Here is a 72089-nt window from a genome sequence, read left to right as displayed (position 1 = left end):
TATCAATCCATGAAAAGACATGGAGGAAACTTAAATACATGTTACTAAGTGAAAGAAGTCAATCTGAAAAGGTTACATACTGTGTGATTCCAACTATATGACATTCTGAAAAAAGCAAAACTCTGGGGACGGTAAAAAGATCAGTGGTTTCCAGGGATTTCTGGGGAGGAAGGAGGGGGGATGAATAAGATGGAGCACAGAAGATTTGGGGGGCAATGAAGCTATTCTGTATGATACTATAATGGTGAATACATGTCATTATACATTTGTTAAAACTCATAGTAGGGTTTACCCCAAGTAAACCCTCATGTAAACTATGGCCTTTGGATGATAACAATGTGTTAGTATTGTAGGTTCATCATTTTCTGGTGGGTGATGTTGATAATGGGGAAGGCTGTGCATATGTGGACACAGAGGGTGTATAGGGAATCGCTGTGCTCTCCTCTCAATGTTGCTGTGAACCTAAAACTGTTCTAAAAAGTAACACCTATTAAATACGGTTTATTAAGACAAAACAAGACAAAAAAAATCAAATAGCCAGATATTTGAGTACATTGTATAAAATAGTTGAATGGTTAGCCAGAATTTTATTCTGAGCGTTTTGGTGTGGTGCCCCAGAGTCCTGTCCCAATAGCTTCACAGCTTGACTTGTTTCCGTGTGTAGTTGAACCCGTGCGCTGCTGCTTGGACTCCTGCTGGCAGTATTCAATGCATCGTTTCGTAGTTTTGATCCTTTATTCACACATTATTATTTCCTATCTCTTGGAAGAAAGAGACTATAAACATGTTTAGGACTATACCTAGTGGAGTTGGTATCTAACACTACCTTGTTCACTTCCAATTATAAATTATTTATGAAGCAAACCATTTTGGTATTTGAGAAACTATTTTACTTATTGATCACGGAAAGATTCAGGAGGACTAACGAACACTGATGAATTTTGTTTCTTTTAGCACTTCAAGTTTGCATTTCACTGAAAAATATTTCAATAATACATACAAAAAGTGTGTGATATAATGTAGAGAATCAGAGCTAAAGAATACACATGCTGATGTTCAGTCCTGGTTGCTCACTTTGGTACTGAGTGGTTTTGGTCAAATCACTGTAACATTTAAAGTTACCAGTATTATGATTTATGAGTGAAATGTTACGTGCTATGTATTTCGCTCTCTTTCTATGACCCGATATTTGTGTACAAAAAGTGAAGAATATTATATTTTTTACCAGGTGGTATAAGAGTTTCTCACAGTGAGAAAATCACCCTTGTTAGGAAGATGGCTTGATCAGTTCACTTGAAATAGCGTGGCTGTATGCTGGGGTCAAAGCTTTTGAGAAGGGCTTGAAAGAGTTGAGTTGCTAGGAGGTCGTGTGGTATTTGATGGGCTCCTACCCATAGTAATGTGTGTGAATAAATGGTAAAATTACTAAACCTTTAAAATATTTTATCCAAGTTTGTTTGGTAGAGAACAGTGAAGATTTGGTTCCCTGTGCAAGTTGATATGGGCAAAATTGAGACAGCACACATATGTGGAAGTTGGAGAGAGATGAGGAGAAAGCAAGTTCTGGGGACTTTGCAGAGAGTGTGTACAAGATGCAGCATATCCGTGGTATTGAAATTCCTTGGGGAGAGTTATGATTAGAGGAGTTATAATTAGGGGAGAATAATTCACAAGCTGTGTAATTGGGGGCTCAATGCAAGCAGGGGTTTGCTAATAATTGGGTTACATAAAAGGATACATATATACAAAAGTGATCATTTAAACATTTGGTATATGTACATTTGTGTTTGTGTGTATATGTGTGGGGTTTTTTTGTTTTTGTTTTTTTGTGGTACGCGGGCCTCTCACTGTTGTGGCCTCTCCCGCTGCAGAGCACAGGCTCCGGACGCGCAGGCTCAGTGGCCACGGCTTATGGGCCTAGCCACTCTGCGGCATGTGGGATCTTCCCGGACCGGGGCATGAACCCGTGTCCCCTGCATTGGCAGGCGGACTCTCAACCACTATGCCACCAGGGAAGCCCTATATGTGTGTATTTTAACATAAACTCTGTAATTCCTAGGATTCTTGAAAAACCAAGTATAATATAGGCATAGCCTAAAATATTAGACCCTCTTTAAGAGAAAAAATTGACACCTTACTGGTTAACCTTGACAGGAAGGGTTGACATATCCTCTAGTTCTTGGATTACTTAATATAAAGTGGAGACATAGAGGACAGTTATTTCAAATAAGAAAAAATTCTACTTTAGTCAAGCATGCCCAATAATTAGTTTTCTGAGACTTCTTAGTATTTCACATTAGTACTTTTGGGAGCTGGTGGTAGCTTTACAATTGGTTCTGGAAGCATGAATTTTGCCTTTTGTGATCTGGAAAAAATTTAGTTTTTCCAACACCCAAGAGAATAGGAAAGATTAACCAGATTGAATTCATGGTTCTGGTTTGATCCAGTTAGGCAGGCAAATGAAGCCACAAAACTACAAAAATATTTTTAGAATCTAGGAGAGGATTTGTGCTCTTTATTTTTCTTATTCAAAATATTTGTGACTACTCTTGGCCCTCAGTCTACTGTATGTATTTCAGCATCAGTTTTCATGTTCCACAAGCAACCTTTCTGACATTTTGATTAGAATTACATTAATGTGGAGAGTTGATAAATGATGTCTATAATTTCAAAGTAGTGAAGGTGGAAATGATTTTTTGATATGTAGCAACAGGTATTTGACATTAACATAGCTAACTTTCTGTTGTTGAAAAAACTCACAGGCATTGCTAACTGTACTCTGGTTATAAATGATGGAAAGGTTGTTAAGTTTTATTAGCAGTAAATTTTTCCCCTGTTCATGGACAACCCTGAATTCAAACCATAGACAACCTTAGGGTTAAGAGCCCCTGTTTGAACAGCCTGTCTGTCTCTGATTCCCTTCTTTTGCCCTGCATTTCCCCTCTTGGGTTGAAGAAGAGACAACACAGAAACTAAATCAGTGGTCTTTGACTTCAGAAATCCACATTAGTAATTTTCAAGTTGGGATTAATAACTTCTTCAAGAATTCAGAAGAAAATGATAAAGACATGAAATCATGAATAAAAGGATAAAAGACTTGGAGAATAGAAAACTAAAATGCATATACAAATTTTTATATACATATAAAAAGAACAGGAGATCTAAAATACATGATATAAAGAGAAGATGATGAAATAATAAATGATGTGATGCAAAGAAGCAATGGTCAAATAAGTTATGCAAGAAAATTCTCAACAACTTAAACTTTCACATTGAAGAGAATCCCCAAATATAAAGCTAAAATCATTAAAATATACTCACTGATTGACAATTTTACCATCCATCCATCCCTTAGGATTAAAAAAACCCCAAGAATATAGACAGAAATAAATAGCTTACTTACCATGGAAATATAAAAATCGAAGCATCATATTTCTCTGTTAAAATATATTTATATACATAATCAGATGAAGATGATACAATGTCTATACAATTTTTTAGGGCAAAAAGGATTGTGAAAATAATTTCTGCATATAGTAAAGCTATAAATTAGTGTGTAAAAATAGATAAATACATTCTTTTTTTCCAGAACTTCTAGCAGGTAAAATCTTCAAGATTAATTAGCAGATCCAGATTTTAAAATTGAGACCTCTTGTTGTATACTGGACCTCTATCTTTATTCTTACAGTGTGTCTTCTTAGGTCTCCAGTTACATTGTTTTCCCCGAATTTATCAACCAATTCAAGTGATTGATTGTCTGATTTTTCCCACTACACTAAATCAATACAGAGTCTAGACATTGTGAATTTCAGCTTAAGTTCTCTGTGGAAAACTTATGGTAGTTTGAATTGGCTCCACAGATAGAATCTTTTGAAATTATGTTTTTAATGAAAGATTTATGGCGATGTATATCCCCTCATCCTTCCCACAAATGTTAACAACAGTTGCCACCTATATAGACTCTAGGCCATTTGTGTCAGTTTGGGTTCCCCAGAATCAACCCTTGAGACAAAAATTTAGATTAAAGCATTTATCTGGCAGATAATCCCAAGACAGCTGTAGGGGACTGGGAAGTGAGCCAAGGAAGCTAGGGCAGCCAAAAAAGGTGCACTGACAAGTGAGGTTTTTTTTAGACAAAGACTCAAACAGGTATTTTATTTTATTTTATGTGGTCATGCCATGTGGCATGCAGGATCTTAGTTCCCCAACCAGGGATGGAACCCATACCCTTTGCACTGGAAGCACAGAACCCTAAATGGACAGCCAGGGAAGGCCCAGTACAACTGTTTTTTAATTGGAGCTTAATCGTATGGCAGAACTCTGGGAGTCTGTGTGTAACGTGCCTCAGTTTTTTCTCCATCCATGAGGTAGGGAGTTGGGATTTTTATACACCCATCTCCATCAAGTATTGTTAAGGGTTGTTCCTGAGTGGTGGAGGAAGCTTAAATTTTCTGGTACTTCTGACTTACTCTGGAAAAGGGAAGAGAGCCCTCCTCTTCAAGGGAAAGCACTTAGGCAGTTAAAAGACCTTTATGTAAGGCTCAAGGGGATGTAGGTAAGGCATCAACAATATTTACTACAATGTATTTTGGATGATTGGTGTGTGAACATATTAATTAAGTATATTAGGTGCATCTAGCAAAATATGAATGTGAGTGTAAATTTAATCTATTAGCAGAGTACAATATTCAGGATACTGAAGATGGTGAGGGGAATAAAAACAATGGTATAACTACAGCCATGGTTTACAATGCCAAGGCCAGATAACATTTTGTTATAGTGGTAGATAAGGCTATTCAAAAATATCATATTAATTAATAATCAGATTATAATAATACTATAATAATTAGTTGTCAAAAAGCCACCTCAGCTGAAACTGTCTATATAATAATAATAAAACTTTATTTTGGAGGCTTAGAAAAGGGGAAAGCAATATTTTAAAATGAGTCATTTAAATTAATTTTCAGGTATACAGAGGAAGAACAGAAGTGTGAGCAAAATTCTGCCTTCGAAGTTTATCATATTCACAGAGATGCAAATGTGCGTACAGTAGTGAGGACTGGTTGAAAATTTATAATATCAAGGTAGGACTGTCGGAAATGTCAGGTGACTTTTTATCTTTCTAACTTACTTTATTTTTATTAAATTTATAGTCTTAATCATTGCAGACTGTAAGAATATATGAGTTTTCATGGATCACTGACAGTGAAGGAAAAGGCTAGAAAATTCCTACAATACATCAAAACTTGTGTATGGCAATTTAATTTAAGCAACTATTACTGTCAGTGGCTTTTTAGGGCCACATCTCTTAAGATATAGGGGTCCTGATTAGTAGTACTCACTTTATTATTGGCTGAAGAAAGAAGTACCTTTCTACAACTCCTCGGTGTTTGGGTCATAGATGGTTAGAGCCAAGAACATCATTCTTGGACCCTCTGAGTGGAGATAAACTTGGATTCACTTCACTTTAGATAATTTTATTCTGAAATTAAACATTCTTTTCTGGCAATAAGTTAAAAAGTTAATTGAAACTGGGGAGGCTGTAGCGTTGGAAATTTAACAAACAACCCCAAAGGAGAAATTGTATACAAATTAGTAACCTGTTGAAATACAACTTGTGAATGGTATTCTCTGAGCTGTTAGGGTGACTGTACCATGGCTGAAAACTGGGATCTTTGTCATTTTCAAGCTGAATGTCATTATTTTACTAGGACTGTGATTTTTGTCAGATCCGATAGACAGTTGACTTGGTCAAATGCAGGAATTTAATGTAACCTGAAGACTGCCGCAGCCATTGAGAGGAAAGACTGAGGTCAGAGGTGTGCCAGGTCTTTGGCTTTAGTTCAATTAATTTAACTAAAGCAAAGAATTAAAAGAATGAAATAGTCATCATTCTTTATGTCTCCTACTGTATAGTGAGAATTTCTGTATACTTACTATTTCGTACTAATTTTGAACTAGAGAGCTGGTGTAGATAGTTTTTCAGCATCCTAAATAGGAAGGGAAATTTGTAAGTGGGTGTCTTTACCCTGAATGATTGAGGGTGTGGAAGAGGGAGAGAGGCCATTTTGTAAGGAAGAAACACAGTCCTGATTGTGACCTTGCGGCTGACGGCACGCACACCTCTTCTGTCCTCCCTCCCCGTGGAGACATGTGCACTGGAGTGTGGCGAGGGCCTCCAGTTTTGCCCAGATGTGCAGAATAATCAGGGAATGAAACCACAGAGGGCTGAGAAAACAGTGTGGCCAATACCTGATTATTAGTCAATATTATCTTCAATCAAAAAAAACTTTGTCAAAAACCCTGTGACTCATGCTTAACTCTTTGAGTTTTTTTCCATTCCCTGCTTTTCAAAATTAACTAATTAATCAATTTAGGGCCAGGAAGGAGAAGAACAACCCCTTTCCCTGATTTTTGGCCAAGAATTTCCCCTAAATGATGTGCAGTGATAAAATTGTAGTCGTATCTGTAACGTATGTTCGTGCTTTCATTTTCACTATCCTCCAATTTGCTGAGAACCTACTTAGAAAAACATCCTGCATGAATTATTTTATGCATGTTGTAAAAGCCATTTGAAATAACTTACATGAAATATGGGCAATATGCTTGAGAAAAATTGAATGATAAGGTTTCTAAAAATCCCACGTTGTTTTTGGGAAAAGCAATCAACTCTGCAGATACGTTGAAAACCATAGAAAAATATGAAACAAAGAGGAGTGCGTTTTCAGATAACAGCACATGCAAATGATATGACAAATTTTCTTGAACCCAGTTAAAGACAGAGCAAAACTATGAGACTAAATGGATTACAAATAAACCATGACAAAACAAAAGTACTCTAAAATAGTACTTTCTTCTTAAAAATGAAGATTTTTATGCTGTGTTAATCAGGGTTTTCTGGAGAAACAGAACCAACATATGTATATATGACTTATTATAGGAATAAATATGACTTATTATAGGAATTGGCTCACATGGTTATGGAGGCTGAGAAGTCTCATGATCTGTTGTCTGCAGGAAAGTCAGTAGTGAAATTCAGTCTGAGTTGTAGGGCGTGAGAATGGGGGATGTGGGGAGACAGTTGTATAAGTCCTGAGTTGAGTCTGAAAGCCCGAGAGCCAGGAGTTCCCACGTATGAGGGCAGGAGAAGGTTGATGTCCCAGTTCAAGCGAGAGAGCAAATTCATCCTTCCTCTGCCTGTTTGTTCTATTTGGACCCTCTGTGGACTGGATGATGCCCACCCACACTGGGGAGGGTGAGCTCCTTGACACAGTCTACTCAGTCAAATGCTAATCCCTCTGGAAACACCCACAGAGACCCACCCAGAAATAACGTTTTACCAGCAATCTGGGCATCCCCTCGCCCAGTCAGGTAGACACATAAAATTCACCATCACATCTGCAAAATCATTCTGAGATGAGAGTTGTAAAATACTGGATATAGAGAGACAATAAAAGCTACTTTGGGAATCTTATGTTCATTACCTGTACTGGGAGCAGAAATACCCAATTCAAAGGTGTAACTAAAACATACCTGTTGTTATGGTGTTATTGGACGGAAACGTAAGCAAGCAGGGTTACAATACAGTGGTACTTAGGAGGTGAAGGTGGGTGTTTTAAGAGGACAGTCTGACCAAAGGGACATTAGAGAATGAAGGGGGGCATAGCCTCACTCACACAGTTTTGTTTTACCTGGGGTGATGCCCAAATAAAGGTCTGATTGATAAGAATAGTTCAGAGGCTGCTCCATCACCTGGAGCAGAAGCTTGTACAGAATTCCAGACACTCTTCAGGACTTGGTTTCATTAGAAACTGCAGGGGGCTTATTTTTCCCTTGGACCTGGGGACACACCAATGACGTGGTGACTGGAGGGGGCCTTAGCCGTGCAGGCATTTGATTCTTCTCCCAGGGAGGGGAGACAATTATGCCCATAGACCCCTCACAAGCTGACATGTCTTACTTCTGCTTTTGGTCAAGCTGGATCTTGTCTGCTTATAATTGAGTTTAGATCTTCAAGTCTCTGACATCCTTCATCCTCCTTAGAAACTTGCACAGGAATCCTGAAGCAATAGGACAACTCAGAGGTTGTATGCCGATGAAGAGTAGCAGAATATGCCCCTCCCAAACAGGCATACCAGCGTGGTCAGAATGCATGTTGGTTGCAGGAAAGGAGAATTTTCTAAAACCTCCAGTGCTTTCAAGATTACTTAGAAGTATTTTTGGTTGCCAATGACAGAAATTCAACTCAACCTAGCTTAAAACACAAAGAGGAGTTTTTAGAGTGATAACAGGAGTATATTCTGTAATCCAGCTTCCAGGATGAGACCAAAAAAAGGAACTGAAGCAATGTGTGGGCCCAGGAATGGCTACTGCTGTCTATATCTTTTGCCTTAGTGCTTCATTGGTTATCAGTGTATCAACTTCATTCAATATGTATGATTTAGCTTATATTAACATTTTGTGATACTTGTCTAAATCCCTTCTGCATCTCTATGTTGAATAATAACTATTCTGAATTTTTTTTGAAAACTTGCAAAAGTCATTTATTCAGAGCTTGCTAGGGAGTCAGCTTCCATCACTTGTGTTTTGTCGGGGACTCAAATGCAGGCAGAGCAGTAGGCAAACTCTATAGTGGAACAAAAAAAAGAAAGCTTCAGCCATGCTCTGATTGAAGGCTGTTGGCTGGGGAAGCTACACATATGCAGACTAACAAGAAGTGAGTATTGTGTGTGATTAGTTACGGGTGCAGAGTTGGCTCACTCTAGATGGTTCTAAGTTGGAAGCGAAATTGAATCCTTTCGTATCATTTTTAATGTTCCTATCTGTATTTGGGGGAACTTAAATATTACATAAATTGTATCATAGGATGCACATATTTTCTATTTTATCCCCACTTGTAATTATTTTTGAGTCGTTTGTCGATGTGCACAGCTATAGTTGATTCATTTTAAGTAATCTGTAGTATCTGTTGCAAGAATAAGTTGTAGTCCATATTCAGCTGTGTACTTTCTTCTGTGATTACAAAGATTGAGGCAAACATCTTTGTGCACCTGAGCGAGCATGTTTTCTGGAAACATTCTAGAATTGGAACTGTAAACACATAGATTTTGTGCCTCTCATCTTTGGCTTTACTAGGTATTTCAAAATTGTTCTTGAAAATGGTTGCATAAATTTACCTTTTCACCAGCTGTGTATGAATTTCTTCAGCTCCACATGCCACCCAAACTATTTTTTACCCATTAGAAGGAAATTAGATGATATTTCGTTTTTATTTTCTCCTTGATTTTGAGAGAAGTGGAACATCTTCATATATTTATGAAATAATTCATGGGTCAAAATGTACCACATTGTAAATTGGAAAATGTTAGAACTGATCACCAATGAAAGCATTAAAATATGTTAGACTTGGTGAAAGTACCAAAGAAAGATACCTTTTTTGCTTTAGCTCTGGGTGAACAAAGAGATTCTCCCCTGCGAATTCTACTCGCAGTTCTGTGCCTCACATGAATTCAAGTTCACAAGGATATCCACGTGGTCCAGGAAGACTGTAGTGTGCTGAATGTGGGGCTGGGATGGGGTGGTCTCCAGGAGAGTTTGGGATATTGTTTTCCTCCTCCTTGTATATATTTTTGTTGTCAGTGGTAGTGGTTTCCAGCTTTATTGGGATATAATTGACATATAACATTGAATAAGTTTAAGGTGTATGATGTGTTGATTTGACACACTTGTACATTGCAAAATGAGTATGACCTTAGCATTAGCTAACACCTTTATCCCATCACCTAATTAGTATTTCTTTTTTGTGGCGAGAAATTATAAACAGCATATTATAAAACCCATTGCTCTCATCTTGGCCAAGAATCAAACATCAGATATCTAGACACCCCCAGAGATGAAGCTCGAGCTTTTCCCTCCAGCGGTCAGTCAGCTCTAACCACACGCCTGGAATGTCCCCTATTGGTGGAGTGGGTGGCCCATGTGGGGGAAACAGAAGAGGAGGAGCTTCTGTGCACACACACTAGGTGAACACTGACTTCCCAAATTAGGTTTATTCCTTGGTTTTCTACACCCAGTCTTGGGTTTTAAGAAGATGGAATCCAAAGGCCTGAAAAGAATTTTATATATGTAATGAGAAGACATTCCTGTCATTCTCTTTTTCTGTGCCAGAAAGACTAATAACTTCAAAAGGCAGCATCTTCCTCCCCCTGCATGCCTGTGTCCTATCTGTAATGGTTTATCAGAGTCTATACAGAGGCTTACAGAAAATGTAAAAGGAAGACGGCATTCCTGTGATGTCATGATCACCATCAGAAATGCCCTGGGCCTGGAGTCCCTGGGCCTGTTTCTCTAGCCCTTGTTTTGCTCTGTAGCTACTGGAAATAGCTTGTTTACCTTCTCCCTGTCCTCACAGACTATTTCTGTTGAGGTCTTTATTTCCCATCTCAGGCTTATTTTTAAATCAGAACAAAACTCTTAGAACACTGGTTATAGCCTGCTGTGTCCTTCAAGCTATTATATAACTACCTTGGCTTTTCAAAGCTTTTAAAGTTAGCTAAAAAGGCAAGAAAACAAGCTGGTGTGACACAAGAAGGAGGAGGTGTAGAATTTTGAATAGTTCACAAAAAAAGACAAAGAACAGAACTGATACAGGGCTTGAATTTTAGTACCAGAGTAGATCAATTGATAATGACACCTGTAGCAGTGGAAAGAGCACAATTATTGATTAGCAGAGTGTAATAATTAATTGTTGGTAATGACCAGGGCAACAACAATAGCTGCTATCTATTATTTATTTAGTCTGAGTCAGGCATGGTCCTGTTTTAGTACACCACTTCATTCGATCTTCACAACAATCTTATGGTGTAGCTACTATTACAAGATGCGAAAACAGAGGCTGACTAAAGTCACTTGCTCAACATCATAGAGAAATTTTGCCATAAATATGGCAGCAAGGGATAGTAGCACACGTCACGCATTTGGGTTGATCTTTGAGTTTTAAATTTATTGCAAAAAGAGCTATATCTATTGCAGGGGTTGGCAAACTACAGCCAGTGAGCAAAATGTGGCCTGTTGTCTGGTTTTGTAAATAAAACTTTATTGGTCCACAGCCACACCCATTCACTTATATATTACCTGGAGCTGCTCTCCCACCACAATGGTGGAAGTGAGTAGTTGCGACAGAGACATTGTGGCCTGAAAACACTAAAATATTTACTATTTAGCCCTTCTAGAAAGTTTGCCTAGCCCTGCCCTCCTGTCCTCTTCCTTTAGAGCCTTTTGGAGAAACTGTGCTTTTATTTCTTCCATTGCATTCTTTCATGTTGGATCCTAATATCCAGCCTATAGTTGGAGGTTGAATATTCTTCCTGGATGATTCTCCAGCTACTTCGAGAATCTCCATTCTGCCCAAGATAGTTCAAGTTTCACAGTTGCCCTCTTTCAGTCTGCTTGGTGAAGTCCCTGATACAGTCCTATAGTTTTTCCCTAAGGCTACAAACAGTATATTTTACTTTGCAGCCTCCCAACAGGGGATTCTTGTTGATTCCAGGGCCTCTGAAGGAGAAAATTTTTTAAAAACCTGAGTGTCCATGTTATTTTGCTTCTCACGCACATCATTTTATAGCCCTTCCTCATTTTGTTTTCATGGTGGGGATTTCAGGAATCAGTACTCAGATCATGAAATTCTGCTTTCATCACTGTATTTAATCTGCCTTTCTCATGTGCATGTTTGGTGTCTACAGGGCATCTCTCTTTTGCTGTTTTGGCATGTGTATACAATTCCAAGAAGAAAAGGGTGAGGATAACATCCCTCCCAGAGAAAGTTGTCACTCTAGCTCTATGGGACATGACTCACAGCTCCTGGAGGTCAGAAACCTTAGCCATCTTATTCTTAGCTTATTCAGGCCCAGCACTTAGCAGCCTGGCTCACTAAGTGTTTGTTCGATGAATGAAAAGAGGATGAGGAAAAGAATGAACGAGTGTAAAGGAACACTCCGAGTATTGAGATGACTAAGTTGGTTTTTGTCTATGGTTCCACTAATTCCCAAACCTTCTGTTCAGCATCCCACCAGGTTTGGGGACCAATTGAATCTCTAGGTAGAAAAAATATATGGAGAGTTGGTTCTAGAGTTTGGCAGCTTGACACCGTCTCAGTGTTGCTATGAAGATTTCTAGGCAACCTTGCAACCAACAACCCTTGAACCCTATTCTACCATATTTATAAGAACACAGATATACCCATTTATATTAGTTTCCCACTGTTGCTGTAGCAAATTACCACAAAGTTGATGGCTTAAAACAATACAACTTATTATCTTATAGTTCTGGAGGTCAGAAGTCCAAAACAGGTCTCAGTGGGCCAAAATCAAGATGTCAGATATCAGCAGGGTTGCGTTTCTTCTGAAGGCTCTAGGAGACAATCTGTTTCCTTGCCTTTTCCAGCTTCTAGAGGCCACTTGTATTCCTTGGCTTATAGCCTCCTTCTTCCATCTTCAAAGCCAGCAGAGTCTAGCATGTTCAAATCAATCTCTCTCTCTCTCTTTTCCTCCCTCTCCCTCCATCCTTCCCTCTCCCCAACCCTCAACCTCTGCTTCCAGCATCACATATCCTCTGCCTCAAACCCTCCTTCCTTCCTCTGATAGAAACCCTTGTGATTACATTGGGCCCACCAGGAAGATCCAGGCTAATCTTCTCATCTCCAGATCTTTAATTTAAGGATGTCTGCAAATTTCCTTTTGCCATGGAGGGTAGTATATTCATAGGTCCTGGGAATTTGGAGGTGGACCTCTTTGGGAGGAGCATTATTAAGCCTACCAACCATCTTCTCCTCCTTATCTGAATTGGTCCTTTGTTCCCTACCTGGTAACCTGATGCTCCCTAGAGAAAGGAGTATCTCCTAAGGAGGCTGGACTGAGCATCTTTCTTCAACTATAACACTCCCCAAGACCTTCATCCATGTTCTGGACCTGCCTTTTGTCTACTGGTGAATCTCCCTGATGCCTGCCTGCCTCTCTGCTTGGAGTTTTGCATGTTGTTGCTACTGAGATTACATCAAGTCTGCCGTGTACCATGCAAGGTATGCTCCTAACTTTCCCCATTCTTGACCCTAACATGAGGCCTGGCAGTGGAGATAGGGAGCAATGATCCTCAGACAGAGTTGCTATAAAAGTGCTTGAATCAGGCTTCCCTGGTGGCGCAGTGGTTGAGAATCTGCCTGCTAATGCAGGGGACACGGGTTCGAGCCCTTGTCTGGGAGGATCCCACATGCCACGGAGCAACTAGGCCTGTGAGCCACAACTACCGAGCCTGCGCGTCTGGAGCCTGTGCTCCGCAACAAGAGAGGCCGCGATAGTGAGAGGCCCGCGCACCGTGATGAAGAGTGGCCTCCTCTTGCCACAACTAGAGAAAGCCCTGACACAGAAACGAAGATCCAACACAGCAAAAATAAATAAATTAAAAAAATTAATAAACTCCTACCCCCAACATCTCCTAAAAAAAAAAAAAAACAGTGCTTGGAGCAATCAAACTCATTAGGAATGGAGATAACAGAAAACAGTAGAAATCCTATCTGATGCAGTCCGTGCTCCAATCTCCCTCGTTTTCTCTTTGGTAATATCTGGATAGTCTCATTGTTTCCAGCTTGGGTTAGCCTCTGGATGTTGGATTTCTGGCTTTCTCTCCATCCACAATGTAGTTTCCAAGATCCCAGATAAAGCACCGTTCCTGGATGTATGCAATCATTACCGACCTGGCTTGACCACAACTTCACTTACCTACTATCAACTGCTTCACTCCAATCAAGCATGGGTTCCAGAGGAGCTGGGAAAATTGATACATGAATTCTTGGGACCTCAAGTATTAGTTACAATTCTCTTGTCTGCAAGTATTAAAAAGGGAAAATGAAAATAAAACTGAAATTGTACTAAAATCTTTTCAATATTTCATTTTAAAGAAAATTATCAGAGAAATCTTTGACAGGTAGAGTAAGAAGTGAGATTGCTCCCTTTGATCACTAGATGACAAACAGAGCTTTCTACAGCTGGAAAACAAAGACCCAAAGACGGGAACTTCTCATGTGTTCTGCTGATTCCTTCACCAAGTGATTCAAAGTTTGACCCATCATTAATTATTTTGTTGCTATCCATTGTTATTTTGACTTTATGTCATAACCTAAAAATATTTCAAAATCCTTGGAACTAATTAAAACAGAGAGAGTTTTGTTGAAGAAACTGAAGCTAATGACCTGAAGGCATGCACCAGGCTTTCTGGAAGAGTGTTTATTAGGAGAAACGCATGGGGAAGAAGTGTCTGCTTTTCTGCTGCTCATTGTTTCCCAGACGGTGCACAGGGATCTAGCAGGGCCGGATGTCAGACCTTGGGAGAAGGATCCAACTAGGGGTGGATGATTGGAGAAGCAGCAGTTCCTCCCTGGTCTGACTGATCAGGGGCTGAGTCCAGGTCTTGTGGTCATAACCTCAGCAATCTGCCTTGACTGCTGGCCTGCACATGGCTGTTACAGATTTCTCTGGATCTCTGGCAGATGCTGACTCCCTCTCTGGGATGTCCATGTTCAGGATATCAGAGAATCAATTGGAACAAGTTGACCTTTACCTGTTAGTCCGCGCCCCTAAGCTCAAGGAGCACATGGTGCAGGCTGGAAGATGTCCATCTGGCTGTGGGGCTGGCCAGGCGGTAGCAACAGAGTTCTGTGGACAAGTTTGGCTCTGCAGCTGCAGCATGAGGTCAGGAAAATGCACAACAGGGCAGAAGAATTATATGAGACAGGGTGAAGGTAATATTTTAAGCTCTGGACTTTTGGGCAATCAATTGCTACCTAGAAAAGAAAAGCCTGAAGATTGGAGTCCATCTACAAGCTGACGGACGGTGTGTTAAGATTCCCCAACTGCTGAGAACATCATAGTAAGGAAATAAAGTGTGGAAGGGATATCTAGAATGAAGGACATTTCATTGGTTAATTGGCTGATGGATGGATATCCCAATAGTAAGTTTCATCATCCCTTTAACTCTTGAATTGTGCATTTTCAGTCAAAATGTCTTCCTTAACTGTCACCCCCTGGGAAGTAATCCTGTACTGCCTGACCACGTTGTGACCTTGGTATCATATGAAGAATATACAGTTTTGTAATCTGGGTCCTCCTCACCCTCATCTTCTGGATATTATTTATCTTACACACTATGAGGTTAGTCTGTTTCTATTTCCTCACTGGTCACGGAAAGCACCTCTCATCCTCTCCTTTTATTTTTTAATAAAACTGGGCTGAGGACATCATCAATCACGTTACATCTGACTTTTCATGTTAAGACCTGTGACCGCATAAGCCTACAAGAGGTGGTTCCTTGTGGAGGCTCACAGGATAGTTCTATCTGTTCTTTTTGTTCCCCTTGGCTATGATTTCCTTCCCAGGGAAGACGATTGTCAGACGGAAAACATGTCTTAGCCTCTCACACTCTTTGCTCTACGTAACTGGGCAGGTGGTGGTTCTGTGCCATCCTGAACTCACCATTCTGTCTCAGGAAGAGAGTCAGGGAAATGGCCTCACTTGGATAAAATCATCTAATATTTCTCCTGTAAGGTGGTTGTTCTGAGAGCTACTTTCTACTCTCCTGGGTGCTGGCTTATCTTCTCCCTTAGTGAAATCTGTCCCCTCCTGGGAAACTTCCTTCAAGCTTGTTAATAACCAGAGATATTTTCTCAGGTGACAATCTCTTGTCCCATCTCCTTCCTCCAAGCCTCTTGTTCATGGTGGATCCCTGAACAGCAGATCCTGAGGAATTTCATCAAGAATTCTCATTTTTTCCTTTCTGTCAGAGAAGTTTTTCCCATCCTGGGGGATTCTTTCTAAGGCCACTGGTAACGCCACAGAGTGTGAGTGATCATTAAGAGCAGGTGGAGAACTTTATTGTGGACTGGTGGCTGTGTGTGCCAGCCCAACCATGGATGTGATCTTCCATTTGGAAAATCTTGGAAGTGAGGTGGAAGGCATCCAGCTTCACTGTCCTTTCATTTCAAATCCACTGTCAGTGAAGAAGATATCAGAAGTGACTCTGGTTCTTTGGAGGAGGGTTCTAGGTAATTGGAGGGCAAGTTAATTTCCTTTTTCCATTTTTTGTTCTTAAATGAAGTAGCTTTTAGTTTAGTCTCTTTTTTTCTTCTTCTTTCTTCCTCCCTCCTTCCTTCTTTCTTCTTTCTTTCCTCCCTCTCTCTCTCTTTCTCTCTCTCTCTCTTTCTTTCTTTCCTTCTCTCTGTTTCTCTCTCTCTCTTTCTTTCCCTCCCTCCCTCCCTCCCTTCCTTCCTTCCTTCCTTCCTTCCTTTCTTTTCTTATTTCTTTAACTGAAACTGAAGTTGGTGTCTAGGAAGAAAAATGACTTTCCTAAGATTACATACCTCACTAGGAACATAACTGAAACTAGAATCCACATCTCTGACTTGTGACCTACTCTGCCTGGACAGTGACCAGTAAGGTGATTGCAGAATTCTACCCATGACTTTGTTATAGATTCAAGTGGAAATTCGACTGTCCCTTCTTCATGCTGGCTCTACAACTTAGGAGTCATGGAAACTTGGGCAAGCCACTTAGCCATTCTAGATTTCAACTTTTCACCAGTAAAATATATATAATAATACCTTCCTGAAAATATTTGTGAAATGTTCCACACTTTTTTTTTTTTTTTGGTGGTACGCGGGCCTCCGGCCTCACCCGTTGCAGAGCACAGGCTCCGGATGCACAGGCTCAGTGGCCATGGCTAACGGGCCCAGCCGCTCCGCGGCATGTGGGATCTTCCCGGACTGGGGCACGAACCCGTGTCCTCTGCATCGGCAGGCGGACTCTCAACCACTGCGCCACCAAGGAAGCCCGAAATGTTCCACATTTTTAAGTGCACTAAAACAATGTAAGTTGTTTGGTGGGAGTACCAGGACCCAAAAGATACTTCTGTTGTCGTAACTGGAGTTCCAGCCTAAATTTTATTTGAAAATACAAATTTAAGATCGTCTCAGAAATTTTATCCAAGGGCCTTATATCTCACCTTCATTGTTGTCTCTTCTGAGATTTATTTTTCTCTTTGTATAACTTTCCTAATAATGGCTCAAAAATGCAAATGATTTTCTAATGAATCTATATTCCCTTGTGTCTCAGGGAAGATGGTAGCTCATTACCAAGCTGGAGCTAATTTCCTCATGCTAATAAAGCCACATCACATGGGTTTACACATTTGTACTCATGAGAAGAGAACAGTTGACAGAACCTCAGTGCCCCGATGGTCTTCAATGGGCATTCCCCCAAGGACCAAAGAAACTCTATTGGTGAAGATTTAAAAACACAAGTGAGGGGGCTTCCCTGGTGGCGCAGTGGTTGAGAGTCTGCCTGCCGATGCAGGGGACACGGGTTCGTGCCCCAGTCTGGGAAGATCCCACATGCCGCGGAGCGGCTGGGCCCGTGAGCCATGGCTGCTGAGCCTGCGCATCCGGAGCCTGTGCTCTGCAACGGGAGAGGCCACAACAGTGAGAGGCCCCGTGTATCGCAAAAAAAAAAAAACCACAAGTGAGGCTGTCTAACCATAAGCCTTATTAAAAGGTGTGGATGAAATTCCTGAAAGGAATTCCATGCAACAGTCAAAGCTGACATAAAAAGAATAAGGTTCTACCTGGTCTGCTAAACCCAAGCCAATAGAGTCTTTCCCCAGTACCTGGAGACTTCACCCAAAACTGCAGCCAGAGGCTGAGAATCAGCTTTACTCGGCACCTTTAGGCCCTGCCTGCTCCTGAGCTACTGGTCACAGAAAGAGTGCCCCTACCTTTCTGGAGGGCAATTTGTTCACACTCTAATCTTATGTTTTCTTGAGTCAAATGCTTTTTTTTTTTTTTTTTTTTTTGATAAAAATAAAACCACAGCATGTGACTGTAAAAAGGAAAGCACAAAAGAAAACCAAGTGGCAGCAGTCATGCAGATCACAGTTCAGACACAAGAGGGTCAAATGGCGAATCCAGAAGAATCAATCACTAAACGGGAGCAAACGCAGTGCTGTTTCTGGGCTGTCAGGCATTGAGGGGAAAAACCAGTGTGCTTCTGGCTACATCCACTGAAATTCCTGCTACCTCACTTCACCTCATTTTATTCATCTCACATCACTTCTGTTTCCTGACAAGTTGTTCCTCATATTTACCATTCACCTCAAGCCAACAGTTCCATCCTGTCTCTTACTAATCTTAGCAGATGTAAAATCCACTTCCACTGAGAAGCAAAAGGCTACCTGAACTTCTTTTCTCTCAGCTTCAAAATTTTTGCTCCCACCTGCCTTCCCCACAAAGAACACTTTGGTCAGTATTCTTTCTTTTTAATCCCTTTTCCTTTTCAAGGTGAGTTCTGCTCTGTGTGCTAGATGATAATCCATGTTTTTTTTGACCTCATCTAAATATTGCTTCAGAAATTAATTTCCTCTCTTGTTTGCATATACGATAATTTCCTTTCAACTAAATTTTTTTCTCTTTTTAAAAGTAAAACCTTAATTAAAAAGATAGCTTTAAGAAAATTCTTGGCCATTGCAAATCATTCACTCTCTCCCTTCCTGCACTTGAAAACTTCACAAAACTGTAACCTATACATATTGCTTATGCTCCCTCATCCTCCACCTTAGATTCAGATCAAACTCATATTCCAGAATGAAAATGTTAAACCACATGCAAAAGGAGTAATGCAACTGAAATCTGCATTTTGCACAATTGATCTCTATCAACATCTCCTTTGGTCTCTGCTAGACATCCACCTCTAGTCCCTGTGGTCCATTTTCCACATTGCTGCCTATGCTTGGCTGCATTTTAGCCTCTGAAATCCCAACTCTCTTCAGCATATTTCCCTTTCCTCTCACAGGACCTTGTCAGGTTACCTGTGCTGTAATCACTGGGCCAGTCTCAGAACGCACACCTGGCTTGACCAGTGTTGCCTGGAGTTCTGGACTTTGCCCTCCCCCTCAAAGCACAGTTCATACAAAACTCTTTACTCAACAGTTAGCGATGATCTATTCATGAAATCTGATGGCTGTATTTTTCTCTATTCACCCTTCTTGTCTTCTCTGCCTTATTGGATGTTATTGACTACCTGCTTCTTGACTTTTGCCTTCTCTCCAACTCCATGACTATGATGCTTCTATTTTTCTGACTTCCCCGTCATTGACTTCATCTCTGCCTTCCCAACCTCCCCCCAAATTTCCCTCAACTTCCTTTCTCCAGTCTTACTACATGTTTTCTCTAGAAGTTGTCATTTATCTGATTAGCTCCAACTATTACTCCAAAGAATTCAGGCCTCCCTCTGATTTTTTTTTTCATATTCTCTCATTTTGGGCCTATGATCCTCCTCAATCAGTTTCTTATACCTCACTCCCCCATCCATTCTTGCTGCCCAAGTCTAGTTCCGACTTTCCTCACTCCTCTTTGTAGTCCTGTTCCTAGAGGGTCATGTGACTTCTAATTGCTCTCCTCTTCAATTCGTCATGAAATGCAAATTAACTTCCCCAGATCTTGATTCCAGAACCTTTTCCTAAAAACACAAAATAACTCAACTGTTTTATATCAAACTCCTTAAACTTCCATTTAAAATCCCTCACACTCTAATACTGCCTACTCTACTATTTATTATTTCATAAATCCTTTGGCCAGTGGCCTTGTTCATGCCTGTTTCTTCACAGAAGAAATTTCATACATGTTGCCTAAATTAAATAGCTTCCCCTCATTTCTTGCTGTTGAAGTCCTATCCATTGTTTAAGTTCTAGGCCCAGTGCCACCTCTTTCATGACACCGTTTTTAAGCACTTTGACTGAAATTGGTGGCTTTCCCCTTTGAACTCCTATAGTTCTTTGAATTATTAAATCGTCATTTATCATAACGAATCTTGACTTACAACTTTAATGTACATATGAACTCTCTTTTATTCTTCCAAATCCCCTGCAAAGTCTATCAAACTAACGTGGAAATTGTAGGGAAAGATAAATACTTCTTAGAGGAATAGTAACTCCTTATTTTGGAATGTTTGGGTCATGTCTTCTCCAGAGATCACATGCAGAAGGGAGAAAACGTAAAAACTTTGTCATTAATTTTTAAAAATCTCTATTTCTGTGAATCAGCATTAATTTATACTAGTTACTATACTTGCTTTGTATTTGGTTGCAATTCAAGATGGCAGTTAAGACTTGAAATGCCCACATGTCTCTGACACTGCTTACTTTCCTGGGGTAGTTCTATTTAATCACTGTTTCCACCTGAGTCCTTATTTAAGGCACATCCTTCCTTCCTTCCTTCCTTCCTTCCTTCTTTTTGTTTGGCAGACATGGAGCTGGTGAAGAGCTTTCCCCTTTGCAGTATGTTTAACTATGTCATTTACATTCTGAAAAGTAGCCTGGATGTTCTTTGGCCTGACTTTGGGTATGAACTCAGAACTTTGCTGTCTGCTCACACACTGTGTCTTTGGTTCTGGTAATGAATGGTATTGTGATGCCCTGAAAGAGCACCCAAAGCATTTTGTAATCATATCCGTGTTTGTTTGGCGAGTATTTATTATTCTCACATTCTTTCAATATAAGCTTAAGAAGCAGAATAAACCTAAGCAACCTTGTTCAAAAGTTCAAGTGTTACAAGTTAATAATTATAACTATATTGGGAATATGCGGAACTAAGAGTTTTTGTTTATTTCTTTTTTGAACTTTAGTTTATTAATTTTTGCTGTTCTACAATTTGCTGCTTTGTATAGAACTCAGAACCAGTCTTGAGGAATTAGCATTCATAGAAATAGAAATTATTTTGGGTTCATCACATCTATAATCCTCATACTGTCTCCCACATAGACAAGACTCCAGTGTGACTTAGTTACTTCTTGTCCCTTCCTGTTTTGTATTGCTGTAGTTACACTTCTATATGTATACAGCAGCAGTTGATTCATAGCATGTTGTCAGGAAGTTACTGCATGCTCATGACAGCAAGTAGGTATTTGAGAGGCAATAAGACAGTGCATTTGGACGTGGGCAAGGATAGCTTAGTGTCCTTATTAGCTGTTGCTTATTGTTGTTCTTCTTCTAAAATAAAACACCTTACTTCCAACTTCGTTTCAAAAGGTTGTTTCTTTTGCACTGAGCAGAATTTTCAAGACTAAACCATTCTGCCTATTGGATAGGCAGATTGATAATGAAGCATGTAAAATAATGGAGCATGTGGGAATCCTACCATATTTTTGTAAGTCATATGTTTCATTTTATGAGTATTTTTGTGATTAAAAAATCCTGCTGATTATAGGAAATTTTAAAAGGATATAGATAATAGATACATGAAATTTAAAAATTACTCATTATTCACAATCTCAGGGTCCATAAATAGCCTTAGTCATAGTCATTGTTGGCATTTTGGTTATACTAATCAAATATATATATATAGATATAGATATACATAGCTATATCTATCTATATATAGGTAGATAGATAGATATAGATAGATAGATAGATAATGTGTATTTCTCCAAACTTCCCCAAGTCCTCCCTGGCTAAGAGGTACAAGTAAGGTCATTTGATCAGTTACGCTCAGTTTTGTGGCATCTCTCCCACCTGTACATCTTTAGGGACCAAGCCCTCTGTCCAGCAAGTCTTCCCTTTCTAGTATGCTCTAAAGTTTCTAGAGCATATTTCGTGTGCTCTGAGTGATTCACTGCCCTCACTGCTCTGGATTATGAGTGGGAGTCTTTAGGTATACATCCCCATGTCATTATGCTCAACACCTCCGGCTGTTAAAGGTACCATCATTCTGGAGAGGTCTCACAGCAGAGCTCTTTGCATTGCAATATATTACACAGGTGAGTCAACCCTCTTTATCTGTGGGAGAAGGCAGATTTGATAAATGACCTTTTCTTCCCCATGGCAGTGAGGCCAGCAGGTTGTTCCACTGGGAACAGAATCAATTAACAGCCATCACTTGAAACTCAGAATTTCTTCAGCCCTCTTGTCTACATGTGATTTTTATTGATTTTATCTGAAATCTATTTGACATACTGTCTTAGTGGCCATAACCTTTATTTCCTGACATTTAGTTGCTTAGATGTGCCTCTCTTTCCACAGCCTAGATGCTAACTGCTTTGATTAACATTATGAATTCCTACATGAAGAAGCTCCTATTATGAAAGAAATATTAAGAAATTAGTGACAAACAAAGGCATAAGGCAATGCTGGTTGAATGATAAAATTAACAAAATTGTATGTTTTCAGCAACTGGATAGAACTTTCTGTGCTTATTTTAATTGCCACAATCCTATATAAACACGTATATACATATTGGCTAGTAATAGTACTTGAGTAGGATTCCAAATTGATTGGATGACTAGGATGCTGTTGATGAGACCACTGCCAGCTTAGAAGGAAATGTGTGCTGTGCTGAAGGACTTCATCACCTCCTGGTCCTGATTTTGTTCAAATTGAGAATAAAGATACCAGGGAACACTGGTCAAATTTGTATATGCCATGAAGCTTCGATGAGTGGTTGATCCATACTGAAAAGGATGTTGTCACTAATCAAATAAATAAGCATAAATAATTGTCAAAGTCTAAGAGGATAACACTGGATAGGAATAAATTTCCTAGGCTATGCTCCAAAGGGCAATTACACAGACACAGGTCAGAAGAAGTATAGGTTACCAGCAGAGCTTGTGGAGAAAGCCTAGGGTTTTAGTTGGCTCAAATATCTGCAGAAATAAAATGCTGCACTCACTGTCGTGACAGAATCTCATGTCATCAGTGAAAGTATTTTCACTTTCAATCTCAAAGGAGATAACAACCAAGTTCGTGATGGAATAGTTAGAATACTGTGTTCTGATCTGGGCACTACAATTCAAGTGGGATGATGAAGGCCGAAGAGACCAGAATGATGAACTAGCTTAAAACCAAGATATTAGAAAAACAACGGATGGCTCTGAGCTTGCAATAGTGAAAAAAAATTAGCGAAGACATTATAGCTGTCTTCAAACATCAGTCCATGCTGTGCTTATTCTGTATTGCTCCTGAGAGAACAGGGAGAGAGAATTAACATGTATTTAGTACCTACCATGTGCCCAATGTGAGTTAGTTTAACGTACATGTATACAATTTCATTAAAATTTCACAGTAACTTTATGAAGTAGTGTATGTTACAATTGAGAATCCTGAGATGCAGAGAACTTTAGAAATTCTTCAAGGTAATATGCATAGTTAGGGAATACTGAGTTAGAGTTGTAGAATTTGGGTTCTGTGTCAGACACGCATGATTCTCTGAGGAAACAACTTCCCACCCTCCTCAATCCATGGGGTTTGGAGGCCTCTGAATTTCCTTCCTACATCCAGGGGTGAGCATGTAGTCCTGTCCAGCTCAGTCAGAACATAGGGTCTCTGGTTCTCAATGACTCAATCCATGCACGTGGGATCAATTCTAGGGCCTTTGATGAAGACATTTGGGAAGAATCATTCTTATTTTTCAGTGGGATTCATAAAGACTAAGATGTAAAATGTAAGCTGCTAGCAGACATTTCGCCACCACTCGGCAAAGAATGGTGCCTGACAGCGATCACCAACACAAAAAAAGCACAACTCACAGTGTCCTGCTAAGCACCTGAAATATATTTTTAAATTTAACCTTTACCAGGTATGTGAGGATGATTCCATTATTATCTTAATTTTGCAAGAGAAAAAGAAAAATCGTTATTGACAATATTGAGTTCGTAATGCTATTCCTAGCAGGCTCAGGATTCTCACCCCACTTTGTCACATTTCTTAGAAATCATTGAGTACTGTTTCTTTTTTCACTTGAATTTTAAAAATCAAACTAAAACTAAGTACATGATGATTCTGCAGCTCTTTACCTATCAAATCTGATGTTAATTATGGAATTTCATGTTTGTGGGGGTAGATTACTAACAAATTTAGATGGGAATGCAAAGTTCAGTTACTCTTTAGAGGAGGTTTACGTAAGAGTTCAAAGAGGCCATTTAAATCAACATTTTACTTTTTAATTTTACAGTCCTGCCTTCTTGTCTCTGTCGCTGAGAAAGCCAAAGAAAATTTCTTATTATTTGCTTTCTCTGCCTCTTGCAATGGAATGCATAACAGTTGGCTTTTTGATCATGACCTACTAGCAATTTATGAACACCTAAAGACTAACAACAGGTGTTGAACTATTGCGATTTGCTTGGGAATGGGAAAGATTGCTAATTTTTCATAGATCAAAATGATTTCTGAAAGAAACTAACACAATATTGTAAAGTAACTCTACTCCAATAAAAATTGATTTGATAAAAAAGATTTCTGAGCTTCTTTGCTAAGTCATAGCTCTGTAGTTAAGAGATTCCACATAGACAAGAAGAATTGTGTAAAATCCCGGTGAACAGAGTTCAGGACTCTCTTCTCTTGTGCAAAACTATGTCTCTCTAGATCAAGCTGAAACCCCTGCTTAATCCTTTTGAACCTTCAACTACTAGCAAAGAAGTACCCGAGGTCATTGTATAGTAAATGCAAAATATTATTGACTCTTTTTTTTCCACATGACACTAAAATCTAACTATCACTACTTTAGTAGCTTATAATTTGTCACATTTTACCAAGTCTGGTGTCTTTCTCTTAAAAAAAAAATCAATGTATTTTAATATTATGTGGTACTGAGTTTCTGCATTGACAGTCCATTCATCTGCAAGACATTAACTTTCCCGGCTTTCTCAACAGAGCAGTTGAAGTTGAATTCATTAAAAAATACCAATAATGAGAGCATATGAACCTTAAAGATAGATGATATTTAAATATATGACTTTATTATTCATATAGCTCTAGAAAAGATAGAAATATATTATGCACAGATAATTGATTTAGAATGGAAATATGCTATGATAATCTAGTTCTCATAATCATTACATTTACATTTCCTTCCCTCCTGCTCCTGCCAGATCCAATGCATAGGGGAGTATTGTCAATTGTCCAATCATATTTGAAGTATGACTACTTTTCATAAATGCTTGTTGCCCTATTTCCAACACTCAACAGCTAGGCTACTATCATAGTCTTTGAACTAGTCTCCTGCCTTCTTCAATGGACCTCCTATATTTCATTCTTCATACAGTAGCCAGAGAGATGTTAAAAAAATAAATTGGGTTATATTAAAACCCTGTTTAAAATCCTTTTGGGATCCCTATGGCACTTGTGATAAAATTCGAAGTCTCCTTACCCTGTCTCCAAGGTCCTATGTGGTCTTGGCTCTTTCTGACTCTTCAGCTACATGATGTGTTTCTCTTCTCCTTGCTCAGCATGTTCCAGCCATAATAGCTTTCTTTCTTCTCCTCAAACAGACCAAGTTCATTAATGCCTCAGGGCACTTCCATCTGCTGCCTCCTCTTCCTGGGATTCTCTTTTATTAGATCTTTTCATGGTTGGCTCCTTATCATTCAGATCACAACTTCTGTAGCATCTCATAAATGACAGCTTTCCTGACTGTCCAGCCAAAGCAGCCAATTCTAGTCTCAGCACCCTGTTTAGTTTTACAGCAATCATCACTTCCTATATTTCCTCATTAATTTGTTTGTTGTTTGTCTTCCCTCACTAGAATATAAGTTTCCCAACAACCTAGAAGACTGTCTGAAATATGAGGCTCTCAACATATGTTTGCTAAGTGAAAGAGTTTAATTGTATTTCAGTTAGGAGAAAAATGCTTAGAAATACTACAAAAAGAAGCACAATATAAATATTGTATATTATTTCAATGAGGCATAATAGTATAAGTGTAGTAAAAAAAGGTTAGGAAGGAATATAATAAAATGTTATCCTTGATTATTTCTAAGGTAGGGTTTTTTCTTTTACATTTATCATCAAAATTTTAACATTTATCTCTATTATAATAAGAAAAAAAAGTTTAAAAAGAAACTAAAACACTGGCAGAAACTTTACAAACTAAGAGTGGCTTCCTCTGGATGGATTATGTTCAAATTTTTCTTCCTCTTCAATTTTTACTATGCTTTTCAAATCTCCAACAGAATGCATGGCTAAATTTTATAATCAGTAAACAATTAACCTTTATTAAAAAGTATTGGTGTCCAGATAGCTTATAAGGAAAAGCCATCTTAATTTAATGACTATGACAATGTTACATAATTACGGAGTTGTCTAGGAATACTAGTATCTATTGATATACATAGAGGTGCATTAAAAAGGGCTGCAAATTCTTTGACACTCCTTGAGTAATGGGGTCTGTTTCCCTTCTCCTTGAACCTGTGACTTTTTTGATGATGGAGTATGATAGAATTGATACTATGCCAATTTCAAGCTTGCCTTTAACAGGACTGCAATGTCTTCCTTGTTATCTTGAGCCGCTGAGGCCATCATGTGCTAGTTATCTGTAGAGAACACATGGAGGAAAAGGAAGACCCCCAGCTATCACCCAGCTATTGCAGCCCCCAGTCACTCAAGTCATCCCAGATGAAGCCCCAGAAATCATGGAACAGAGAGAAGCAGTGAATGAATTCCTGACTTACGAAATCAAGAGATAAAATAATAATAAATTGTTATTTAAAGAACTAAGCTTTGAGTGATGTGTTATGTAGCATTAGCTAAAGAGGTTAAGGTCCAGCCATGAATAACGATAGAGATATCATATAAACCCAAGCAATCTAACTTCAGTATATACTTATAAAACTGATACAACAGAAGTCCAAGAAGTCTAAGGAGAAAGAGAAAAAGGATAAAAGATGGGGAAGCATTGATAAAATTTATTCAAAATCATGAGAAAATCAACTTAAAGAAGTTTAAGGACCATCTAAGAAACAATATTAGGAAAGTGATCAAGAGGATTACCTTAAGTTTATTTATATCTTGATATATACAAAGGGGAAATTTTAAAGGTTTTTTTTTTTTTTTGAGAATTCTGGGTGATTGGATCATCTTTGTTACCTATTTATAGCATCCCCCTCATTAAGAAAACTCCTGGAAAATATTTGAAACTAGGAAAAAAAAGGTTTAAGTTATTTCTGGGTTAACCAGGAAGGGCAAATGTTGCATTCTTCTCTAAAGTCATTTTTGACGTTCAAGATATTTAATTAAATAGATGTATGCAAGTGAAACAGAGAGAGATGAGTACGTCAAACCTACAGAACTTCAGGGGAAAAAAGCCAAAAATATATATCAAGGACCTCAACTTCTATCTGAAAAAGGGAGGAAGATAAGAGTCAAGTCCAAGGCAAGCAAAAAGAAATAACAAAGATGAGAGAAGAAATCAATGAAATATAAAATAGGGGGGGAAGCCAAAAAAGAGAAAACCAATGAAACCCAAAACTGGTTCTTTGAGAAGTTCGAATTGATAAACCTCTGCAAAGACCCCAGGCATACGAGAGAGAGAGAGAGAGAGCGAGAGAGAGAGAGAGAGAGAGAGAGAAGAAGAAGGAAGAAGGAAGAAGGAAGAAGGAGAAGGAAGAAGGAAGAAGAAGAAGGAGGAGGAGGAGGAGAAGAAAAGAAGAGGAAGGAGATGGAGAAGAAGGAGATGGAGAAGAAGGAGAAGGAAGGGGAGGAGGAGGGGGAGGGGAAGAGGGAGAGAGGGAAGGAGGAGGGGAAGGGGAGAAGGAGGAGGAGAAGAAGAAGAGACAGAGGACAGAAGATGAGGGAGGGGGAGATGGAGAGAAAGGGATGAGACAAATTCCCAAAATCAGAAGTGAGAGAGGTGATATCGGTACAGATTCTACGGGTATTAAAAGGATAGTAAAGGAATATTATGAACAACTGTTTGTTGATAAATGCAATTAAACAACTTAGATGAACTACAGAAGTTTACCAACATTAATTCAAGAAAAAATGAATAATCTTAGCTGCCCTGTACCTATTAATAGAATTGTTTATAGTTAAAATCCTTCCCACAAAAACAAACAATCCTCTAGGCTCAGAAGACTTCGTTAGTAAATCAAACATTCAAGTGAAAATAATATTAATTCTGCCCTATGTCTTGCAGAAAATTAAGGAAGATGAAATACTTCTCAACTCATTCCATGAGGACAGAATTACCCTGATACCCAAACCATAAAGGGAGAGATTGGAAAAGAAAACTACAGAACAATTTTCTTCATGAATATAGATGAAAAATTTCCTAAAAAAAACTTAGCAAATCAAATCCAAAATTATACAAAGAATACATCATGACCAAATGGGTTTTATCCAGGATTGCAAGGTTAGTTTAACATTTGAAAATAAATCAGTGTAACTCAGCATAATGAGAAACTACAAAAGAAAATTAATATGATTATTTCATGTTGTTTTCTAAAATAATTTAACAAAATACAACATCTACTATGATCAAAAACTGTCAGGAAACTAGGAATAGAATGGAACTTTCTCAGCCTGATAAAGAACGTGTATGAAAATTCACAATTAACATTTTATTTAATGGGTAAAGTCCAAATGTTTTCTCTCTAAAATCAGAAGGTAAAGAAGTCCTCTCTCACCACTTTTATCCATCATTTTACTGGAGGTTCTAGCTAGTGCAAAAAATGAGGAAAAAAAATAAAAGAATTCATATTGTTACTGAGTCCAAGCTAGTACTGCTCCCTGCACCAGAGGCCAATAAATCAAAAGAAAAGTTGTTGGGAAAAGGAATAGTGACTTTATTTGGAAAGCCAGCAGACCAAGAAGATGGTGGACTAGTGTCTCAGAGAACATAATATTAATTAACTATAAATCAATTGTTCTACATAACTTCATTTTACAGTAAACACAACTATTCATATAATTCAGTGTTAAATACTTGTTTTGAATGTAATTTTATAGTTTTCTATTCTAAAACAATATATTTTTATAGAAACAGCTATACATTTGAGAGTACTAATATATCATGTACTAGTATACATGGGGCAGAAGGACCTTTCTTGCTTACTCTGTTCTCATTATGTGCCATGGTTAATGTTTTCTGATAAGACTATTGAGTATACAGTAAACAATGAGATTTTGATTAACTCATTCATTTTTAATCAGTTTCTTCTGCTTTTTGTTGAGTGCAGTATAGCCCTAGCAAAACAGACCACCTTTCTGTCTGTTTTTTCTCTTTTCTCCCCTTCCTTTTCTAGATAGAATGAGTGATGTAGAGACTTGTACAATTTTATGCCATATTTTATATTTTAAAAATAACTTTTATATGATGAAAAGGTTGATGGCTGAACTTTACCACCCAGTGTGTTGGCTTTGAGGCTCATTAAAATCTGGTGGTTTCTGAATTAACTTGTGAGTCCCTACAGTGATGGAAATTGCTTCTTTCCAGTATTATTGACTGACAGAGCAGGTGAGAACTTGTTTGCATCCTTTGAACAAGTTCATTAGTTTCCTATAATGGCTGTTACAGGTAAACACTCTACTGTTTAATTAGTAGACTCTCTTTGGTGAGCTTATAACAATTACAGGACCTTTTTTCTTCCGTTTGTGTTCAGGACACACATTTTTTTATGGCCAATCTGACTCATCTTCAGTCAATAATCGTATGCCTGACAGCTACCATTAATAACTATTAAAAAAATAAAGCAACTGCCTATTTTTTTTTCATGATCTAAAAATAATATTCCATCAATCTTCAAGGTTAACTGCCTGGGCTGCAAAAGTTTTAAGCTTCTTCAATCCAAGTCTTCAAGTTGATACCACTTTCTCTGAATCTTACATGCCATTGCCTAATAAATTGAAGCAACATGTGTTGAAAATCTCTACTGAACACATACATGTGTTCCACTGACAAAAACCTGGTACTAGTGGACATTCAATTTTAACATATGTTGAATACCTGCTATCAGCTTGTCCCAAGAGATACTAAAGAGATAGTCTCTGACTTAAAATAATTCCCAGTGTAGTGGAGGAAATAGATAGGCATTCAACCATAGTACATTTTTAAAATTTCAAAATTAGTGTGATGAGACTCAGAGGAGTGAGGCTCAGAGTGATATTGTACATTGGTTGGTGAGACTTTAAAGTAGTTCTTGTCTACTGCTTATAAAAGGAAGGATGTCAACGAAAGAGCCTCCCAGCATTGAAAAGGGAGACTGAAGAAAGAAGATGGCAGTATTTAAAAGCAGTGCTTTGTATGAACCTCTAGTAAGATGGAGAAATATCTAAAGAGGATTTTAAGATAGTTTTACTTCATGATGCTTCCTCCTAAAAAAATAAATATCTAAATTATATTTTAAGGCTTCTTGTGTTGGACTTGTATCTCTTTTGAATGTTTCCTATGCTCAGATTGGCCACTTTAGACTTAGCTCTAATTGGTGTTCATTTTAGGGAACACCATATTGGATTTTAGACATAAGGGAAAGACTCAGTGACATTTTAAGTAAAATCATTACCCTAGAAACTGAGCTCGAAGCACACCTTTGCAATGGCCACTCAAATGTTGGAATTACAGTGCAAGGGGTTGGGTATTAACAGGATAAGAGGTGTAGTTAGTATTTGAAATAAACCAAACCAATGGAAATGACATAGGATTCCCTGGGATTAGAATTATAATATTGGAAGAATTTTCTCTTCAAGACTTGGTTGTCCTAGAGGCAGAACTAAATTTATTCAGAATTGTATCAACTCACTAAATTAAGGGAGCCTAAGAAATTTATTTGTAAAGTTGTAAGTTGAAAAGTGTTTTTTATCCAATAATATTAGACACATTTCCTAGGAAATCAGGTCTTCCTGAACAAAGAGTAAAGGGCAGTGTTTCAGCTGAAGAGTTTTACTTGCTCAGCCATCAGTGCGTGAATCCTCAGGAAATGGCAACTCCTGGGAAATTCTAAGGCAAGCATGATTTGGAATTACTGGTATAGGCTGTTTGCTTGTGGAGAGAAACAAGACTGTGCTAAAGACCTCTAAAGCAGGGATCTCAAACTCAACACCAACATTGGCCAATGTCAGTTAACGTAGCAGGCAGGTGTTTCAAAAGACGGAACTGGAGAGCACAGGCCCTGTGCCTCCAAAGTGTTCAGCCACTATTTGGGTCTAGTGGATTTTACTGCCATACTGGAGCTGGGACCTAATTGTTGCCACATCCTCCAAATTTTAAAGAGCAGCTAAAATCCATCATTTTAAAAGTATTAAATCTTCTCCAATTTTAAAATATATAAAGAGATTTATATATAAATATTTAAATATAAAAGTATTTAAACAAGTGAAGAATGTGATCTGTTTTTAGCATATTATTGATTATCATTATTAGGACCAACAGAAGACATCTGAAGACCAAATCTTGCAGACCATTAGTATATGCAGTCTATCCTCACTGTTTGTGGAAATATTCCATAAATTTCATAGTTGATAATTCATTTACTGGCTAAAATTTATTTGTAACCTAAAATAAATACTGCAACACTTTCATGGTCATTTGTGAACATGCACAGAGTGGTGAAAAATTTGAGATGCCAGATGTATGCATCTGACAGGGCAATACTCTGCCTTCATGCACACCTCTTCCCTCTTTTGAGCTGAGTCCTCTTCAGAGCCCAGTTTTCCTGTTGTTTCAGTGTCCATAGTGGCTACCCTTTTTGGGAACATCTAAACAAGTGCTCCCACTGTTGACCTTGTTATACTTCACACAACACATGGGATTTTCCTGGGACTATGAACTGGGTCAGTTAACTCTGCAGTGCTTCTCATCTTGTCATGTTATGCTAGCAATAATTATTATTATTTAAGTTCTGCAATGAATTCAGTTATAGTTGTCTTTATTTTTTCTACAAATTAAAAAAAAAAACATTTTATTTTTGGTAGCACCGCACGGCATGTGGGATCTTAGTTCCCCAACCAGGGATCCAACTTATGCCCCCTGCAGTGGAAGCATGGAGTCTTAACAACTGGACTGCCAGGGAAGTCCCTATAGTTGTCTTTATACTATGTACTTACTCCACTGCTATCTTCTTCCCATTTATATTTCTATTTTACTATGGCCTCTGTGACGAGAAAACCATTATAAATAAATACACTTATTTTCTTAGTCCTCCTCTGTCCCTTTTACCCTTTGGCAGAAAGGAAATCCAATGCTCCCCCAAGGTACAATCTCCTAGGGAGCCAGCACTCCTGAGTTCTGGTTTATTATTTCTCCCCATACTCTATGTACCACCAAGAGGCAGCCATTCTCCTAGCACTCCATCGTTGCTCTTAGGTTCTATACGTTCTTCTGTGTGCAAAATCTTATCCTCTTATGAGGCCCATGCCATGCGCCATACTTCCATCTTCCACTGTTTTTGTCGTCTTCTGATTTAATGGCTACTTTCATAAATCATAGAGGCTTTTGGCCTTTGCTTCTTTGTCTTCCTTCTTCTAACCACTGTTCTCTTTTTCTCTACTCCATGTCCTCCATATATCCTGGGATATTTTAAAGTCCACGTGGAAGATCCTTCTAATGCTATAACTTCAACATTTTGTGACCTCCTCAATATATGCTATGGTGTCCTGTTTAAGAAATCCATTTCTTTCCCAAGGTCATAGCATTTTTTCTTCTATTATAATATTTTATAATTTTGCCTTTCATATTTAGATCTTCATTACACTAGAATTAAATTTTATCTATTTTGAGAGGTAGGAGTCTAATTTCATATTTCTCTATAGGTAGATTCCTAATTGCTGCTCCATTTATTGAAAAATAGATCTTTCCCCAAAGATCTGAAATTCCAGCTCTGTGATAAAGCACATTCCACTGACTATGGGTAAGTCTGTTTCTTGGATCTTTGTTTTATCCCATTGTTTATGCATATCTATGCTTGTATTAACACCACACTGTCTTAGTTATCATAGCGTATGGCACAGCATTATGTTGAGATCTGTTAAGACAATTCTCACTACCTTGTTATTTAACAAACTTTAAAAAAAAATTAGGCCCTTTGCTCTACCATATCAATTTAAAAATCAGCTTTCCAGACTTCATAAACAACCTGTTGAGATCTGTTGAGATTTTACTGGAATGGCATTGAAACTGTAGATCAATTTGGGGAGAGTTGACATCTTTATTATGCTGAGACTCTCAGTCTGTAAACATGGTATAGCTCTCCATTTAGGTTCTCTTAAATGCCTATCAATAAAGAGATTGGGATTGACATATATACACTAATATGTATAAATAGATAACTGATAAGAACCTGCTGTATAAAAAGCAAAGTAAATAAAATTCAAAAAAATTGTACTCTGATGTCTTTAATGTGATGTCTGAGTTATATTCCTCTTATATCTTAATAATTTTTTATTGTTCTGCCTTTTCTCTCTCTCTTTCTCCCTCTTTCAAGACTTGCCAGAGATTTGTCAATTTTTTTTCTTTTTCTTTTTTTTTTTTTTGGTCTTTTTATAGAATTGACATTTTGCTTTGGTAATTTTATTTATTCTATGTTTGTTTTCTGTTAATCTAATAAAGAGTGCAGAATACACAAGCATACACAGGACGTTCGTATCTTTACTTGCATTTTTATTTTTTTTATCGATGTACTTTCAAAGAGCAAATTTTTTAAAATTTAGATTCAGTTCATGTTCCCAATTATTTTGAAGGTTTTGCTTCTTGTTACCTAGCTAAGGAATCTTTGCTTGCTCCAAGACTGAAGTATTTTCTCCTAGGTATTCTAAAAGTTTTGGAGTTTTAGCTTGTATGTTTAATGTATGTATAATGCATTGTGATTTAATTTTCTTATACAGTGTAAGATAAGAGTCAAGTTTAATTATTTTTTTCTATATGGATCATGTGTTATTCAGGGACTGTGTGGTACAAGGACTATCATTTCCCAATGCACAATTTCTAGTTTCTTTAGAGTGTTCATTGATTTAGATACTTATCTTCATAGCAATACTGTACAGTATTGATTGCTATAATTTTAAATTAAATTTTGAAGTCAGGATCTAACTTTGTTCCTCTTTTTCAAAGTTTATTTACCTATTTTATGTTCTTTGCATTTCAATTTAAATTTTAGAATTAGCTTGTTAATCTCTATGAAAAGCTTCATGAAGTTTCGATTGGAATTGTGTGAAATCTATAGATCAATTTGGGGAAAATTGTATAAGAGTGGAATTATTCATGATGCTTTTCCTATTATGCCTATTCCTGTAAATCATTAAATGTATTTAATATTACTGTTTTAAATTCCTGGTATTTGTTCTGTGTGCACAGATAATACACAAATTCCTTATATTTGGGCCTTGTGCTGTGTTTGCTACAGGGCTTGGTGAAAGCTACCGTGTTCGCTACTGGGCGTTGTTAGAGAGTGAATGCTTAACTGTGGAACACCATGCAGTTGCCCATGCAGCGTAAGTTTTCTGTCATGAACTGGATGTTATCTTACTCAGTAAGCCATACAGGTGGGTATAAGCAGTAGCAATTTATCACCAACTGGAAAGGCTGTATGAAAGGCAATGAACTCAGAACTACATTATGCGATGGGTGCCTCAGACTCCTTCAGTACCATTCCTGTTACATTGCCTCCTCTCTCTCAGTCTGTCATAGGAAGTAGCTTATGACCAGGTAACAGAAGAAGAAAAAACTCGGTATAGTTTGAAAATAAGTAGGTCTGCAAGAAATGCTGGTACCAACTGAAAGTGGGTGACTACAGCATTATAGCTCAACTCAGACATGATGCTGAAGGATAGCAGTAAAGGAAACGTTTTCCCATTGGCCAAAATTTGGTTAGATTATCTGGAGTGAGTTTCCAGAATATATATCTACAATGTTTTGAGGGAAGTTGCTAAGACTTTGACTGATGTCAACCAAAGCAAAAAAAAAAAAAAAAAAAACAATACAGAAGGCTGCAAGTAAGAAAATAATTTATTTGGAGCCTTAAGAATTGCAATTTGGGAGACACAGATCCAGGTAAAACTGAAAACGTGTTCCAGGGAAGAGATAGAGTCAGGGCTTATAAATTGCAAAAACCATGAGGCTCTACTCTGACACAAGAAAGGAAATATTTGTCCTTAAGAGATGGCTGTCCCGTGTTGTTTTGGGGTAAGGGTCTGATAAGCAGATAAGCTACCTTGAGTTATCTTAGTATAAGGATCCGATGAGTGTCTTGAGTTTCTGGAACATTGTGCAGATGTTCTGGCTGCCTGCCATAAGAAGATAAGTGATCAGAAGGTCAGATTCCATCCTGCTGAGATGTGCATAAGTCCCACTTCCTCAGTGGTCTCCAGGCTCCATTTCAGAGCACTCTCTTAGCATTTTGATTTTCCTTTTGCACTGGATGGTCGGGGACTTGGAAGGAACAGGATTGTAAGATGGGTAAAAAGGAAGTCTGGGGGAGAAGCAGGTAGATAGATGGGTCACTTGGAGTTGGCACAGTGTGAAGATATTTGTGCCTCATGTGAATACCAAAAAAGGGTATCTTAAGGAGGCTGTTAATAATTAAAAGGACAAAATGAAGCACTCTGAGGATGTCAGTCAACCACTTTCATCAGCCCACCCAATGTTTGCATAATAGGCTCATGAATGATGTGTCATGGTGGCAGTGATGCATGAGATCTACAGCACAGTCTTCCTTTTCCTTTACCTGACCTGGCTACCACTACTGATGAGTGTCTAACTTGCTAACAGTAAATGCTATTGAGCCCCTAATATGGCACTGTTCCCAGGGGTACCAGCCAGCCACCTGGTGGGTGATTGATTACACTGATTCATCCTCACTGGGAGAGACAACGTATCCTGCAGGTGGATCTGTCTTCCCTGCCACAATGCTTCTGCTAGCACCACATCCATGTGCTCACTGAAGGCCCTGGCCACCATCCGAGTGTTCCATAGAGTATTGCTGCTGATCAAGGGGTTTATATCATAGCAGAGAAAGTGCCAAGGGAATGTGTTACTACCTCAAATTACCTGGGCAAACAAACATAGGGAAAGACATTAAATTTTATGTCTAGAAAGAACTTCTTTTTGTGACTCGCTTTGTCTCCTTAAGCAATTCACTGAACCACTCTGGGGTCAATGTCAATTTATTTATACTCAAAATTAGGTAAATAATGCCTACACTCATGATAAATGAAATGTGCCTAGCACATAGGTACACAGTAGTTGCTGGCTGAGTAGAGAATGTAAGCATTTAAACCTTCAGTTTATGATATTGACTATAACAGTGTATTTCCTGTGGGATCAATACGTTACTGATGTCAGATGCCATCCAGCTTGCTGTCCAAGCCTAGGAAATGCCTCCATCTGAATCATCACTGCTCTGTATTGTTTTCAGCATGTTGTTCAGGTCAGGTGACAGAGGAAACAACATTAGTTCCAAAATCTTAATCCTCTGATTGGCATATAATTTTTTATCCTGGAAAGAATTTTTCATATAATTGGTGCTAGACTGTACTTTGGGACTGGGATGTTGTGATTTATAACAAGAAAAATTTATACTTGGACTTTGACCCCATTCTATTTTAGAGCATAGAGCTCTAAAACCTTGTAATCTCCTTTATGGGAGCCATAAAGGTATCTTATGTTGTTAATGAGGTGACTTTTGGAAAGCCCTCAGGTAACGAATGCTGCCTTGTTGCCGGGGGAACCAACCCTGTAATCAGACAGCTGGAACTTTCAGAATCCCCCGCCCCGCCCCTGCACATAACCTCTGGGAGGGGGAGAGGGGCTGAGGTGCAGTCAGTCACCAATGGCCAATGATTTAGTTAGTCATGACTGTGTAATAAAGCCTCCATGAAAACCCAAAAGGATAGGGTTCAGAGATTCTGTGTTGGTGAACTCATGGAGATGCCAGGAGAGTGACGAGCCCTGGCAAGACAGGGAAGCTCCACACGCCTCCCCGCATACCTTGCCCTACACATGTCTTCCATCTGGATGTTCATCTGTGTCCTTTATCATATCCTTTTATTATAAACTAGTAAATGTAAGTAAATGTGTCCTTGAGTTTGAGTTGCTTTAGCTAATTAAATGAATCCAAAGGGGGAGGAGGTCATGGGAACCTCTGTTTTAGAGCCAGTTAGTCAGAAGTACAGTTTACAGCCTGGACTTGAAACTAGCATCTGAAATCCAAGGAGGGGGATCCTTGCAACCTTCAGTGTATAGCCGATTGGTCAGATGCACAGGTGTTAACTTAGGCTTGCGATTGGCCCCTGAGGTAGAGGGTGATCTTGTGAGACTGAGCCCGTAACCTGTGGAACAGATGCTATTTCCTGGTAGATAGTGTCAACACTGTGTTGAATTGTAGGAAACCCAGCTGGTGTCCTAAGCATTTCTTGGTGGTGTGGGGGGAAAGCCACCCCCCACGCACATTGGAATTGGTCTCTGATCCATTTTAGCAACCAAAAGAATAATTAAACCACTCCTTTGCAAGCTAAATTCAGATATTCTCTGCTAGAGTTCTCTTTGGACCTAGATGTAAATATTTCAAATAAATACTGAATACATATATGTGTGTATAGGTGTATATGTATTTATATATAATTAATACATATTTGATCAATTATGTATTGATATATATTTGATCAATTGATAATATAATTGATAATTATAATTAATAATGTTATGTATGTGCATATTTAAACATATTATATGTAATATATAGTTGATATAATTATATGAATATCAATATAAGTATATGAAATCTCAAAGTACACAGTCAAACGTACTACTATATGTGGACCTTTGGGGGCCTTAATGGCCTAGACTGGTAGCCGTTTTATACTGATCAAGTATATTTTGGCTTCTGACATTTCCCTTGGTAATGGGGAGACATTCTGTGCCTCTTACAGCTAGAGATGAAAGCAAAAATACAGAAACTCTCAATATACATGTTCTATTCATAAGGACCATAGAGACAAAAAAGCTATTATTTAGTAGTAGTGTTTGATACATAGAGCAGACCAGAAGGTGTATTTGACATGACATTGGCCCTTTTTTAAAGCACTGATGTCTTTTAGGCAGGTAACATACCCTTAACTTGTGTGCATTAGGCTAAATCTTTTAATAATTATTGATACAAATGTAAGCAAATTTGAGTTTCATGAATTTTTTCCCCTCATCTAAATGTCTGAAGTACTTTTCAAGTATGTATCCTTTAATAATTTTTCAGGGGAGTACAAAACAGGAATAAGTATAAATATGTATACTGATAAATAAGTATAATATATAAATATAAATAAGTATACAGTAAGTATAAATATGTATAATTAAGTTGAACTCTACAGAGCGTAAATTAATTAAAATTATTTTAAAGTAGTTTGGCAAACTGGTAACTATAACAAATGATAATTTAAAAATAAAATGTTATTAACAAACCATAATTTTTAATAATATCAAATTTGTTCATATTTATTTAAAATCATATTTTATATAAAAATGAGAAAATCATTCTTAGGAGGTGTCTTTGCTACTTACCACAAATATTTCAAGGTTTGGTGATCTACCATAAGTACTGTGCTTCAGATATTTTCACCAACAGAAAAAGCTTTAGACTTGAATTTGGAGATTTATTTCTAATTCCAGGGTTACAGGGACACTTGGACAAATAACAATCTTCCTGGACTTCTTCATTCTTATTTAAAAGCTGAAGGAGTTATATTAAACGAGTTTGAAAGACCCATTTAGCTCTAAAAATGAAAATTATCTGATAAAAAAGTATTTCGGAGTTATGTAGCTCAAGCTAGGAAAAATCGTTCTTAGGAAAATATTGTTTGCATATCTGAATCAACTACTTGCTTGTAAATTTCACTAGTGCAAGATTGTGACATATTTATCTAAGTATGCCAGTGATAAACACGATATTTTATATATATCTGGTGTTCAGTAACTGTGGAATAAATAATTAATGTCATTGCAGGAAAATTAAAACCAGAAAATAATGTTTTTGTTGTGCCTGTCTAAAAGCCTAATCTTTTTATTTAAAAAGGAAACCTAGGTGAAAACACACACACACACACACACACACACACACACACACACACACACACACATTTTGTTAAGACTTACAGGATAATGTGAAAAGTTTCAGATGGCAATTGTTAAGTGAAATCATAAAGGCTGTGACATTATAAGTGGTGCAAACATTCAATTAAAACTATAAAACCCAAAATTATAAGATCATGTGTAATATATTTAAAGTAGCAATGTCTTCTAGCTTAATGAAGATTCTTCTTATATTATTAATGAGCTAGACCTTTAGAACCACTTGGCAAGACAGTTTTATTGCTTGCTAATTAGGCTCCACATTTTAAAGACACACTTTCATATAAAATAGAAAAACTCAACTTTTCAGGTATTTGAAAAACAAAGCTAAGTATTTGCCCATTTAGTTATCTTTTTATCCTCCCCACTGCAAGCTAGTTTTCTTGCAATTTACAGATAATGCTGAAAATCAATTTTACCCAAATGTTTTCTTATAAAAAAGCTTTAATTTGGGCCTTTTTTTATGAATGTACATAGTCACTTTTCTTAATACTTCAGTGCTACTGAAATTATGTAATATACTTCCTGTTCTGTTGGAGAGTTGAAACACTAAACATTATATATTTTTGCAGGAAAATATGTCCCATGGTTTTAGGATCAATTTTGATTGGATACCTAATACCAGTTAGGATTTGGTATTGCTGTCTTTCAGGCCCCATTTCCCATTATCGTGATTTGAAAGGTCTCTTCTCTCAGAGAACAATGGCATCTATTACATGTGGGTCTTCCCTGCTAACTTTAACCAAGTTGACTTATCAGCAGGTATTTCTACATTTTCCTGTCTCACTGAAGTCACTGACTCTCTGATGGACTTGACAAGAGAACTTGGTATTATTTGGAAACAATCCCATTATGTATGCCAAGCAAACTACTCTTCTCTCAAACCTTCTAAATTTCAATGACTTAAAAAATAGCCTGAAACCTGGATGTGTTCAAAATTTTTATGCATTTATTTTGATGGTATTTTGTCAAAAATTAAAAAAGGTTTTGTAAAATAAAAGCCGCTAAGTATTTGTTGGAAGATAATTATCCACAGATCTCTCTTGTTTCTACCCGGTTTATGAGCAAGGCACTAACTGCCTTTAATTATGGATTATTTTTTCAAGGATGTTTAGCTAATAGCCCTAGAAATCAGAAGTAGTGTCTCTCCCTCTGGAGCAATGGGTAGGCATGCTTACTGTCTAATGCAATCGAGTTAATGACAATGTCTTCCTCTTACTACTATAAAAATTTGGTTTACCTAAGCTCCGGATTTCTTTCTTATAGCACAACCCACTGTGTGTGCAGATACCACCTAGTCTCCCTCGCGTACCCTGGGAGAAATTGGAACTTGCAAAATTGGTGGAAAAAATCATGTTACTCTTGCTACTGAATAATAAAAGTTACTTCATCTCTGACTCAGGAAACCCGTGTCTTCTCCTAGAATCCACAAAAGTGTGGCAGCATAACCCACAGTTCAGTTGCACTGCCAGATTGATATCAGGGGAATCAAGAGACAATCAGTCAATTTGATACCCAAAATTATCCATTTGGAGCTGGATCTGTGGTTGAAAGTTTTACTCTCTTTTAGATTGTATGCAACATATTTGTACGAAGTTTCTTCATTATTTCCAACTAAATGTGGAAAATGTCTACAATCAAAAATTTTTAAACCTTCTAAGGCAGAACTAGAATCGGTGATGAGCAGGTGAGGCCAGGAGGCACCACTAGATGAGAGAGACACAGAATTAGGAAGTAGAGACTAGTACAAAACAGACTTTGCCGGCATGACATTTTGCCTGTCTCCACAGAGAGCTTGGAGTCAAAGCCCGTAGGAAAATGAATTTTCAGAAATAGCTAATACCAACTTCAGAATTTCTTGACTTAACAAATTTTGGTTGTTTTTGTTTGTTTGTTTTTGCTTCTGTAGAATTCAAGTGACATGAAACTATCATTGATTGCAGGTAGATGTGGTCAGCAACTTGATTGGGATCAGCTCATGGATTGCTTTGTGGTTCAGAAGTTCTGGAAATGGATGCAGAGGAAATGTCAGACCACAGGTACAAATAAAAAATAAAAGCAACATCTATTAAGGACAAACAAATAAAATAAATTGAAAAATGTTACCACTGCAATTTGCAGCGCCTATAAAAGTAAACTGTTGAATCTGTCTCTAAGATGGAAGCTACCAAAGGCTGATCTTTTATAGGAATGAGCAGGAGACATTTTTTATGGATGTCATTGTGACTTATACTTGCATCCATTTTTACCTGAGAATAATGTTGAGAGAAAGAAATTATGTATGAGACTAGAAACATTTAAATTTCTGGTAGAGGTTTCTATAAAGCAGATTTCATAAAGTATAATGGAACAGGATTTGTTATAATATTCTGTAGTAAAAAATCAAATTTTGCTGCCTTTACCTTGGCTAAATACAGTTGGATTTTCGATCACAGAGAGACATTATAAAGTCTAATTTGCAAGAGGCTTGAGATAATGAATTGAGAAACGGAAAGAAAACTGTGGGGCTACTGACATTTTTTCTTAGCTCTACCACCTTACCTCCAATGTCTCTGCTTAATAAGAAGTGATTTTTAACAAATGCAATGCGGGACTTCCCTGGTGGTGCAATGGTTAAGAATCATCCTGCCAATGCAGGGACACGGTTCAAGCCCTGGTCCCAGTTCTTAAGAATTTAGCAATAAATTAAGTTCTTATTCTCTTAAGCTGAACAAGAAATCTAGCATTTTTTTTTCCTGCAGGTAGTGGAATGATGATTCATATATAGCAAGTCATCAGGCCAAAGCACATGTCCTCCTAAATGGAAATCAATTCTGATAACAAAGTCATGTCAGTTTATCCAGAAAGATCCCCTTAGAAGGTATCAATCACAACATCTCATCTTTATAGAAAACTTTAATATTTCTTTGAGTTTATATTCTTCATATATAACCTCTAGAGCCCATGAGCCACAACTACTGAAGCCTGCACACCTAGAGCCCGTGCTCCACAACAAGAGAAGCCACCACAATGAGAAGGCTGCGCACTGCAACAAAGAGTAGCCCCCGCTCACCGCAACTAGAGAAAGCCCCCTTGCAGCAATGAAGACCCAACACAGCCATAAATAAATAAGTAAGTAAATTTTTTAAAAAGAGCTTTGAAGTATGCAATGCAGGAGATTGGCTGTTTCACCTGATTCTTGGTGATAACCACCTTTTCCTTCCTTTTTTTTTTGATCAAGTGTAATTTTTTGTTATGCTTTTACCTCCGCATGCCAAATTTCTAATTTAGTAAATTAAATATGTTCTCATCCACAATTTCCTGATTCCAACCCTGTACAAAAAAAAAAAGGAAAAAAAAGTAAAAGAAGAAGAAAGAAAAAAGCAAAGAAAAATCTGCCAAGATAGAATTAAGAAGGAGAGATGTTGGTCAAATTATGGATTCTGCTATCTCTAATCTGCTAAGTCTCTCTAGTGAATATTTTATTTCAAACGTATTTTTCATTTTTAGACTTTCCATTTTGTCTTTTAAAAATGATTTTTATTTAACTAAAGATATTTTATATCTTTTGATTCATCACAAGCCTTTATATTTTTTACATCTTTGGGAATGGTTATAGTAGCTATTTTAAAATTCTGTTAATTCCAATATATGATTCACTCAGACCATTGATTTTTATTTTCTGTGTATCATTTTATTGATTTGTCAGCTGTCAACTAATCTTGAATTGCATGTTGGATATTATGATACTTAAGTTACGAGGGCACTGGATTCTGTTATTTTTCTGTGATGAATGCTATTTCATTTGACTTATCAGGCAATTATATTGATTAGACTTAAACTGTAAGCTCTGCTTTTCAGATAGCAGCTCTGATCTGAGTTTAGATCTGTTGTTAGCTGGTGGCTTTGAGTTCACTCTGGACGTTTATTATTCTGGGGTCACTCACAGATTTAGGTAGATCAAATTTGGTGACCACAGTCTGGCTCTTTCCCTTTGGGGGTTACTCTTTCTCGAATGCCCTTGTTTTCCTGGATTTATTCTTCTGGAACCCCAGTCAAGAATGACAGTATTTTTCCACCAATGCTCTCATTAGCCCACATGCCTGGAAAAAAAAGTTGTGAATGCACAACATGGAACTTCTCTCCTTTATTTATGTACTCCTTACCAGAATTGTCCGCGATACATTTAACTCTGCTGTGTGATGAGGAAGCTATCTTTTTATAATGACCAGGACTTAATAGCTGTTATTTGAAAGGTCTTTCCAGTAGGATCTTAACCATAATCAGAAGTGAAACTTCTAGATATTTTAATATAACCTGTTTTGTTACCAGTATGTTAAAATTATTCTGTACTTTCTATTTTGATTTTCTATTTTGCTCAAGATTTTTTAATAATTACATTTACCCTTTTAAGTAATTAAATTAGTCCTTCCTTTATCTTCCTACTTCCTTTTGATAACATCTAGTTTATTGTTCTGTTGTCAGAGAATACATTATGTACTATTCTACTTTTTGGAGCTTGTCCATGTGTTTGTGATATCAGATCAATTTCTTAAATTTTCACAATAATTGAAAAGAAGTTAATTTTTCTTATTAGTATACATAGGTTGATATATATCATTGGTATACCTAGGTTGATATATATTATTTATTATGTTTGTCTCAAAATCCTTATATTTTGGTTACTCAATCTCTTCTGACAGATGTAACTGAATATTTTCATTTTACATAATATTTCTGTAGATTTCTATTATATTTTCTCATTGTTTCTATTTAAATATTCTCATTGATACATCATCTGTCATGTACATTTATGACAGATATCAAATATATTATTATTTTTAATATAACATTTGGAAATTGCCTGAAGTCCACTTTGGGTGCCTGGAAACTGCTGGGTGGCAGTGCTGTTTAAGAAGGGCTACCTGAGCCTGGTCCAGAATCCATGGGAGCCTGTAGTTCTGGTTTCTCCCTTGTGGCTCTTTCTTTCTCTCTTACCTTCTATCCCAGGCATGGGGTCCACTAGATACCCTGAGCAGCTCTTAGCTCTGCATTTATGGCATTATTTTGGTCTTCCCATTTCCAGAAGGGCTCCCAGGCAAATGTGTCTCTCCCACTAGGCAGGACAATATTTATTTCCTGGGGCATATGAGACTGGGCCACCAGAATGGTTCTGGCTTCTAGATTTGGGGTGACTCAAATTATGCATGTAGACAAGGGTACCAAGAAAGATGTTTGCCAGGTGCCCCAGGCACCCTAGGGGGCATCCAGCTCTTAAGCCCCTTGATTAACTGTCAATTGTATTGTCTTGAACATGAAGAGCATAAAAAATAGAAGGGAAAGAGAAAGGCAGTCTTTGACAATAAAACTTGCAATACAAAACTACTTTTGTTCTTAAGAATTTAGCAATAAATTAAGTTCTTATTCTCTTAAGCTGAACAAGAAACTAGCATTTTTTTTTTCCTGCAGGTAATGGAATGATGATTCATATATAGCAAGTCATCAGGCCAAAGCGCATGTCCTCCTAAATGGAAATCAATTCTGATAACAAAGTCATGTCAGTTTATCCAGAAAGATCCCCATAGAAGGTATCAATCACAACATCTCATCTTTATAGAAAACTTTAATATTTCTTTGAGTTTATATTCTTCATATATAACCTTGTTTATGCGATTTTGCCCAATAGAGGTTTCCAAATGGATAAATTGTGAAGGATGAAACACATTATCAGAATGCACTGTACCTTTTCCCTGTGATAAATATATATATATATATATATATATATATATATATATATATATATATATATATCCCTTAAGAGGTGATACACTCAAATCTTGGGGAATCAAAAGGAACTTCTGGATGCATTTATCATAAATATCTGAGATTTCAAAAATTATCACAAATAGTCACAAAAAGGGAAAATCTAGGATATCTAAAGCAGCTCTGCAGGAAGGATCAGACAAGATTCACTGCTCAGGAGAGGCAGGAATGGGTCTTGGTAGAAAGCGTTTCCTGACGGTTTTGCCAAAAGTCGAAGCTCGTTTTGCTCTTCAGGACCTTGGATCATGCCCACTGCTCTTAACTGAAAACAAAGCACAGAACTCTTCAAGTCTTCTTATTTGGTGGGATATTCTTTTTTAATCTTTAAAAAAAAAATTTTATTGGAGTATAGTTGATTTACAATGTTGTGTTAGTTTCAGGTGTACAGCAGAGTCAATCAGTTATACATATAGCCACTTTCTTTTTTTAGATTCTTTTCCCTCATAGGCCATTACAAAGTATTGAGTAGAGTCCCCTGTGTTATACAGTAAGTCCTTATTAGTTATCTCTTTTATACATAGTAGTTGTATATGTCAATCCCGACTGGTGGGATATTCTTAAATTCATCTGAACCAAATTGGAATCTCAGAAAGAGAGAAAGCAATAACCAGAAAAACATTATTGAAAGCATAATTTCATTTTTGTGTGGAAACTGCAAAAACCACCAGCATGCTTTTGCCAGCAATACCTCTCATAATTTTCCTTAATGTACTTAACTATCATGAAAGAATATGTAAACGACAGTTCTCATTTTACATTTTAGTTTCTACCTTAGACCATCATGTCAATTGCCATAATCCCCAAATAGCTGCTTCATAAGATAAATTAAAAATTTTAAAGATGAGTCTTCTGTGCCAAAAGTTTTATCATCTTCCAATCCCCCCTAAGTCATGAACAGTTAACCCTCTGAACGTATAAAAGCAAGGTTCTCCATACCCCTCTCTCCCTTCACCCTCTGTCTGTTGACATTGTCTGATAACCTCTTTTGTGCTAGGGATTAACCACATAGCCCAATGGGGCTCCAGTGGTGGAAAAAGGAATACTTTTTTCCTCATTGACTCCTTTATCTTCCCTCAGGGGGACATTCAGTTGTCAAGGTCTCTACTTTTCCTTTGTTTTCATCCCTCATAATTTAGCTAGTTCTCCCTCAGGCAATCATCTTCTCACACAACAGCATCCTCTTGGACCCGTTCCTCGTTTCCATCCCCCTCAAACTTCACTCAGGAGAACAAGCACAGAGTTTCTGATGCCCTCCTGCCTGTCCAGAATCTGCTGAGCCTGCTCTTGAGACAGAGAGCCCCCTGGAGACCATAGGTGCCCTCTAGGCCAGTACTGTCCAGAAGAACATTCTGTGATGAAGGATGTGTTCTTTAATATGTATGTGGCCATTGAGCACTTCAAGTAGGTTCATGTGATGGAATAAATGAATTTTTAATTTTATTCCATTTTTAATTTAAGAAATAACTAAAGGAAAATTTAATTTTTATTAAAGTTAAAATTTAAATTAAATTAAATAGCCACATGTGGCCTCCCTGCTATCGTATTGGACAATGCGGCTTAGACTGTGGTCTAAATCCTGAGGGGCAGAAGGAGCTTGTTGTCAGGACTACTCCACAGTCTCATTCTTTACACTGATGATCCCAGGACTGTAGGAAAGTTAGGGCATCTCCCAGGACAATGCCTTTCCTTTGCGCCTCTGAATCTCATCCACCAAATATTAGCATGCCTGCCACTCAACTGCAAAATTGAGTCAATTCTCTTTGGAGATTTATGCTTCTTTATGTAAATCTTTATCTCTTCTAAACTATTTTAGTCAACTTAGTATTAAGGAAACTTTCAGACACTTTGATCTTCAGTTTATCTTAATAGCTTTTTCTTCCCCCTATTGAAATGTCTATTTGTCACAGCTACCTTCCCCTCTGTTGAAGGGCTTTCTAATTCTCTTGACTTTTTTCTGTGTTTTCTGAGGTCTAGATACAACTGGAAGTAACATCAGCAGCATTTGGGAGACCAGGTAGCCACAGGTGTGGACATGTGACCTTGCCAGCTAGTATATGCTCTTCTCTCGTGTTTCCAGCTTAAGCTACCCACAGCTGAAGGTGAGACCATTCCGAAAGGGTAAGGTTACTGATTTTTATTGACATTAAAAAATCCAAGTATGCATCTCTTATTCTTAAAGGTAACCAGATATACTGGCAAATGTATATCTGTAGTTCAGACTACAATTAGAGAATCTACATTCTTCTCAAACACGCATTAATCACTTGCCAAAAATGATAATATATTAAGCCATAGGACAAGTTGCAACATATTTCAGTAAATCAAATATTATACCAACCACGTTATCTCAGTACAGTGTTACTAAGTTAGAGATCAACAAGGCAAAGACAACAAAAGAGTCCATATGTTTGGAAATTTATAAATAGGCATCTCAATAACAGATCAAAGAAGAAATCATACTGGGAATTTTTTTTTTTGCTAGCTCCAAATCCATTTTAGTTTCTGTCACATTTCCTCAAGTCTAAAGGCTTGCTTTTAAGCTTGGGAGGGCATTTCTAGCATGGCCTCAGTGTTGCAAGCACAGCATACATTTAAATATCCTCATGATGATTTCTAGAGCTTTCTTCCTGTGCAGCTGCCTAGGTGCTTCAGCCACCGGAACAGCCACTGACCTCTCTTTCCTCAGTTCAGGACGACAGCTCCCTCTGCTTGGTCTTCTGTGCTTGAGCTCCCGCTGGAAAATGCCTCCAGGCAGAAAGCTATTCCTGGCTCAGCCGATTTCTTTCTCTTCTTTTAGGGGACACAGTCCTGTGTTACCTGTGGTAAAGTGTCTGAAAATAGTTGGTTTATATATTTGTATTATTATGTTATAGATTTATTTTTATATAAAAATTATGTATTTTATCCTGTTTTCTAGCAGTTTGTGTATCCAGTTACATCACTGCTGAGGCCTTTCCACCTCTGCATGCTGCTCAGGGTCTAGGGCACCTTTCCTCTCACTCCCATCTTGTCCTCCTGTCGTCTTCTCTCCTCCCATCCTGGGCAAGCTAATTAGCCTCCTCAATGTGCTCAGTCTTTTACAAAAGGAAGAAAAAGCACCAAATTATTTCAAACTGTCCCTGCTATCTGTCCAAAAAGTTGCTGAGTAAAGGTCTTTCAAAATTGCCTGTGTGTGTGTGTGTGTGTGTGTGTGTGTGTGTGTGTGTGTGTGTGTGTCTATTGGCAGAGGGCCATATAAAGGGAGAAGAATCTAAATTGAGATTTTGATAAAGTATTCTGGCTAAAAACTCTGTTAACTGCATTAGTAATTTAATCTCAGCACAGAACATTTTTGACTATTATGCGCCTGTCATAATTAATTTTATGTGTCAACTTGACTGTGCCAGAGGATGCCCAGGTATTTGTTTAAACATTATTCTGGGTGTGTCTGTGAGGGGCTTTTCTGAATTAGATTAACATTTGAATCAGTAGACAATAAAGCAAATTGCCCTCCTCAGTGTTGGGCACCACAAACAATTCATTGAAGGCCTTGATAGAACAGAAAGGCTGAGTCAGGGTGAATTTATTCTCTCTCTGCTTGACTGTCTTCCTGCAGGACATCAGGCATCTCCTGCCTTTGCATTCGGACTTGGAACCATACAATCAGCTCTCCTGGGTCTCCAGCGTGTTAACTGCAGGTCTTGGGACTCTCAGCCTCCAAAATCATGTGAGCTACTTCCTTATAAGAAATCTCTAAAACTTCCTATTCCTATAGGTTCTGTTTCTCTGGAGAATTCAGACTGATAGTGTGTCTTATTAAGTGATTTCAATTCCATAAAGTCTTTTGAATTTACTGTATTCTTAATACTTTGCACAATCTTTTGGGGACTGCTCTGATTCCTTTACTTCACAGTAGATCAGCTGTTGGGTATTTGGGGGAAAGGAGAAGAAGGCAGTTATAAAGGGAGGAGAGCAAGCCTTATAGGCTGTCATGTAGATGAGGACCAAGTTCTATCAGAATTGGGAATAGGACATATCACTTTTTCCACCAGTATAATCCATCACTTCAGATGAAGAATACATTTCACCAATACCCAAAATCATAGTCAATGGAGAGAAAAGGTACATGGTTGGAATTCATACTTCATTCTAGCTACTCAAGAATTTTTGATAAATCACATTTTCCTGACACGTGAGGTTTTAATACATTCTGTAAATGCACGAGATAACATTTTGTGATCTTCGTTCATAAATGTGTTAGCTTTCTGAGACATCTCTTTAATTTCCTGAGATGTTACCTGTCTTCACCTCTGTTTATTGAAATCATCTGAGGCTGATCTTAAGTTGCACTTCCTCTTTGTAGCCAACTTGACTTTGAACTTCTATTTCCATTATAATGGTTGCTTTCCTGAGAATCAATTTTCCCTATAGGCATTTCATATGAGTATTTCTGTCGGTATATTGAGAGAGTGTGAGACTGGAATGCAGTAGGGAGAAAAGAAAGGAAATTAGGAAAGAGAATACTTCTTGATATATAGGAGGATTGGGGGAAGAACACACTGGGCTTGTATTATGGGTTGAATGGTGTCCCCCAAAGTTCATTTGCTGAAGTCCTAACCCCTAGCACTCCAGAATGTGACCTTATTTGGAAATAGGGTCATTGCAGATGTCATTAGTAAAGATGAGGTCAGACTGGAGTAGGGTGGATCCTCAATCCAATATGACTAGGGGGAAATTTGGACACAGATACGCACACAGAGAGAACATCGTGTGAACATGAAGGCAGAAATCAGGATGAGGCATCTAAAAGCCAAGGAACATCAAAGATTGACAGCAAACCATCAGAAGCTAGGAGAGAGGCATTCTCCCTCACAGACCTCCGAAGGAGCCCACTCTGCTGGCACCTTGATCTCAGACTTCTAGTCTCTGAAATTGTGAAACAATGCATTTCTGTTGTTTAAGCCACCAGTTTTTGGTACTTTGTTAGGACAGCCTCAGGAGACCAATATAATTAGAATTCAGAAAACCTTGATTTTTGTCTCAGCATTTCTACTAATTCTGTGATTTGGATAATGTGGATCATCGTCTCTGTGTTTTTTAAGTTTCCTCAACGAAAAAATGAATGTGTTGAATCAACATTTCTGTATTTTTTTAATATAGATACCTTTTTACACTCTTAAAAAGTATTGAAAACCCACAAAAGTTTTTATGTGGTTTTACATATTTCTATATTTGCTATATTAAAAATTAAACTAGGAAATTAAAAAAATATATTTATTTATGAATTTATTTTAAAATAAGAAACTACACTTAGTACAAGTTAAAATGAATAATATATTTACACTATATTTTTATGAGAACTATATTTTACTAAACAAATAAACTTAGAAGAGTGATATTGTTTTACATTTTTGCAAATCTCTACAATGTCTACCTTATAATACAGCTGGGTTCTTATATCTGCTTCAGCATTCAGTCATTTGCAATATGTTGTTTCAGTTAATTATACAGAGAAAATCCAGACTCACCCACACTTATAGTTGGAAAAATGAGGAGTATTTTAATGGTTTCTTTGAAAGGGTGTGAATATTCCTGGATTTTACACCAAAACTCATCTTCTCTTTTTTTTTTCTTAAAGAAAAGGTGTACTATGGAATCTGATATCTTATCAATGAAATTTTTGTTCTCTGTTACATTAAAATCCCCTGAGTTATTTTATATATTGAATGGCTCTCCTACCTGTGTGAGATTTTGTGTCAAAATGTTTTGGTCATTTGGAAAATATTGGCTTACTAAGTTATGCAGATGTTCTACAAGCTGACATATTTCACTATGTAATATCAAAAAAATCATATTTGTAAATAGGATTTTAAGCTAATGGTGTCCCAGAATACCAAAGATTTCTAAATCATTCTGAAGAACAGTCGGCTTCCAGCAGCAGTGACATTCAAGGATGGAAAGAGAGGGGCATGATTCCTTTGTGGAGAAAAGTTTGAAAACTGGACACAGAATCACTACTAACATTTTGGGGCCCAGCAGGTAAGAGTACAGAGGCCCAGGCTTCTGATATTTAAATATTTTAAAAATCATCAATCATGTTAGCAAACTGTATAGATCTGTTCTCCTAAGTTGATAAATATACCTTCCCTATTAATTCATAAAAATATTTGTGAAAATCCATGGTTTGAATATAATTGAAAATCAGGAAATTATAAAAAATTACTGAGTCTATTTACTCTTGCCCATGTCTAAAGTTTCTACAGAAAGGTGATTTAGGATGAGTAGTAAAAGTATACATAATTCATTAATTATTATACACTTATTTCCTGAAGTGTTTTTCCTTGACTATATTTCAGCAAAATGTGAAGAAACTGATCTGCTACGATAGTAGCAACTGGAATTGTTAATAAGATTTTTAAAACAATTTTTAGATTTGGAAATAAACCATTATTTTACATAGTTCAAAACATTGTAACAGGGTCAAACATGACATATCCTAACAAAAGAAATTACTACAAATTATTTTAATTTTAGTGCATAAATTTCTATTACTTACGTTGTGAGTTTTACTATTTTTAAAGCAATATATAGATCCACAAAGCATTCTTTAAGTTTTTATTCTTTAAAAAATTACAATGCTGAGATAATAAAAATAAAACAAAAAATAGCATCTTGTAGCTTCACTTGTTCAAATCTTTTAGTTAAGTTTAAATCTTTTTTAAAAATTGAAACTATATTTGTCTATATAGGTGGAAAATAATATTCATTGATTCCAAGTAATTTGCACATAAGTCTTTTACTTTATAGTTGTGAAAATTATTTTGTTTTATTTTTCTAATTTATTTAAATTTGGGATGGCACTTTTTTTTTTTTTTTAAAGAAGATGTTGTGGGTAGGAGTTAATTAATTTATTTATTTTTGCTGTGTTGCGTCTTCATTTCTGTGTGAGGGCTTTCTGCAGTTGTGGCAAGCAGGGGCCACTCTTCATCGCGGTGTGCGGGCCTCTCACTATCGTGGCCTCTCTTGTGGAGCACAGGCACCAGACACGCAGGCTCAGTAGTTGTGGCTCACAGGCCAAGTTGCTCTGCGGCATGTGGGATCTTCCCGGACCAGGGCTCGAACCCGTGTCCCCTGCATTAGCAGGCGGATTCTCAACCACTGCGCCACCAGGGAAGCCCAGGGATGGCACTTTTGTTGCACAGTTATGTAGTCTCTTCCAGTTAGGAAATTTTTGTGTCAAAAACTTTTAACTAGTATTTAAAAAATCATATTAAAAGTTAGAGTAAAATTTGAATCTGCTTAGCTTTTTTTGGTATGTTTTATAAACATATTAACAGCAAGAAATATTTTATAAAAATAACTCTGGATAACACACAATCATTTAATTTTTTCCAAACTCCACAACTTTTCTTTTTTTGAGGATCTTCTATTATTTTGTAAAACTATTCTAATATATCTCACACCTTGTCTAAAATCTAATTGGTTTAATAGCACTTGGTTAAGAATGATTATAAGGTCAATTTGACATGTGTTTTGTCAAGATGTTCTTATTTTTCTAAATTGCATTGGCTATTCTTTAACCTTTTAATTAAAATAAATTTTTGAATCAGAATGTAAATTTCCAACAACAAAATAAAAAGCCTTTAGGAGTATTGATTTTGACTGTGTTAAATCTACAGAAAAACTTGGGAAGAATGAATATCTTTATAATCTATGAATAAGGTATATTTATCCATTAATCTAGGTCTTCTTTACTATCTTAGTAACTTTATGAAGTTTTTTCTGTAAAGGTAATTCTCATCTTTTGTTAGATTTATTTCAAGGTATTTGACTTTTTGGATTCAACTGTAAATGGTATAATTTTAGTATTTATTTTTCTATTTATTTGTAGCTGGTAAATAAGAGTTTGATTTATTTTTGCATACGGAACTAATATCCAAGCATCCTTCCTAAACTCACCCCTTAATTCAGACAGTTTGAATGGAAGTCATGGTGGCAGATGAATGGAAGTCATGGTGGCAGACATCCTTATGGTCTTACTGATCACAGTGGAATGGTTTCAAAATTTCAATAGGTATGTTTTCCATAGTTTTTTTGGAAGATACTTACTGTCAGATTAGGGCTGTGCTCTTCTATTTTTAGTTTAGTAAAAGATTTTAAAAGATTATTAATGAATGTTGAATTTGTCACGTTTTCTATAAGCATATTGACATTATCATAAGATATTGATATTTTATTTTGTTAATGGCATAAATCACAGTGATTTTTGAATATTACCAGAAGTTTTCAGCCCTGGCCAAGGAAACAAACAAAAACCAAAACCAAACTCGATCATTATATATGATCATTTTTATATTTAACTATATTCCATTTGCTAGTGTTTCATTTAGAGAATTCTGAGTCCATGTTAAGAGTTTGGCATGTGTTTTCCCTTTCTTGTAGTGTCTTTGTCAGACTTTGGCATCTAGGTAATACTGGCTTCATAACGTGAGGTGGAAGGTATGTTCTCTTTTTATACAGTGCAGGAGATCTTGTGTTACATTGTGTTTTTTCTTACTTAAATATTTGGGAGAATTTACCAGTTTCTGGGCCTGGGGTTTTCTTTTTTTTTTAACATCTTTATTGGAGTATAACTGCTTTACAATGGTGTGTTAGTTTCTGCTTCACAACAAAATGAATCAGTTATATATATACATATGTTCCCATTTCTCTTCCCGCTTGCGTCTCCCTCCCTCCCACCCTCCCTATCGCACCCCTCCAGGTGGTCACAAAGCACCGAGCTGATCTCCCTGTGCTATGCGGCTGCTTCCCAGTAGCTATCTACCTTACGTTTGGTAGTGTATATATGTCCATGCCTCTCTCTCGCTTTGTCACAGTTAACCCTTCCCCCTTCCCATATCCTCAAGTCCATTCTCTAGTAAGTGTGTGTCTTTATTCCTGTTTTACCCCTAGGTTCTTCATGACATTTTTTTCCTTAAATTTCATATATATGTGTTAGCATACAGTATTTGTCTCTCTCTTTCTGACTTACTTCACTCTGTGTGACAGACTCTAGGTCTATCCACCTCATTACAAATAGCTCAATTTCGTTTCTTTTTATGCCTGAGTAATATTCCATTGTATGTATGTGCCACAACTTCTTTATCCATTCATCCGATGATGGAAACTTAGGTTGTTTCCATCTCCGGGCTATTGTAAATAGAGCTGCAATGAACAGTTTGGTACATGACTCTTTCTGAATTATGGTTTTCTCAGGGTATATGCCCAGTAGTGGGATTGCTGGGTCATATGGTAGTTCTATTTTTTGTTTTTTAAGGAACCTCCATACTGTTCTCCACAGTGGCTGTATCAATTTACATTCCCACCAGCAGTGTAAGAGGGTTCCCTTTTCTCCACACCCTCTCCAGCATTTATTGTTTCTAGATTTTTTGATGATGGCCATTCTGACTGGTGTGAGATGATATCTCATTGTACTTTTAATTTGCATTTCTCTAATGATTAATGATGTTGAGCATTCTTTCATGTGTTTGTTGGCGGTCTGTATATCTTCTTTGGAGAAATGTCTATTTAGGTCTTCTGCCCATTTTTGGATTGGGTTGTTTGTTTTTTTGTTATTAAGCTGCATGAGCTGCTTATAAATTTTGGAGATTAATCCTTTGTCAGTTGCTTCATTTGCAAATATTTTCTCCCATTCTGAGGGTTGTCTTTTGGTCTTGTTTATGGTTTCCTTTGCTGTGCAAAAGCTTTGAAGTTTCATTAGGTCCCATTTGTTTATTTTTGTTTTTATTTCCATTTCTCTAGGAGGTGGGTCAAAAAGGACCTTGCTGTGATTTATGTCATAGAGTGTCCTATGTTTTCCTCTAAGAGTTTGATAGTTTCTGGCCTTACATTTAGGTCTTTAATCCATTTTGAGCTTATTTTTGTGTATGGTGTTAGGGAGTGATCTAATCTCATACTTTTACATGTAGCTGTCCAGTTTTCCCAGCACCACTTATTGAAGAGGCTGTCCTTTCTCAACTATACATTCCTGCCTCCTTTATCAAAGATAAGGTGACCATATGGGCGTGGGTTTATCTCTGGGCTTTCTATCCTTTTCCACTGATCTATATTTCTGTTTCTGTGCCAGTACCATACTGTCTTGATTACTGTAGCTTTGTAGTATAGTCTGAAGTTAGGAAGCCTGATTCCTCCAGCTCCGTTTTTCGTTCTCAAGATTGCTTTGGCTATTCGGGGTCTTTTGTGTTTCCATACAAATTGTGAAATTTTTTGTTCTAGTTCTGTGAAAAATGCCAGTGGCAGTTTGATAGGGATTGCATTGAATCTGTAGATTGCTTTGAGTAGTAGATTCATTTTCACAATGTTGATTCTTCCAATCCAAGAACATGGTATATCTCTCCATCTATTTGTATCATCTTTAATTTCTTTCATCAGTGTCTTATAATTTTCTGCATACAGGTCTTTTGTCTCCTTAGGTAGGTTTATTCCTAGATATTTCATTCTTTTTGTTGCAATGGTAAATGGGAGTGTTTTCTCGATTTCACTTTCAGATTTTCCATCCTTAGTGTATAGGAATGCCAGAGATTTCTGTGCATTAATTTTGTATCCTGCTACTTTACCAAATTCATTGATTAGCTCTAGTAGTTTTCTGGTAGCATCTTTAGGATTCTCTATGTATAGTATCATGTCATCTGCAAACAGTGACAGCTTTACTTCTTCTTTTCCGATTTGGATTCCTTTTATTTCCTTTTCTTCTCTGATTGCTATGGCTAAAACTTCCAAAACTGTGTTGAATAAGAGTGGTGAGAGTGGGCAACCTTGTCTTGTTCCTGATCTTAGTGGAAATGCTTTCAGTTTTTCACCATTGAGGACAATGTTGGCTGTGGGTTTGTAATATATGGCCTTTATTATGTTGAGGAAAGTTCCCTCTATGCCTGCTTTCTGCAGAGTTTTTATCATAAATGGGTGTTGAATTTTGTCAAAAGCTTTCTCTGCATCTATTGAGATGATCATATGGGTTTTCTCCTTCAATTTGTTAATATGGTGTATCCTGTTGATTGATTTGTGTATATTGAAGAATCCGTGCATTCCTGGAATTTATTCCTGGAATTTATTCCTGGAATAAACCCCACTTGATCATGGCGTACGATCCGTCTAATGTGCTGTTGGATTCTGTTTGCTTGTATTTTTTTTTTAGGGGGTTATGGTTGTATTTATTATCTTGATTCAGTGAGGGTATCAAATCGTACACTTCCAGCTTATGCAGATTATTGTGCCAATTATACTTTTTTTTTTGCGGTACGCGGGCCTCTCCCGTTGCGGAGCACAGTCTCCGGATGCGCAGGCTCAGTGGCCATGGCTCACGGGCACGCCCAGCCGCTCCACGGCATGTGGAATCCTCCCAGACCGGGGCACGAACCTGTGTCGCCTGCATCGGCAGGCGGACTCTCAACCACTGCGCCACCAGGGAAGCCCCTGTTTGCTTGTATTTTGTTGAGGATTTTTGCATCTATGTTCATCAGTGATATTGGCCTGTAGTTTTCTTTCTTTGTGACATCCTTGTCTGGTTTTGGTATCAGGGTGATGGTGGCCTCGTAGAATGAGTTGGGGAGTGTTCCTCCCTCTGCTATATTTTGGAAGAGTTTGAGAAGGACAGGTGTTAGCTCTTCTCTAAATGTTTGATAGAATTTGCCTGTGAAGCCATCTGGTCCTGGGCTTTTGTTTGTTGGAAGATTTTTAATCACAGTTTCAATTTCAGTGCTTGTGATTGGTCTGTTCATATTTTCTATTTCTTCCTGATTCAGTCTTGGCAGGTTGTGCATTTCTAAGAATTTGTCCATTTCTTCCAGGTTGTCCATTTTATTGGCATAGAGTTGCTTGTAGTAATCTCTCATGATCTTTTTTATTTCTGCAGTGTCAGTTGTTACTTCTCCTTTTTCATTTCTAATTCTATTGACTTGAGTCTTCTCCCTTTTTTTCTTAATGAGTCTGGCTAATGGTTTTTCAATTTTGTTTATCTTCTCAAAGAATCAGCTTTTAGTCTTTTTGATCTTTGCTATCGTTTCCCTCATTTCTTTTTCATTTATTTCTGATCTGATTTTTATGATTTCTTTCCTTCTGCTAACTTTGGGGGTTTTTTTGTTGTTCTTTCTCTAATTGCTTGAGGTGCAAGGTTACGTTGTTTATTCGAGATGTTTCCTGTTTCTTAAGTGGGCTTGTATTGCTATAAACTTCCCTCTTAGAACTGCTTTTGCTGCATCCCGTAGATTTTGGGTCATCGTGTCTCCATTATCATTTGTTTCTAGGTATTTTTTGATTTCCTCTTTGATTTCTTCAGTGATTACTTCGTTATTAAGTAGTGTATTGTTTAGCCTCCATGTGTTTGTATTTTTTACAGATCTTTTCCTGTGATTGATATCTAGTCTCATAGCATTGTGGTCAGAAAAGATACTTGATACGATCTCAATTTTCTTAAATTTACCAAGGCTTGATTTGTGACCCAAGATATGATCTATCCTGGAGAATGTTCCGTGAGCACTAGAGAAAAATGTGTATTCTGTTGTTTTTTGATGGAATGTCCTATAAATATCAATTAAGTCCATCTTGTTTAATGTATCATTTAAAACTTGCGTTTCCTTATTTATTTTCATTTTGGATGATCTGTCCATTGGTGAAAGTGGGGTGTTCAAGTCCCCTAGTATGAATGTGTTACTGTCGATTTCCCCTTTTATGGTTGTTAGTATTTGCCTTATGTATTGAGGTGCTCCTATGTTGGGTGCACAAATATTTACAATTGTTATATCTTCTTCTTGGATCGATCCCTTGATCATTATGTAGTGTCCTTCTTTGTCTCTTTTAATAGTCCTTATTTTAAAGTCTATTTTGTGTGACATATGAGAATTTCTACTCCAGCTTTCTTATGGTTTCCATTGCATGAATTATGTTTTTCCATCCCCTTACTTTCAGTCTGTATGTGTCTCTAGGTCTGAAGTGGGTCTCTTGTAGACAGCAAATATACGCGTCTTCTTTTTGTATCCATTCAGCCAATCTGTGTCTTTTGGTGGGAGCATTTAGTCCATTTACATTTAAGGTAATTATCGATATGTATGTTCCTATTCCCATTTTCTTAATTGTTTTGGGTTCCTTATTGTAGGTCTTTTCCTTCTCTTGTGTTTCTTGCCTAGAGAAGTTTCTTTAGCAGTTGTTGTAGAGCTGGTTTGGTGGTGCTGAACTCTCTCAGCTTTTGCTTGTCTGTAAAGGTTTTAATTTCTCCATCAAATCTGAATGAGATCCTTGCTGGGTAGAGTAATCTTGGTTGCAGAATTTTCTCCTTCATCGCTTTTAATATGTCCTGCCAGTCCCTTCTGGCTTGCAGAGTTTCTGCTGAAAGATCAGCTGTTAACCTTATGGGGATTCCCTTGTGTTATTTGTTGTTTTTCCCTTGCTGCTTTTAATATGTTTTCTTTGTATTTAATTTTTGACAGTTTGATTAATATGTGTCTTGGCATATTTCTCCTTGGATTTATCCTGTATGGGACTCTCTGTGCTTCCTGGACTTAACTATTTCCTTTCCCATATTAGGGAAGTTCTTAACTATAATCTCTTCAAATATTTTCTCAGTCCCTTTCTTTTTCTCTTCTTCTTCTGGAACCCCTATAATACGAATGTTGGTGCGTTTAATGTTGTCCCAGAGGTCTCTGAGACTGTCCTCAGTCCTTTAAGTTCTTTTTTCTTTATTCTGTTCTGCAGTAGTTATTTCCACTATTTTATCTTCCAGGTCACTTATCCGTTCTTCTGCCTCAGTTATTCTGCTATTGATCCCATCTAGAGTCTTTTTCATTTCATTTATTGTGTTGTTCATCATTGTTTGTTTCATCTTTAGTTCTTCTAGGTCCTTGTTAAATGTTTCTTGCATTTTGTCCATTCTATTTTCAAGATTTTGGATCATCTTTACTATCATTATTCTGAATTCTTTTTCAGGTCGACTGCCTGTTTCCTCTTCATTTGTTAGGTCTGGTGGGTTTTTATCTTGCTCCTTCATCTGCTGTGTGTTTTTCTGTCTTCTCATTTTGCTTATCTTACTGTGTTTGGGGTCTCCTTTTTGCAGGCTGCAGGTTCATAGTTCGTTGTTTCTGGTGTCTGTCCCCAGTGGCTAAGGTTGGTTCAGTGGGTTGTGTAGGCTTCCTGGTGGAGGGGACTAGTGCCTGTGTTGTGGTGGATGAGGCTGGATCTTGTCTCTCTAGTGGGCAGGTCCACGTCTGGTGGTGTGTTTTGGGGTGTCTGTCGAGTTATTATGATTTTGGGCAGCCTGCTAATGGGTGGGGTTGTGTTCCTGTCTTGCTAGTTGTTTGGCATAGGATGTCCAGCACTGTAGCTTGCTGGTCGTTGAGTGAAGCTGGGTGCTGGTGTTGAGATGGAGATCTCTGGGATATTTTCGCCGTTTGATATTATGTGCAGCTGGGAGGTCTCTCTTGTGGACCTGTGTCCTAAAGTTGGCTCTCCCACCTCAGCGGCACAGCACTAACTCCTGGCTGCAGCACCAAGAGCCTTTCATCCACACGGCTCCTTAATTTGGGATAATTCGTGTCTATTCATTTATTCCACAGCTGCAGGGTACGTCAAGTTGATTGTGGAGCTTTAATCTGCTGCTTCTGAGGCTGCTGGGAGAGATTCCCTTTCTCTTCTTTGGTCTCACAGCTCCCAGGGGCTCAGGTTTGGATTTGGCCCTGCCTGTGTGTGTGTAGGTCGCCGGAGGGCGTCTCTTTGCTCAGACAGGACGGGGTTAAAGGAGCCGCTGATTCGGAGGCTCTGGCTCACTCAGGCCGGGGGTAGGGAGGGTCACGGAGTGCAGGGCGAGCCTGCGGTGGCAGAGGCCGGCGTGACGTAGCACCAGCCTGAGGCATGCCGTGCGTTCTCCCGGGGGAGTTGTCCCTGTATCACGGGACCCTGGCAGTGGCGGGCTGCACAGGCTCCCCGGAAGGGGGATGTGGATAGTGACCTGTGCTCGCACACAGGCTTTTTGGTGGCGGCAGCAGCAGCCTTAGCATCTCATGTCTGTCTCTGAGGTCCGCGCTTTTAGCCACGGCTCGCGCCCATCTCTGGAGCTCCTTTAAGCATCGTTTTTAATCCCCTCTCCTCGCGCACCAAGAAATAAAGAGGGAAGAAAAAGGCTCTTGCCTCTTCGGCAGGTCCAGACTTTTCCCCGGACTCCCTCCTGGCCAGCCATGGCGCACTAACCCCCTTCAGGCTGTGTTCACGCTGCCAACCCCAGTCCTCTCCCGGCGCCCCAATGGTAGCCCGAGCCTCAGCTCCCAGCCCCGCCCGCCCCGGCGGCTGAGCAGACAAGCCTCTCAGGCTGGTGAGTGCTGGTCGGCACGGATCCTCTGTGCGGGAATCTCTCCACTTTGCCCTCCGCACCCCTGTTGCTGTGCTCTCCTCCGCGGCTCCGTAGCTCCCCCCCACCCTCCGCCACCCGCAGTCTCCGCCCACGAAGGGGCTTCCTAGTGTGTGGACGCTTTTCCTCCTTCACACCTCACTCCCACTGGTGCAGGTCCCGTCCCTATCCTTTTGTCTCTGTGTATTCTTTTTTCTTTTGCCCTACCCAGGTACGTGGGGGGTTTCTTGCCTTTTGGGAGGTCTGAGGTATTCTGCCAGCGTTCAGTAGGTGTTCTGTAGGAGTTGTTCCACGTGTAGATGTATTTCTGGTGTATCTGTGGGGAGGAAGGTGATCTCCGCGTCTTACTCTTCCACCACCTTCCCGGAAGTCCCCTGAGGTTTTCTTTTTAAAGGTTGATAACAGTTTCAATATCTTTACTAGATATAATACTCTTCTATTTTTACCTAGAAGATGTAGGTAATATGAAAAAGATGGAAATATGTTTTACTATGATTTTTTTCATATTTCATCTAAATTTTAAAATTGACATAATTTTTTTTAAAATTTCATATATATATATATGTATGTAGAATTTTAGAAAATATCTGTACAATCTTTAGTGATATTCTCTTTTTAAACTTTTGGTGTTGAATATTTGTGCCTTATTTTTTCCCTTGATCAGTCTTTTGACCAGTTTATTAAGAAGCCAATTATTGGCTCTGTTGATTTATTTTTTATTGATTTCCATTTTATTGATTTATTGTATCTCTTTTATTTTCCTACTTAACTTTCTTTGGTCTTTGGCTAGAACTTTCCAATCTCTAGCTCCTTGAAATTAATCTTCAGATGGTTGATTTTCATTTTTTGTTATTTAATACAATAAATTTTTCTCTAAAGACATTAGCTGCATCCCACACATTTTTACTTGCTATATATTAATTTTCCCTAAGTTCAAACATTTGAAATTTCATTTTGATTTGTTCTCTGACCTATGGGTTATTTTGAATATATTACATAATTTCCATACATTTGTGGGTTTTCTAGTTTCCTTTATATTATTAATTTCTGGCTTAAATCCACTAACATCAGAGATATATTTTACTTCTTTGAAATTTATTGATACTTGCTTTATAGTTTCATATATGAAAAGTTCCTGCAAGTATTCCCTGTGTGCTTTATAGTAATATATATTGTGCAGCTGTTGGATTCTGTATTTTATGTATAAATTATTTAATGTTTAAATATTCTATGTCTTTCTTGATATTTTTGCCTGTTCATTGTATCAGTTACTGAGAAATCTGTGCCAAGGTTCCCTTCTGTATCTGGCAATTTATTTTTACATCTTTTAAAGTATTTGCTCTATGCAGTTTGATGCTATACATGTAGATGCACACAAACATTTATCTTCCTACTGAACAGACCTTTTTACAAATTTCCTTTATCTGTCAAGGTCACACTGGTAGTTGTTGGCAGAACTGAGACTAGAAATACAATCATTAAAAAAGAGGAAACAAAACAAACAAAAAAATAGAGAAAATAGGTCCCAAATGGAGTTACTTGTTCTAAGCCCCATGTAAGGAAACCAAGACTTAAATTCCAAACTAATTGCATTTTCAACCTCTCCCAGGAATGTTTTCTTACACCAGTTAATCTGAAATTTCCTAGTCAGCCATAGTGAGGCAATCTGCCTGATAGACTCTTTCTGTCACCCAAAGGAAAATGAGATAGTCCACTCTTTCCTCGTCGCTGCCCACTTCTGACTATGAAACTCTCATATTTTGTACAGTTCTTTGGAGCTCCTTTCTATTTTCTACATGGGATGCTCCCCTATTCATGAATCATTGACTAAAGCCAGTTAGATCCTCAGGTTTACTCAGCTGAATTTTATTTTTTAACATAATCCATAGCAATCATGAAGTATTTATTTAGCACTGTCTGTGGTAGCAGTAGGTCTGGGTCTGATACAAGCTGGTTCAAGCCTCTATCAGATAACGCCTTAGCCTTAAGGAAGACCAATACCATCATTATAGGGCATCTTTTTTTGACAGGAATTTTTCCTAATCTTCATATCACGGAGAAAAGATAGCCAAGATGAACTAATTAACAATTTAGAAGAGATGAATTAGAAAGCCTTAGTTTGAAAGGTGTGCCTTTTCTGCTTATTGAATGAACTACTTACATTTATGTTTTCTCTTACTCTGGAAAAGTCAGAGTAATAAAAAAAATAGAGCTTTGAATTAACAACCGGACAATACTGATGAGTTGTAAATATAGTTTCAAATATTAAATTGTAGATAAATTTTTACCCCAACTATAATTTTCTTTTTCCTATGGAAAGTATTGTAAATATTTAATCCTTTGATAATTGCAAATTTTTTTGTGATAAAGCGTTTAGCCACTCATTCAAATATATTGAGCACCTACCTTGGGTGAAATTATCCTATGAGCCCATTCTCTCCAGATATAAACAATCCTATTAACTTTATTTTAAGATCACAGAAAAGTTGCAGACTATATTTTACAGTTGTAAAAGATAAAAACACCCAGATATTATAAAATTGACTCGGCAGAAACTTCCTTCTTATGGAGACAAAAATACTTAATTTCTCATCCCTGATGGGAAAAAAGTAATAGGTGGTTCCCAATTACATTTAGCCTCTTAGCTACTTGCATGAACATGAGTAGAAAATGAGAAAAATAGACTCAACAAAGTTAGTTATAATGAGAACACTACTAGAAATAGAACACTTTTTGGGGGGTGATAGCAAAAATATATAGAAATATGCAAAAAAATGCCTAAAAAAAGTCTATATTTAAAAATATAGAATCTCTAAATCAGCTAATGACATAATAGCAAATATTGAGCAGAAGTAATATAAGAAAAATGGTAATTATTAATTTACAGATGACTTGAGACCACCATGACTTGGGAACAGGAGTGTAACTCCACATTCTGAAACCCATTCCAGATGACACAGCAAAACTACCAGAGAATATGCAAGGCACATTTTTAGGCATCTCAGGAGAAAACTAAAGTTAAAATGCATGATACATGTTGCTATATTCTGGTGGCCAAACATTACTAAAGAAAATGACGAGGAAGGCGGAAGATGGCAGAAGAGTGAGACGCGGAGATCAACTTCTTCCCCACAGATACACCAGAAATACATCTACACGTGGAACAACTCCTACAGAACACCTACTGAAGGCTGGCAGAAGACCTCAGACCTCCCAAAAGGCAAGAAACTCCCCACGTACCTGGGTAGGGCAAAAGAAAAAAAGAAAAAACAGAGACAAAAGAATAGGGACGGCACCTGCACCAGTGGGAGGGAGCTGTGAAGGAGGAAAAGTTTCCACACACTAGGAAGCCCCTTCGCGGGCGGAGACTGCGGGAGGCGGAGGGGGGAGCTTCGGCGCCGCGGAGGAGAGCACAGCAACGGGTGCGGAGGGCAAAGCGGGGAGATTCCCGCACAGAGGATCGGTGCCGACCCGCACTCACCAGCCCGAGAGGCTTGTCTGCTCACCCACCGGGGCGGGCGGGGCTGGGAGCTGAGGCTCGGGCTTTAGTCGGAGCGCCGGGAGAGGACTGGGGTTGGCGGCTTGAACATAGCCTGAAGGGGTTAGTGCACCACAGCGAGCCGGGAGGGAGTCCGGGGAAAAGTCTGGACCTGCCGAAGAGGCAGGAGACTTTTCCTTCCCTCTTTGTTTCCTGGGGCGTGAGGAGAGGGGTTTAAGAACGCTGCTTAAAGGAACTCCAGAGACGGGCGCGAGCCGCGGCTGAAAGCGCGGACCCCAGAGACGGGCGCGAGCCGCGGCTGAAAGCGCGGACCCCAGAGGCGGGCGGGAGATGCTAAGGCTGCTGCTGCCGCCACCAAGGGGCCTGTGTGCGAGCACAGGTCACTCTCCACACCCCTCTTCCGCGGAGCCTGTGCAGCTCGCCACTGCCAGGTTCCCGGGATCCAGGGACAACTTCCCCGGGAGAACGCACAGCGCGCCTCAGACTGGTGCAAAGTCACGCCGGCCTTTGCCACCGCAGGCCCGCCCCGCACTCCGTGCCCCTCCCTCCCCCCCAGCCTGAGTGAGCCAGAGCCCCCGAATCAGCGGCTTCTTTAACCCCATCCTGTCTGAGCAAAAAACAGACGCCCTCCAGCGACCTACACGCAGTGGCAGGGCCAAATCCAAAGCTGAGCCCTGGGAGCTGTGAGAACAAAGAAGAAAAAGGGAAATCTCTCCCAGCAGCCTCAGAAGCAGCGGATTAAAGCTCCACAATCAACTTGATATACCCTGCATCTGTGGAATACCTGAATAGACAACCAGTGATCCCAAATTAAGGAAGTGGACTTTAGGAGCAAGATCTATGATTTTTTCCCTTTTCCTCTTTTTATGAATGTATATGTGTATGCTTCTGTGTGAGATCTTGTCTGTATAGTCTTGCTTCCACCATTTGTCCTAGGGTTCTATCTGTCCATGTTTTTTTTTTTAATTTTTTTTCTTAATAATTAATTTTAATAACGTTATTATACTTTACCTTTGTTCTTTCTTTCTTTCCTTCCTTCCTTCCCTCCTTTAGACAACGAATCATCCCAAATTGAGGAGGTGGTCTCTGACAGCAAGATTTATGATTTTTCCCCATTTACCTCTTTTAGTGAGGGTGTATGTGTATGCTTCTGTGTAAGATTTTGTCTGTATAGCTTTGCTTCCAACATTTGTCCTAAGGTTCTATCCGTCCCTTTTTTTTTTTTCTAAATAAGAATTTTTTAATTCAATAACTTTATTATACTTTATTTTATTTTTACTGTATCTTCTTTCTTTCTGTCTTTCTTCCTTCTTTCCCTCCTTCCTTCCTTCCTCCCTCCCTCCTTTCTTTCCTTCTTGCCTTCTTTTCTTCTTTGCTTCTTTCTTTCTTCCTTCCTACCCTCCTTTCCTTCTTTCTTTCCTCATACTTCTACTAATTCCCTCTACTTTTTCTCCCTTTTATCCTGAGCCGTGTGGATGAAAAGCTCTTGGTGCTCCAGCCAGGAGGCAGGGCTCTGCCTCTGAGGTAGGAGAGCCAACTTCAGGACACTGGTCAACAAGAGACCTCCCAGCTCCACATAATATCAAATGGCGAAAATCTCCCAGAGACCTCCATCTTAACACCAGCACCCAGCTTCACTCAACGACCAGCAAGCCACAGTGCTGGAAAACCTATGCCAAACAACTAGCAAAACAGGAACACAACCCCACCCATTAGCAGAGAGGCTGCCTAAAATCATAATAAGGCCACAGACACCCCAAAACACACCACCAGACGTGAACCTGCCCACTAGAGAGACAAGATCCAGCCTCATTCACCACAACACAGGCACTAGTCCCCTCCACCAGGAAGCCTACACAACCCACTGAACCAACCTTAGCCACTGGAGACAGACATCAAAAACAGGAGGAACTACGAACCTGCAGCCTGCAAAAAGGAGACCCCAAACACAGTAAGATAAGCAAAATGAGAAGACAGAAAAACACACAGCAGATAAAGGAGCAAGATAAAAATGCACCAGACCTAACAAACGAAGAGGAAATAGGCAGTCTACCTGAAAAAGAATTCAGAATAATGATAGTAAGGTTGATCCGAAATCTTGGAGATAGAATGGACAATAGAATGGACAAAATGCAAGAATCAGTTAACAAGGACCTAGAAGAACTAAAGATGAAACAAGCAACGATGAACAACACAATAAATGAAATTAAAAGTACTCTAGATGGGATCAATAGCAGAATAACTGAGGCAGAAGAACGGATAAGTGACCTGGAAGACAAAATAGTGGAAATAACTACTGCAGAGCAGAATAAAGAAAAAAGAATGAAAAGAACTGAGGACAGTCTCAGAGACCTCTGGGACAACATTAAACGCACCAACATTCGAATTATAGGGTTCCAGAAGAAGAAGAGAAAAAGAAAGGGACTGAGAAAATATTTGAAGAGATTATAGTTGAAAACTTCCCTAATATGGGAAAGGAAATAGTTAATCAAGTCCAGGAAGCACAGAGAGTCCCATACAGGATAAATATCAGGAGAAATACACCAAGACACATATTAATCAAACTGTCAGAAATTAAATACAAAGAAAGCATATTAAAAGCAGCAAGGGAAAAACAACAAATAACACATAAGGGAATCCCCATAAGGTTACAGCTGATCTCTCAGCAGAAACCCTACAAGCCAGAAGACTGGCAGGACATACTGAAAGTGATGAAGGAGAAAAACCTGCAGCCAAGACTACTCTACCCAGCAAGGATCTCATTCAGATTTGATGGAGAAATTAAAACCTTTACAGACAAGCAAAAGCTGAGAGAGTTCAGCACCGCCAAACCAGCTTTACAACAAATGCTAAAGGATCTTCTCTAGGCAAGAAACACAAGAGAAGGAAAAGACCTATAATAACGAACCCAAAACAATTTAGAAAATGGGAATAGGAACATACATATCGATAATTACCTTAAATGTAAATGGACTAAATGCTCCCACCAAAAGACACAGATTAGCTGAATGGATACAAAAACAAGACCCTTATATATGCTGTCTACAAGAGACCCACTTCAGACCTAGAGACACATACAGACTGAAAGTAAGGGGATGGAAAAAGATATTCCATGCAAATGGAAACCAAAAGAAAGCTGGAGTAGCAATTCTCATATCAGACAAAATAGACTTTAAAATAAGGACTATTAAAAGAGACAAAGAAGGACACTACATAATGATCAAGGGATCGATCCAAGAAGAAGATATAACAATTGTAAATATTTGTGCACCCAACATAGGAGCACCTCAATACATAAGGCAAATACTAACAGCCATAAAAGGGGAAATCGAACAACATATTCATAGTAGGGGACTTAAACACCCCACTTTCACCCATGGACAGATCATCCAAAATGAAAATAAATAAGGAAACACAAGCTTTAAATGATACATTAAACAAGATGGACTTAATTGATATTTATAGGACACTCCATCCAAAAACAACAGAATACACATTTTTCTCAAGTGCTCATGGAACATTCTCCAGGATAGATCATATCTTAGGTCACAAATCAAGCCTTGGTAAATTTAAGAAAACTGAAATTGTATCAAGTATCTTTTCTGACCACAACGCCATGAGAGTAGATATCAATTACAGGAGAAGATCTGTAAAAAATACAAACACGTGGAGGCTAAACAATACACTACTTAATAATGAAGTGATCACTGAAGAAATCAAAGAGGAAATCAAAAAATACCTAGAAACAAATGACAATGGAGACACAACGACCCAAAACCTGTGGGATGCAGCAAAAGCAGTTCTAAGGGGGAAGTTTATAGCAATACAAGCCCACCTTAAGAAGCAGGAAACATCTCGAATAAACAACCTAACCTTGCACCTCAAGCAATTAGAGAAAGAAGAACAAAAAAACCCCAAAGTTAGCAGAAGGAAAGAAATCATAAAAATCAGATCAGAAATAAATGAAAAAGAAATGAAGGAAACAATAGCAAAGATCAATAAAACTAAAAGCTGGTTCTTTGAGAAGATAAACAAAATAGAAAAACCACTAGCCAGACTCATCAAGAAAAAAAGGGAGAAGACTCAAATCAATAGAATTAGAAATGAAAAAGGAGAAGTATCAACTGACACTGCAGAAATAAAAGAGATCATGAGAGATTACTACAAGCAACTCTATGCCAATAAAATGGACAATCTGGAAGAAATGGACAAATTGTTAGAAATGCACAACCTGCCAAGACTGAATCAGGAAGAAATAGAAAATATGAACAGACCAATCACAAGCACTGAAATTGAAACTGTGATTAAAAATCTTCCAACAAAGAAAAGCCCAGGACCAGATCGCTTCACAGGCGAATTCTATCAAACATTTAGAGAAGAGCTAACATCTATCCTTCTCAAACTCTTCCAAAATATAGCAGAGGGAGGAACACTCCCAAACTCATTCTACGAGGCCACCATCACCTTGATACCAAAACCAGACAAGGATGTCACAAAGAAAGAAAACTACAGGCCAATATCACTGATGAACATAGATGCAAAAATCCTCAACAAAATACTAGCAAACAGAATCCAACAGCACATTAAAAGGATCATACACCATGATCAAGTGGGGTTTATTCCAGGAATGCAAGGATTCTTCAATATACGCAAATCTATCAATGTGATAAACCATATTAACAAATTGAAGGAGAAAAACCATATGATCATCTCAATAGATGCAGAGAAAGCTTTTGACAAAATTCAACACCCATTTATGATAAAAACCCTGCAGAAAGCAGGCATAGAAGGAACTTTCCTCAACATAATAAAGGCCATATATTACAAACCCACAGCCAACATTGTCCTCAGTGGTGAAAAACTGAAAGCATTCCACTAAGATCAGGAACAAGACAAGGTTCCCCACTCTCACCACTCTTATTCAACATAGTTTTGGAAGTTTTAGCCACAGCAATCAGAGAAGAAAAGGAAATAAAAGGAATCCAAATCGGAAAAGAAGAAGTAAAGCTGTCACTGTTTGCAGATGACATGATCCTATACAAAGAGAACCCTAAAGATGCTACCAGAAAACTACTAGAGCTAATCAATGAATTTGGTAAAGTGGCAGGATACAAAATTAATGCACAGAAATCTCTGGCATTCCTATACACTAAGGATGGAAAATCTGAAAGTGAAATCAAGAAAACACTCCCATTTACCATTGCAACAAAAAGAATAAAATATCTAGGAATAAACCTACCTAAGGAGACAAAAGACCTGTATGCAGAAAATTATAAGACACTGATGAAAGAAATTAAAGATGATACAAATAGATGGAGAGATATACCATGTTCTTGGATTGGAAGAATCAACATTGTGAAAATGACTCTACTACCCAAAGCAATCTATAGATTCAATGCAATCCCTATCAAACTACCACTGGCATTTTTCACAGAACTAGAACAAAAAATTTCACAATTTGTATGGAAACACAAAAGACCCCGAATAGCCAAAGCAATCTTGAGAACGAAAGAAGGAACTGGAGGAATCAGGCTCCCTGACTTCAGACTATACTACAAAGCTACAGTTATCAAGACGGTATGGTACTGGCACAAAAACAGAAAGATAGATCAATGGAACAGGATAGAAAGCCCAGAGATAAACCCATGCACATATGGTCACCTTATCTTTGATAAAGGTGGCAGTAATGTACAGTGGAGAAAGGACAGCCTCTTCAATAAGTGGTGCTGGGAAAACTGGACAGCTACATGTAAAAGTATGAGATTAGATCACTCCCTAACACCATACACAAAAATAAGCTCAAAATGGATTAAAGACCTAAATGTAAGGCCAGAAATTATCAAACTCTTAGAGGAAAACATAGGCAGAACACTCTATGACATAAATCACAGCAAGATCCTTTCTGACCCACCTCCTAGAGTAATGGAAATAAAAACAAAAATAAACAAATGGGACCTAATGAAACTTCAAAGCTTTTGCACAGCAAAGGAAACCATAAACAAGACCAAAAGACAACCCTCAGAATGGGAGAAAATATTTGCAAATGAAGCAACCGACAAAGGATTAATCTCCAAAATTTACAAGCAGCTCATGCAGCTCAATAACAAAAAAACAAACAACCCAATCCAAAAATGGGCAGAAGACCTAAATAGACATTTCTCCAAAGAAGATATACAGACTGCCAACAAACACATGAAAGAATGCTCAACATCATTAATCATTAGAGAAATGCAAATCAAAACTACAATGAGATATCATCTCACACCAGTCAGAATGGCCATCATCAAAAAATCTAGGAACAATAAATGCTGGAGAGGGTGTGGAGAAAAGGGAACACTCTTGCACTGCTGGTGGGAATGTGAATTGGTTCAGCCACTATGGAGAACAGTATGGAGGTTCCTTAAAAAACTACAAATAGCACTACCATATGACCCAGCAATCCCACTACTGGGCATATACCCTGAGAAAACCAAAATTCAAAAAGAGTCATGTACCAAAATGTTCATTGCAGCTCTATTTACAATAGCCCGGAGATGGAAACAACCTAAGTGCCCATCATCGGATGAATGGATAAAGAAGATGTGGCACATATATACAATGGAATATTACTCAGCCATAAAAAGAAACGAAATTGAGCTATTTGTAATGAGGTGGATAGACCTAGAGTCTGTCATACAGAGTGAAGTAAGTCAGAAAGAAAAAGACAAATACCGTATGCTAACACATATATATGGAATTTAAGAAAAAATATGTCATGAAGAAACTAGGGGTAAAGCAGGAATAAAGACGCAGACCTCCTAGAGAACAGACTTGAGGTTATGGGGAGGGGGAAGGGTGAGCTGTGACAGGGCGAGAGAGAGGCATGGGCATATACACACTAACAAACGTAGTAAGGTAGATAGCTAGTGGGAAGCAGCCGCATGGCACAGGGATATTGGCTCGGTGCTTTGTGACAGCCTGGAGGGGTGGGATAGGGAGGGTGGGAGGGAGGGAGACGCTAGAGGGAAGACATATGGGAACATATGTATATGTATAACTGATTCACTTTGTTATAAAGCAGAAACTAACACACCATTGTAAAGCAATTATACCCCAATAAAGATGTTAAAAAAAAAATGTCAAAAAAAAAAGAAAAAGAAAAAGAAAATGACATGGGCTTCCCTGGTGGCGCAGTGGTTAAGAATCCGCCTGCTAATGCAGGGGACACGGGCTCAAGCCCTGGTCCAGGAAAATCCCACATGCTGTGGAGCAGCTAAGCCCGTGTGCCACAACTACAGAGCCCGCGAGCCACAATTACTGAGCCCGCGAGCTACAACTACTGAGCCCACCTGCCACAACTACTGAAGCCCGTGCCCCTAGAGCCCATGGTGCTCCACAACAAGAGAAGCCACTGCAATGAGAAGTCCACACACTGCAACAAAGAGTAGCCCTGCTCGCTGCAACTAGAGAAAGCCCACACACAGCAACGAAGACCCAATGCAGCCAAAAAAAAAGAAAAAAAAAGACATGACTGGGAAATTCCTTTAAGAAAAAAAAAGAAAGAAAATGACATAACAGTACAGATACGTGTACAAATTTATGGTTTCCAATCTCGATCTGGTCCACTGTGCAACATGGCAGCCTTTTATAGATTTCTATTCCATTTGCTTTCTTTTTCCTACACGGACAATTCCTAATGTATAACCATCCTTCACATGGTCCGCAAATTGTCCCTATTCGTCTTACTATCAGGAGGTGACTATACCTTTTACATCATGGAGAAAATAGAGGGTCTGCCCACATTACCAAATTGCGATTTTATTTGTCTTTATATCATTTCCTTCCTTCTTGGTGAAAACATGTATCTTTCTTCCTATCGAGTTATCCTCTGCCCTGGTGTCTTGGATCCTCATACCTCTAATCTCGTATGCAACTTAAAATCATCTTCTCTTTCCTAAGGCATTAACTTCTTCACTGTCTTCTTCCCATTTTCTCTTGTAAAAGTACTCTCCCTCCAGCCACTACTCGTTCATAGCCGTGCTTCCTAAAAGCATCACCGATGTCCGTTTTCTTCAGTTCCTTCATCCCACTGATTCCTTACACAATACATTCTGTCAACATTATTCTACCAACAACATCCCTGACTGTGTTCATTTTATCTGTCCTCTTTCTCACCTTTGGTCGTGTTGAGCCAGTCTCTGTTCTTCAACCTTTTTACTCCCTTAGAGTTACGGAGTGTTCTTTCCAGTTTCTTTTCCCACTGCTCTGTTTAAGCCTCCTGTGCAAGTTCCTCTTCTTGCATCTGCCTCTGAGTGATAGTGTTCCTCCAAGTGCCAAGCTTAACTTTGTCCTCCTCCTAACCTTTACTGGATTATCTCTTCTATCTTGATGGTTTTGAGAGCCATAGAGATATAACTGTGTACTTTCCTGAGACTCAAATGTCTCCAGCCTTCTAGGCAGCTCCAGTGAATATTCTGTAAATTTCAAATTCAGTCTGGGAATTCATTATCTTGCATCTGAGCCTCAAAATT

General features: G+C 38.2%; 2 long non-coding RNA genes across 2 annotated transcripts; both read left to right on the top strand.

The window, feature by feature from the left end:
* Nucleotides 1–31771: 31771 nt before the first annotated feature.
* On the top strand, nucleotides 31772–41511 carry LOC117203702 (uncharacterized). The gene is made up of 3 exons (XR_004486567.2): nucleotides 31772–32702; nucleotides 34194–34281; nucleotides 40852–41511. It is a non-coding gene; the product is annotated as an uncharacterized LOC117203702 (long non-coding RNA).
* Nucleotides 41512–44363: 2852 nt separating this feature from the next.
* On the top strand, nucleotides 44364–63890 carry LOC117203703 (uncharacterized). The gene is made up of 5 exons (XR_007471838.1): nucleotides 44364–44475; nucleotides 46679–46809; nucleotides 50555–50728; nucleotides 52661–52763; nucleotides 63216–63890. It is a non-coding gene; the product is annotated as an uncharacterized LOC117203703 (long non-coding RNA).
* The last annotated feature ends 8199 nt before the right edge of the window (nucleotides 63891–72089 follow it).

The sequence above is a fragment of the Orcinus orca genome, chromosome 15, assembly GCF_937001465.1.
Source record: "Orcinus orca chromosome 15, mOrcOrc1.1, whole genome shotgun sequence".
NCBI classification, from domain to species: Eukaryota; Metazoa; Chordata; class Mammalia; order Artiodactyla; family Delphinidae; genus Orcinus; species Orcinus orca.
This window is presented reverse-complemented; position numbering and strand designations above follow the sequence as displayed.